Source organism: Syzygium oleosum, unplaced genomic scaffold (assembly GCF_021117445.2).
Source record: "Syzygium oleosum isolate NSW1041296 unplaced genomic scaffold, Sole_v2.1 Sole_v2.35, whole genome shotgun sequence".
Taxonomy (NCBI): Eukaryota; Viridiplantae; Streptophyta; class Magnoliopsida; order Myrtales; family Myrtaceae; genus Syzygium; species Syzygium oleosum.
The window spans coordinates 1,022,796-1,093,620 of NW_026607519.1; the positions used below are offsets into that span (position 1 = coordinate 1,022,796).

Genomic DNA, 70,825 nt, shown 5'->3' on the forward strand with positions numbered 1-70,825 from the left:
TCTTCCTCACGTAGCATCTTCGAAGGCTCGGGGAACATCTCTTTCAATAGGGAGAGTAATAGGCCTCGGCGGCCTTTTTCCACTCCAATATGTCCGCCATGGTCCCCCTGACCTGCGCCTCGGCCTACTTGGTTGCCCCGGCCTCCGTCGCTACCTCGACCTTCACAACCATTTCGGCCTCCATTGTTACTTTGACCCCTAGAGCCGCCTCGGCCTCCGCGATTACCTCGGCCTCCATCATTGCCTCGACCTCCGTTGTCCCGACTTTCACGGTTGCCTCGGTCTCCATTATCTTGGCTTCTCTGATACCCTAAGCCTTCCCTCTTCGCACCTTTTCCGACTTCGATGGGTTTCCGAATCCCTTGCCCATGCAATCCGAGGCCTTCCCCGTGGTTGTACCCGTTTGCGAGCATAATTTTTCCAGCTGCTAGAGTTGGCTTGGACAGTTCAGGGGTGCCCATGAGTGAGCCAACGGGAACGTGGACCATAGATACCAATTCCAGAGTTTGGAAACTGGATTCCTCTTTGCATTCGGGCTCCACGTACGAGATGGTTGTCTCGTGATAGACTTTGAAGTCTGTTTCTCCATGTACTGTAACAAGCTTGCCGTCGACCACAAACCGCGCCTTCTGATGGAGACTAGAGGGTACAGCACCCGCGGTATGAATCCACGGTCTCCCTAATAGAAAGTTGAATGCACTTGGGATGTTTAGTACCTGAAAAAGCACCAGAAACGTCATGGGACCGACCAGGAGTTCCAACTCTATCTCTCCTATTACTTCCCTTCTAGTGCCGTTGAACGCTCGTACGGGATTTTTGGCGGTACGCATCCTCCCTAAATCGACCTTTAAGAGACGGAGAGTGGCTAACGGGCATAAATTCAAAGCGGAGCCATTATCGATCAATGTCCTTGCGACCATCATATCGTGATGCTTAACCGAAATGTACAAGGTTTTATTATGATTCCGGCCCTCTACCGGAAAGTCTTCGTCCACAAAAGAGATTTGATCCTTCAACAGGATGGTCCCCACAAATTCTTCTAACTGGGCTTCGTCGATCGTCTCCGGGACATGAACCTCGTTAAGGACCTTTAATAAGTCATCCTTGTGTTTCTCAGAAGATTTGAAAAGATCCAGGAGAGAGATTTGGGCTGGCATTTTCCGCAGTTGGTTTACCACGTTGAATTCACTCGTTTTTATCACTGCCAAAAATTGCTTTGCGTCTTCTTCGGTCACTGCTTTTTTCTCAATTCCTCCGGCAGGCGCATAGCAGCGACCTGATCGGGTGATAGCATCCACTTCATCCGTTTTTTAATCCCACGGGACCGCCTTAGTATTGAAATCCGGAGGGGCTTCAATGATTATGACCCCTTCTTCTTCCAGGGGTGGCAGCTCGATTACAACTTGCGTCATATCCTCCCTTATAACCTGGATTGCTGAGAATTCTTCAGTTGCGAGATCAATTATCACTGGCTCGACATCCTCCACCTCCTGATCACTAGCATAATCTTCATCAGAGAAGTATATCACGACCGGTGTTGTCATGGCGACTAATCCCTGTCCCATATCAGCACTCCCAATTACCCCCATGCTCATCATTCTGCGAACATAGTCTAATTTTTCTTCCATCGTCACATCCTTTCCTCCTTCGTGGTGTCCAGCTAGCTGAAGAGTTTCGTATAGCCTTGGGATGTTCACCATGAAGGTTTGTTTGCTAACGTTCGCTTTTTCGAACACCACATTTACGCCCTCGGCATGGTCGGGCAAAGGATTTTGCTTCACATTGGGTCGCGCTCTCTCGAACGATAGAATTCCCTTGTCCAACAAGTTTTGAATCTTGATCTTTAGTGCAAAGCAATTGTCCGTGTCATGCCCCCTTTCCCCCCGGTGGTATTCGCATGTCTTGGTCATGTCAAACCCAGGGAATCTTGGAGGATTGTCCCTAGGTACTTCTTTGGCTACCATCCTCCTCTCAATGAGCATGGGCAATAACTTTGACAAGGATTTTGGCAGCGGGGAGAATTCCCTATAAGGAAATCTCTTATTTCGATCATGCCCTTGGGGCGCATGCCCTTGTACAATTGATGGCTTTTGTGGGGGTGCTGAGAAAGACTTAGACGGCTCTTGGACAAATGCGACTTCGACAGCGGTTTCCTTGCTCTTCTTTATTGGGAATCCTCTGCTCTTCCCTGCGGGTATTCTCCCGTTGACAATCGCCCATTCTACCCCTTCGCCCACTTCCACCAGTTGGGAAAATGTTTGACATCCAGAAGTTAACATTCCGTGAAAATACTCAGGTGGCAGGGTTTTCAGAAAAAGTTGCCTCATCTCCCTCTCGATCAGCGGGGGCTTTACTTGTGATGCCATCGTTCTCCGTCTTTGAGCGAATGCCTTGAAAGGTTCATTCCTTCTCTTTTCTAGCCGAACCAAGTCTTCTCTCGTGGGGATGATTTCAGAGTTGAACCTGTACTGCTGAAGGAACTCTTCGGCCAGATCTTCCCATGCTGTGATCGTCTCAACATCCAGCGCAATGAACCATGACAAGGCAGGGCCAATCAAGCTATCTTGGAAGGTCTGGATGAGGAGTGGTATGTTGTCGGAATAACGAGCCATTTTTCTCAAGTAATACTTGAGATGAGTCTTAGGGCAACCGGTGCCATCATATTTCATGCTAAATTCCGGTTCCTTGAAGGTTTCAGGGACTTTCACTTTAGCGTATGGAGATAACTTATCAACCCCTCGCATCTCGTACCCTTGAAGAACACAGAGTCGTTCCTCCATCTTGGCTAGGCGCCTTGCGCTTTCCTCATCGAGGCGGGAGATAGTCTCCTCCCTTGGAACAGGGTCCAGATTTACAATGATCGGTGTGACAGAAGGGGAATCTGATGCTGTCCCTTTTTCAGGAGGATCCGTGGCATGTGGATCAATGGCTAACGGGGAAGTATGCCCTGACGAGGTAGGGACAGAAGCCTCGGTGGCATGTGCAGGCGGAGAATCCTGGAGTTTCTGACTTATTTCGGCCATCATGGCGGTAAGTTGGGCCAGTTGGTTTTCCATGTTGGTCATGCGCGCATTGGCTTCTTCGCTTTCCATTCTAACTTTTGCACGGGTTCGGATCGGGGATCTCCTTTTAGCCGTCTCGGTTATCTTGGTGGAACGGATGCACTAGCTAAAGCCCGGTTGTGACGGCTACAGGAAAAAGCTCCTCATTCTCGATTTCACTCTCCGTGCGTTGATTGAGCTCGAATTGACAAATACGGACGGTTCGTAATCACCTGAATCATAAATAAGCAAACATACATAAGCACATGATTCATATAGAATACCGGTCCATGACAATGGTCTAGCCGCTTTCATTCATTAAAATGTTCTTAATTGAGTAACACTCCTAAACTTGAAAAGTGAACTAAAATTGAAAACTCAAAGCTCCTAAACATCAAGCTAATAAAACAAAATAAGATAAAATGAGAATCCTAAAAACGGAATGACTAAACCCAAAACGACAAACTCAATCTATCCTACTCCTCTTGATCTATATGCGAATGGGAAGCCAATGCTCGACGCAACTGCCTATTCTCCTTGGCGACACGCTTCAAGCTTTCTTCGGCCTTCTATGTCTTCCTCTTGAGATAGTTGATTTCTGCTTGGCACGTTGGCTTCTTGGTCACGTCCGGGATCTTTGGGAGAAACTCGGTCGGGATCTTATGCCGACGGATGTATCAGGCTGTGGCATAATAAGTCTTTTCTTTCCCTTCGAGCTCGTCTTCAGGCCAATTTAACTTATGAGTATGGCAGGCGAGCCAAGCCTGTTCAGCATGGCGAAGCTCCCTTTTGTAATCTCCTCCCTTTCTGGTGAATCGGACTTGTAGCGAATCTGGCTTGAGAGGAGGTGGTAGATCCTGGACGACCCGATATTGGCGGGCCACTCGGAGCGGGTAGTAGGAAGTGATGCCGGTGATTCCCAGCAATGGGATTGGTTCATTATTGCCATAAGAGAGACGTCCCTCACGAAGTCGGAACCACTTAGCTTGCCATAGGAAAATCTTGGTTTTCGGATTTTTCAACAAATTTACCCATTCTGAGAAAGAAAGATTCGGAGTTCGATCCTGATGATTCTTAAATGCCTCAATAGGGTGATTAGACTCACTAATGTCGTTGATATTCATGCGAATACCAAATTCACTTGTATGAGAGAAAAACCAGATTTGTAAAAGCTCGACAGGAGCACGGAAAACTTTTTCTTCATTTTCTTTAAATCGGGTGAGTGATAAAAATATTTGAGCCAAGATAGTATTGACAAAGCTAACTCCACCACATACTTGTTTGACCACCCATGCAACGGAAGGATCAATAGAATTCTTGTGAAAGGGAAAAATTATGAACCCGAAGAAAGCTAGAATGAAGATCTTACCTTTTAAAAGGGTCTCAGCATTTGCAAAACACTGACCTAAGAAAGAAAGTGGGCATGCATGGCAGTTTTCTTTTAACACCCTTCCGATTTGATTCTTGTTCATCCTAAGAAAGTCAGACAAAATTGATTCCGATTCAGACCCGAGGGGTGGATCGATTAACTCCAAATCCAAAGGTTTTCCTATGGCAATGCTATATTCTTCCAAAGTCGGAGTCAACTCATGCTTATGGAATATGAACGTGGACGTTTGGGGACACCAAAAATGGGCTATTGCTTGCATGACCCCACTTTGGATGTCGATGTCGAGAAGAGGCAAAAGGCGACCAAGTTTGTTTTCCACATAGGCTCGGCCCTCACGATCCAACTGATCCCACCAATGCTTGAGCTCGGCCTTCGGAGTAGGAACGAATCGAATGTCGGATCTTCCCATTGCATATAGACCAAGACTCGACCAACCTAACTGTCATGGACCAGCCAAAGCATAAAAGTAAGTAAATTGCAAAGGAAAATGGTAGGAAACTTACTTCACCAAACAATTATGACAACCACATGGACATACGCATGAAGCGTGTGGCTCGACTTCTATTCTAAACGGCTTAACAAATTGGAGCTACGAGGGTGGAATGACTAGTCGCGGCCTCGCGTACTAAGCCAAGTCCTCGCGACTCCGGCTCAGTCGGGAATGATACCTCAATGCGACGCGGCCTCGCGGGCAAAGGTAAACATTCTCGACACCAAGAAAGAAGCTTTCGGGATTGAGTTGGGCAACCTCTACTACGCGGCCTCGCGGTCGAAGTCGTATCCAACTCAATACCATCCTAAACATTCCTAGTGCGGCCCAGGACCGACGGCGGGTTGTGTGTGTGCCATAGTGTAGTGCTAACGCAACAAAGGCATACACAACGATTCATATGCAATCACCACTTCAAAAATGCAAAATAAACATTCATTCCAAAACCCCCAAACCTGCAAAACAAAGGTTAACAATCATCTATTCCCTTATAACTCCCAACTGCATGAACATTCACATTAAGGACATAATTGAACAAGATAAACGGCCTAAGTCCACTAAAAATTTTATCAAGTCCCCAGCGGAGTCGCCAAGCTGTCGCGACCTCCCCGAGCCGGCCCTACCGCTTACGTGGTTTGGCTAATGGATAACTAAGTTAAACCTAGCTCGAGCTCTCCCAAGCCCATACCAATTCGCGACTTAAGTTTAAGTTGTTAACATGCAAATCAATTTCATCTAGGAGTCGCCACTAATCGATTCTTGGTGGGTCGATTAGACACCCAAGTAAAGCACGGGAGAAATACTTTACTTCTACGAACCAGAGATTCAATGGGTACGGAGACTTGATTACACTAATTGACTAATTAGTGCCCCTTCGGTACCTAATCTTGCTCAATTCACCACCTGACATGCTCACACTAATTGGGAGTCTCAAAATTCCATTCCTAACTAGGCCAAAGAAAGCAACAGTCAACGCTTAGGCCTAACTTGCATAATCAACTACGTGCGAGGTTAAATCAAACGCACAATTCGAAGTGTGTGAACCAAGCAACGTGCAATCGAACACGACACTAATCACACCATAGTCTAAATAAAAATTTTTTTTTTTTGAAAAAAAAAAATTTCGAAATTCAAAAAAAAAAATTAATACTTTTTTAATAATTTTTTTAATGCTTTTTTTTTAAATAATTCTTACTATAAAAATAACATAAAATCGGATCCGGGTCGGATCTCCACATCCGACCCGGATCGGGACCGACCCGGGCGCACCGGCCCGGGTCCACGACCGGACCGGGTTCATTTGTTGAGCCCGGTCTGGTAAATAAACAAATAAAGAAAGAACAAGGGGCCCAGCCCGAAATTTTTTTAGAAAAATAAAAGCCCAGCCCACTATAAATAAAGAAACTAACAACACTTCAGCCCAAATTCGGATTTTGGCCCACCCGCGAAAGGCCCAAGACCTAATAAAACACTAAAGGCCGCACACTAAATAAAACCCTACCCGGTCAGACCCGCGACCCGACCCAGATTTGTGTTGCCCTACCTGATTCGCCCGTGCGCCAGACCCGGTTCGCGACCCGACTTGCGGCCGCCGCCCGGGGCCTCGCCCTCGCCGTCGCGCACGCCGCGTCCAACCATCTTGCCTTCGCCGACCAGCCGGAACGCCGGCTCCCTCCAAGACCCAGCCTCCGTTGCTGGGATTTCCGGCCTGGCGGCCGAGCCCGTGCTCGGCCGTCGTTCGACATGCCCCGACCTCCGCGGTCGGGGCTTTCTACTGTGCGACCGAGCCCTTGCTCGGCCGCGCCTCGACCCCCGCTCAAGTCGCTGCCCCGACGAGGGGCCGAGCGGCTGTGAACCAGCCAGATCCTGACAAGGGACTGGCTGTTCGCTCCCTTTCGTGGCCACGCCAGGACCATCGTGGCGACCGGCGACACGCCGGGACCGACCGACGCCCCCAAAACCGAAGCGAAACAAAGCCAGACTCAAAGGTTGGTTAGGGCATATCATCGAACACATTGCGGACGTCGACGAAAACGAGGGATTTAAGCTCAATCGAGACTCAAACACGTCCGAAATTCACACACAACAAACCCAGGGAAGCAGGACCGAGCACGAGGTGTCACTGGCCGAAACTCGCGCAAGCCGGACGGCCGCGAGCTCCGGCCAGTGACCCCCCAAAAAACAGAGTAAAAACGAAAGCAAAGGAGGCGGCCACGGTCCCTACCCGACTCGGCGGTGGCGAATGGAGGGCGAACGCGGTGGATCGGGCTGCACCCGCGCGCCTCGCACACCCACGAACCGGGATCCTCGGGAGACCGACCCCGAATCGAACCCAAACCGAAACAAAACACCGGCGAGCGCACGAGACCGAGACCTACCGTGACAGAGGGCTCGTCGGCCGCGGCTGAGGTGCGACGGTCACCGACCGGGGACCGTTCGCCTTCGATCTCGCACTCCGGACTCTCTCTCCCGCTAGCTCTCTCTCTCTCGGCTCTCTCTCGGCTCCCTTCCCCCCGCTCGCAGTTCTCTCCTCGTATTTAAGGACGGCCAGGGGCGCGGACCCGGCCGGCAGGCGCGCATGGCCCCTGCCACCGCCAGCCTGCCGTGGCCGGCCTGCCTTCGACCCGAAGATCGCGCCGGCGTCCTCCGCGCCCCTCTGGCTTTTGCGTTCTGTGGCCTCTGCCCTGTTCCGGTCTTCTCCCTCGTACACTTCAGAAGGTTGACTGGGGGGGGGAGATGGACAGGCGCGGGCTGGGTCGAGAGAAAGAGGGCCGGCCCGCGTGGAAAAATAAAAAGGGAGGAGAAAATGGGCCGCGTAAAAATAAAAAGGAGAGGGAAAAACGAATAGGCCGACGAACCCGGCCCGGAAATCGTTTTTTTTTCTTTTTTTTTTTTAAAAATTTTGTGTCCTAATAGGCCCTATTAATGTAAATGTGCCTAATGTCTATATGCCATGGGATTTAATAAAAGTATTTTTGGCTTAGGGGTTAAAAATTAAACCCTAATTTTTATGCGATAAAGCCCTAAATGATTTGGGTAAAATTTAGGTGTCAACACCAATTTGAGGACAAAAAATAAACTTTTTTTTAAAGAAAGATGTACAGCACATAAAGAAAGTGCATATAAAATGTATAAAAAGGTAAAATTGCCACCATTAGATGTTAAATAGAAGATAAAAAACATGCTTCTTTACTGTGAAAAATTGATGAAAGAACTACAACAAATGAAAATAAAAAAAAAAAAGAAAAATTTTAAGAGACTCGAAATTGACACATCAGTTAAGAATGAATTGAAATGATATGATTTTAATAATTTAGCATCTTCTAATTGATTTTAATTGTATTGTCTTCATTGACTTTTATGAAGCTGAAATTACATGGATAGGCAATATTTTGATATGACCGGCTTCAAGTTCCGGGCTACGTTTGCCACTTCGTGGGTGGCCCCTTACAAGTTACAATTTGTATGTAGATAGATTGGACAATTTTATGCATTTGTGGGCATTAACTAAACTGAATATTCATATATGTATCTCATATAAAATCATCTGAAACTTTATCAGTTTTTTTTTTATCAAATAAGAATTTATATGGTCTAAAAAACCATATTTTAGATCCTTATGTGTGTGTGTGTGTCCACAAATGAAAGTACAACATTACATTTTGAAACTTTTTGCAATAAAAACAGATCTTAGGTAACTCAAGTGTATTAATTCATGCCTAGTAATCGTGTCTATATCATTTTTAGTAAATAACATATTACAAATAGGTCAACCAAAACACAACCAATTGTTAATGTTAGAAAAAAAAAAAAAACTAGAACATGGTGCACTTAAGAAGTAGGCTACACTTAACATAATTGTACCCGTATTGAGTCGGTCCAACCCGAACATGATCTGATCCATTTGAACGGCTTTTTTGAGATAAAACTTAGCTTTATGTACTTTATTTGTGAGTGCTTAATTGGATTATTTATGAGAATCAAATGATTTTAAGAAAAAAAATCAAGAAATATATGAACTCACTCCCATTTATTTATTTTCCATGCCTTACTAAAGTATGATATTTATTAGTACCATTATTGGCGCATCATCAAGTTGCCAAAGAAAAAGGAAATAAAACTAAATTAATTAAATTAAATATATGTCAATATACTATTGAGGTTAAAAAGTGTTGTTTTTTTATTACACGGATAAGAGGGAGTCAATTTCTTGGTTCTCCATATTCAACCTGAGGTCCCCAACACGAATCTTTTTGAAGAATTTTGTCAAAAAGGTCGAGACAGTCGTGTCATCAACGCGATTTACTATCCCAAACTTGCAAATATTTACCCTACGGTGCTCAAGTCGTGCTAGAAATTGTCATCCAGCAACTCATTTCCTAGATTAAGTCTTATGGAAGCTTCAACCTTTTGCCTTTACGTTACAATTATATTTTGCAGCCTTTGTTCTCTTTTCGACTTCAGAAGAAATACAACTTTCGCTGATTCTTGATATATGAATGACTTAATCTATGACGAATTGACACAACAACGTCTTCTGCTTGGACAATGATGTGATGAACTAACCAAAATGTCCAGTGCACTCATTATCCAGTGGCGGGTACGGGGTCACCATCCAAAAGGCTCATGAAACTTTGAGTGGTTCTGATAAGACATTAGGGGCCGATACATCCAGAACACATTGATTTCGATGGTTTATCGTTGGATGCAGAAATGAAACGTTCTCATTAATGGCGTTGGGATTGCAGCTGGGCTTTGTTCTCGCTTATCCAGTTGAGAAGGTGAACTAGACTGACCCGATCATCGAAATCAACTAAAATTACTCTTGTGGGGTCTTTTTATTCAGTAATTAATGCAAAATAAGAACCTATTAAAGAAGCCCTGTTCTATCTTCCAATTTTTTTTTTTTTTCATTTGCGATTTGAGATGCAGTAAAGTCCAGAGCTATTTCTCCAGAAATCCCTCCTGAACTGATCAATAAGTCAACAATGGCCGACAATACAGCGAAACTGTGAAATACTACTGTCTCGTCTTCTTCATTTAATTCCCTCCTGGCCACTGTTGCCTCCCCAAGTCACTAGCAGATGAGGATTTCTGGCCACTATGTTTCTACTTTAGGTGTTATGGTATGCACTCCACACCCTGTCACTGAATGTTCTGCTTGCGTGTTTGCCAAGTCCGACGTTTCATTGCCGTCCCGAAATACTGTGCAACAAAGCTGCGGACTGCCCTCCAAAAAAGTCCTCTTAAGATGGCAGCCCATCGCCATGATCTTACAATACGTATTGCCGACTAGGTACACGGCGCCCATCAAGTGTGGGGTGGCTCAAAATATTCTTGCAAAGGTGAATTGGTTGGAGAGTAGGTTATCATTGACAGAGCTTTCGGCATGAAACTTGCACGAGATCATTTATATTTTGTTTTCTGATGAGAAAGTATTTTAAGTAGATAAAGCTTGCAGTGCAACAAAAGAGACTTGTGTAGTCAAGAATATTTGCCACTAAGGCTCCGTTCGTTTGGCGGAAAATATTCTCCCGGAAAATATTTTCCGGGTTTTCCGGTGTTCGGGAGGCGGAAAACGTTTTCCGTGGGAAAATATTTTCCTTCCCCCCCTCACAAAATAGCCTAAGTCTACGGAAAATGACTTCCGCTTCTTCAAAAACGAAAATCATTTTCCGGAGCTTCTTCTTCTTCTTCTTCACTAAGGTCGCCGGCCGCCGCCGCGGTCGCCGGCCGCGCGCCGCCGGTCCGCGCCCGCCACGCCGCCGCCGCGCGGCCGCGCGCCGCCGCGTCGCGCCGCCCGCGCCGCCGCGCGCCGCCGCCGCCGGCCGCCGCTCCGCCGGCCGCTGGCCGCCGCCGCCGCGCCGCGTCGCCGGACGCCGCCGCGCCGTTGGCCGCCGCCGCCCGGTCGCCGGACGCGGACGTTGGCCGTGGTCGCCGCCGCCGGACACTGCCGCCGGCCGCCGCCGGTCGCCGGCAAAAAATATTTTCCAAAACTTTTTCATATCGATCGCCGAACACCGGAAAATTATGTTCCGGGAAAATATTTTCCAGGAAAATGACTTTCGGGAAAATATTTTCCAAAAGGAGAATATTTTCCGCCAAACGAACGGAACCTAAAAGTAAGCTTCTTTTCCTCCAAAAATTTTAGATGCACATAAAATAATTACCTAGGATGCCGCCATTTCTAAATTTATACAGAAACGAAATTGGGGCAATACGGGTATCAGCTTCTAATGCCAGTGACTGATTAGCATCAGATATACTCACTTTGGAAAAGCAAATACAAATGCCTTCATAACATTATTTAGAGGTAGATGTACTTGCCTCTAAAATGGGTCTTAGCTAGGCCTTGGTTAGCTTAATTAGGGCCCGGGAGAGGATCGGTGTCAGAAAGGCCCAATTGCGATATGAATTGTAGGATTCAGGAGCTCCATCCACTTCATCAAACAATTGTTTTACATGTAGGGTCAATGATCCTAAATCTACAATGTCTTTAATTGTTGAATGTGAGAAAATGCAGCGAAAAATACTAATCCGTGAAAATGCGGCGTAAGTTTTTCATTTTGTTTAGGGGTCAAACGAATTATCTAATCCCAATTTTTCTAAAATGTGAAAGATGACCTTCAAGCCAAAAAATTCAGATGCCGTCAGGACTGAATATATAATATAATTCCAATGATGATAAATTTAAAAGGTAAAGTTTATTAGTTGAGTATCAATTATGCGGCAAAACTATGCTTCGTGTCTTGCCACATGATATTTGCGGAAATAAAGTTAAGTGTCTTGTGACTACAATAGTACTATGTGAAAAGTGTTAACACTTGATTTTTCTCCAACAAGTCCTTTAGAGTAAAACTTGAGACTCGAGAATCCTGATCACGACAAGACCCGTTTTTCAGCCAAAGAGTCTTTTTAGTGTCTTTCAAGTGCCACTCATTTCATTTGTACTTAGATATCGTTTTCTTAATAAGTCAAAGGTTGAGTTTTTGGTCAAACCAAAAAAATCAACTCTTGGTCAACATTTCATAAAATTTGTGAAAATCATAAAGACGTCAATTTTATCCTTTCATGCATAGTTGTCTCCAATCTTCGTACCTTTAATTTTCTTGTCATTTACTTTCCTATCCAAATCAACAAATGACCCTTCACAATCTTTATTGATTCATATCAATTTACCTATAATCTTGAAAGGTATTTCATCATTTTTGTTGAAACGTCTCTTTTACACGTTTGGTTTGGTTGGACGCCTTTTGTTGATTCGAAGAGACTATGATGGCAAGAACCAGATATCAACAAGAGTCCAACAATGCTGCTCACAACAATAATCCATTACCACAAACTAGTAATGAGGCAGTCGCACATTTTGATACTTCATTTGCTTGGAGAGCGGCAGAAGATAATTGACGCGAGGAAGTCGATCTTCCAATGCATCACACTAATGAGCAGTTGAAGGAGGTTGCACCAAATCCCAACATGATGTAAACCTTGAGAAGAATTTTTTAAGAGCACCAAAATGATATGGCCAACTACATCGTGAGTCATATGTCCGATTGAATGATACCCTCACGAGGCCATGATTGTTCAACTGGTATATCCCTAGTCTTTCTCCATTTAATGATGCTAATAATATGGATCAAACTAGTCCAAGTCCCTATAAGAAATATGCAAAGGCTTGAATCTTCTAATCAAGGTCAGAATAATGGAAATAATAAAGCTAAGGTTGGTCAAAATAATGAAAAGGTAACAATAATTTGGCAAATCAAACTAGTCAATTGGCTGGTCAATTGTCAAATGTTGAAAATGTAAGGCTAGTGGCTCCATTGGTACCACCCTATGTGAATATTCATGTTGGTTCTAACATGTCGATTAACGTAAATAGGAAAGAACACTACAAGTGCATAACTTTTGTATGGCACTAATTTTGGTGCCCAAACTTTTTTCTGGATTACTTAAGTGCCACTTACAAAAAAAAAACTTTCATTTAAGTGCCAACTCCGATTGGGGATGGTAGAAATCCGACGTGGAAATATTATATCATTTTTCAGATTGACGTGGCTCTCTAACGGCCCGATTCGACCTTTGTGTCCCAAGCAACGTCATTGAGCATGGTTTGCCCCAATTTAAAACCCTAATTAGACCAAATCCCCTCTTCTTCAACTCCAAGTCAAAATTTGGCAATTTGGGCCAAAATTTCGAGGTGGATCTTGCAATGGAGAGTAGGAGCATGACAAGTGGCTCATTTCGTGTTTCAAGAATGAATGAATGAATGAAGGCTCAGACGAGAATGGCAAGCTCTTGAAGAGTGCAAATAAAAGCTTCTAAAACAGGGCCTCTTGGTTCCTCTTCTCCGACATGGACTCTATCCGAAACTGGAGCTTCTATAGCCATCGTTGGAATACGAAGTAAATGTTTGGGGGCTCTAGGAAGGAACGAATGAAGGCTTGAACTAGAAGAGTAAGTTCTTGTGCGATGGAGATGGCAAGGCAAAAAATAGAGCCTTTCGGTCATAGCTCTCCATGGGAAACAACAATGGTTGCCGGCTGTCTTGTGGCCCCATCGGAGGTAGCGTCAGAGCTGAAAGATGGTTAATTGGTGAGAAGGGGTGTCATGGCTATGATGCATGAAAGGAGATGAAGCGGAATTTCCAAGTTGGCTTTTCTTTTTCATCGACACGTACTATATATATAATTAAAAAAAAAAAGCCAAGTTGAATAAACATTTAATTACAAATGCCACATAGAACTTTTGGTAGGAATTTTTTTGTCGGAGACATATAAATGATCATTTTTCTTTGATAGGGAACTTAAGGATTCGATGAAAAGTTTTGGCATTAAAATGAACGCCGTACGAAATTTATGACTCTTGTAGTATTTTTTTTCCCAAGTAAATAATATGGTAAGACTAGTATCACCTCCTAGGGGGCAAAATGGCCAACCAAATCCACACTTAAACCCTGCATAGTTTGCTAAAGAAGTTCAACAACAATTAAGGTTAAACAGGGGCGTTAACATACCTATTTATAGGAAACCACATCCTAAATGGGTTGATAATCAGCCTTTCTAATAGGTTTCAAAATCACTAACTTTGCCTTTTACTAGCGAAGATGAGCAATCAACCATCGAACAAATTGTTCGATTTATAGCCCACTTTGGGGGAAGAAGGAACAAATGAGTTTTTAAGACTTGAGTTATTTTCTGTCTTTGTCCAAAACTACTTTTATTTGATACACTAATTTACCTCCTAAATCAATGTGTGACTAGATAGAGATGAAAAGACAATTCCATTCGCAAATTTATTAAATGATACTTGAAGTATTGGTTGTTGATTTGTCTAAACTTTGTCAATATAATAGTGATTCAATTGATCAATTTATTGCTTGATTTAAGAAGGCTCGAAATAGATGTCTCGCTTTGCTCTCTAAAAAAGAATTCATGAATCCGGCTTTCGATGAATTAAAATTCAATTTAGAGAAAAATTCGAAGGGCAAGACTTGCCAATTTATTTCAATTGGAGACAAGAGTGTCTAAATATGAGCAATTGTTAAAAACAGGAAAAAAAAAAAAGAGATAAAGGACACATGAATACTTTACACAAAACATGGCTCTAATGAAAAATTATGAGTCAGAGTATGAATCTCGACCGAATGAAAACATTGACATAAATTTGGCGAAAATGGTGCTCAACAACCCTTACTTTTGTCGATCCTTAAAGCTTGCCTAAATAAAATAAAAAATAATAGTTAGGGCTAAAGACACTCAAGTTTACTCATTTGACATTCAAAGTTGGACAAAATATTCGATTAACTTTTAAAACATGGGCTGATAAAATTAAGAAAAGGCTAAGTTATCCCGATTAAAAAAGATTTAGTGAAAAAAAATATATTGCAAGTGACACCATTCATGGAGCCATAACACAATTAATTGTATTGTTTCTAAGAAAACAATTTAATCTCAGAGAAAAAGAATTCACGAATCTGACTTTCGATGAATTGAAATTCAATTTAGAGAAACATTCGAAGGGCAAGACTTGCCAATAGGAGACAAGAATGTCTAAATATGAGCAATTGTTAAAAATAAGAGAAAAAACACGTGAATACTTTTCGCAAAGCATGACTCTAATGGAAAATTATCAGTCAGAGTATGAATCTGAACCGTATGAAAACATAGATATAAATTTGGTGAAAAATGGTGCTCAACAAGCCTTAAGTTTGTTGATCGTTAAAGCTTGCCAAAATAAAAGAAAAAAAATAATAGTTAGGGCTAAAGACACTCAAGTTTACTTATTTGACATTCAAAGTTGGACGAAATATTTGATTTACTCTTATAACATGGGCCGACAAAATTATCAAAAAGCCAAGTTATCCAGAGTAAGAAAGATTTAGTAAACAAAAAAATATTGCAAGTGGCACCATTTATGGAGCCATAACACAATTAATTGTATTGTTTTTAAGAAAACAATTTAATTTCAAAGAAAAAGAATTCACGTATCTAGCTTTCGACGAATTGAAATTCAATTTTAGAGAAAAATTCGAAAGGCAAGGCTTGCCGATTTATTTCAATTGAAGACAAGAGTATCTAAATATGAGCAATTGTTAAAAAAAATTAAACATGTGAATACTTTATGCAAAGCATGACTGATGGAAAATTATGAGTCAGAGTATGAATATGAACCGACTGATAACATTGATATAAAATATGGCGAAAATGGTGCTCAACAAGCCTTACGTTTGTTGATCCTTAAAGCTTGCCAAAATAAAAGAAAAAACAATAATAGCTAAGGCTAAAAAAACTCAAGTTTACTCATTTAACATTGAAAGTTGGACGAAATCTTTGACTTACTCTTAAAATATGGCCTGATAAAATTTATAAAAGGCCAAGTTATCACGAGTAAAGAAGATTTAGTAAACAAAAAATATTGCAAGTGACACCGTTTGTCACACCCCAAACCCACGAGCGCGCCAACATCCTTCCATGGTCGTTTAGTTGCGACGTCCTAGGACACGTCACCGACTCAACCATTTTATGTTTCAAATAAACGCATGTGGAAGTGTACTCAAAAACCCCAACAACAATCAGCAAAGTGGGATAGCAAGGAAAACACTTTGAGATACGAAACAACAAAGCCATTTTATAAACTTTTCGTTAACCTCAGGAAGATTCATAAATACAAGCCTTATCACAAAGCTACTTCCTAGCATACCACATATACAAAAAGGGATTGAGTGATCGGGTTAACCTAACTCCTCTAACCAAAAAGGGGGTAGTAAAAAAGGTGAGGCATTCCAAAACCCATCACCAAAGCTAGCCGTATCCGGGAGGAGGCTCCAGGTCGGACTCCATGTCATCTGGATCGATCTCCGGATCAAAAATGGCTCCATCCGGAGGGTCGAAGTTCATCGAATCCCAAACTTCTTCTCCAACCCCACTGTCGGTGGGGGAGGGGAGGGGAGGGGTCCGTCAAAACCTCTAATCGACCAAACAGCTCATCTCCTTTTCTTATGAACCACACCAGAAATTCGTGCGGTTTTCACATTGCTAATCCCTCATCAACCCAGACAGTTGTCAAATGCTTATGATAAGCTTTATCCGGTCTCACCGGATACTCTACCACAATCATGCCCATATCCATCAGCACCCCAAACCGTGTAGGAGGTCAATTCATAACCGGGGGTGTAAAAACTGTTAACAAATAACAATGAGAATAACTCAGTAAGTAAACTCCCTAAACCTCGTTTAGGAAAATACGTTGCCTCTGGATCTCCCTAAACATGCAATTCTAGCATCGATGGCAATTCAATAGCAACCGGTCCTCGCTTCGCATTAACTACGCACAAGTTCAAGCAAATCAAACCCGGATGAACAACAAGCCGTCTAGCAACCACAGGCATCATTACCTTACCTTGGTACACACACCCTATACAATATAACTCAGTACATGCCACAGCAATACAATCATGCGTGTTCCAATTATTACAACCTCACAAGCCACGACACAACCCGTGTAAAACGCATCAGGTTGGCAGTCTTCCGGCATGACCAGGTATCGTCCTACCCCATCGGGCATGGCAACATCCCACATTAAACGCATCAGGATGGCATTCCATAAGGAGCATCGGTCCAGGCTCTACCGCGACTCGGCATCCGGACACTCTCTGGGCATCCGATAAATCGGGCATTGTCCCGCGTAAAATGCTTCAGGACGGGCTCAATCCCCGCGTAGAACGCATCAAGGTATTATGTGATCACATGAGCACAACCACCACATAATTCATTATCATCTCCGCAGTTAGTCAAATGCAAACGTGATTCGTGCTCACACAACAAAGTATTGCAACTTTCACGCGTAAAAATGCAGTAATAAATTCATATGTGATCACATACACATAATGAACCCATCAAACTTTGCAAGCTTCCATCTTCCAACACCTTTGCCTCATTCAACTCACGAAAATGGACATTTAAACCCGGCATCTCGAGGTTTTCACTTATATGTCCATAAAACCCTTGTAAAAAATTTGCAAATAAGGTTTATAAAATGAGCAACCAATTTCCATAGTATAACAAGCTCCAAAGCACATAAAGCATGCATAGCTCATCCTTACACACATGAAGAATTAAACCTTATCATATGATAACCTATCACCATATAAGACAAGTGTGCATGATAAGTTATCACTCAATTTAAGATAAGCTATCAACCAACTCATGATAAGCTACCAACTAATCCACCTATAATCACCCTAATCAGCCCCTAAACCAAGTCCATTAACAACCTATTATACTAACCAAGGTTTAGAGAGTAACTTACACTTAAACCAAAGAAAAACTAATCAACGGCGGCGGCGAACAGCCACGGTGGTGAACGGCCGTGGTGGCGAAGCGATGGACGGCGGTCATGGCGATGGACGGCAGTGACGGTGGCTAGTGGCAACGATGATGGTGGCTGGTGGTGGTCGACCGAACAAGGGAATGAGAGAGTGCAAAGGAGAGAGTGAAAGAAAGACCAAAGTGAGGAAGAGAGAGAAAAGTTTCTACCAAGACACACCCAAAGATGGATGGTTAAGATCACTTCTTGCCCAACAAACCAAGATCAATTACTAGGATTGAATATTGTAAAACAAGCTTCACAAATATCCAAAGGTAAAAGTAGAATAAAGATAAGATGAGAGGGGCAATTTGGTAAATTTAGTCCTTGACACTATTCACGGCACTATTCACACAGGCTTGGGCTTGGGCCAACAAACTTGGGCTTGGGCTTGAACGGGCCCAATCGAAAGAGAAATGGGCTTGAAAGGCTTAATAGGCTTACAAATGGGCGAAGCCCATTTTCTTTGTCTTCATGGCCTAATTTCCTTGTGGCTTCTCAATTCCAATCCGAATTTCACTTTTTCAAGAATTTCAAGCAAACCGATAAACATATGGTTTAATGAGGCGACGTCCAATAGATTAATCTAGAAATTCTTGAAAGTTCGATACCCAAATTCGAATTCTAATTCATAGTTAAAATCGATCAATTGTGACTTTAGTATATCTCAAACTAACGGACGGCCTTTAGGAGTTCAATATCAACCCACGTTTAAGTTTTCTCGAGTCATGGGTGATCTCGGTTGTCATATAATTGCGAGAATCAATCGCTAGTTCCGAAGTACATGATTATTAAAAATTAGTTTAGGGTCGTTCGCAATCCATACAATAGTCAGGCAAAATCACCCGCAATCCGATTGTATACTATTGGCGAATCATTCTATAAACATTCCTTGATCGATCTATAATGGTTCAAAATTGTCCCTCGTCAATCCTTATGGTCGAATTATCAATCCATGGTCGAGTTCTCAGGTCATGCGTACTTAATTCCTCAATAGCCTTTCCCTATTGGTTAGTCCTATCATGAGTGATCAATTCAAAGTGAAATTTAACTAACAGTACATCGATGAAATAATCATTTCATATATCTAAAAAAGGGTCGAATTTCAGGATGTCACACCGTTCATGGAGCCATAGCACAATTAATTGTTTTGTTTTCAAGAAAATAATTGAAGAAGTAATTTGGCAGGGAAAAATCAAATTTGTCGATGATAATGGGGCATGACTCTTGATTATCTAACTTAAAAAGAATCAAATAATCGATAAATCATTCAATTCTTTTAAAATGGGGCATATGTTCATAAAAAAAAAAGGTTAATAACTTGAAAAACCCCTAACCGATACATTTATAACAAATTTACCCGAAACTAATTTTTTGACCACCAAAAATCTCAAATTGGTACACATGTAACAAATTTATCTCAAACTAAATTTTCGATCACCAAAAACTCCAAACTGGTACATTTGTGATAAATTTACCCTCCGTTAAATTGGATTAATATCACGAAAAATCACAAACTTGTACACTTGTGACAAACGGAGGATAAAACCCCAAACGGGTACACCCGTCAACTGCCACTTGTCATTGAACTAAAAAATTTAATGGTAAAATTTAACGAAAACTAACAAAGAGTAAAATTATCATAGGTGTACCCATTTAGAGATTTTTTTGGTAAAAAAATTAGTTTATGGTAAATTTGTTACATGTGTACCAATTTGGTATTTTTCGTGGTATTAACTCTAAAAAAATGACTAACTTTTAGTTATTATTGACAAGTAACAAACTAAGTCGACACAGACAGTTTAGTCAGAACAATGACAATTGGAAGAATCGAGTGATTGAAAAAAAAAAGTTATGGCACTCAAGTGAGCGTCCTACGAAAATTATGGCACTCAAGTGATAAAAAAAAGTTATGACACTCAAGTAAGCCTCTTATGAAAATTATGACACTTATAACGTCCTTTTCTTTACGGAAGATTTGCTATAGATTTACATTCTGTTTTTCTAATATTTAGTGTATCTCTTATTATTAGTTAGGATTTACTTTTGCTTTTAGTTAGCAAAATATTTAGTATATCTTTTATAATTAGTTAGAGATATTTGGTAGATCTTTACTTTCTCTTTCCTGTTAAGCAATATGTTGTATAAATATTTGTATTGTACGTTGAGCGATACAAGCAAATTACGAGTTTTCACACATCTGAATTCAAACATATGCTCTTATTTTAGAAAGGTTTGGCCAAAATAGATAAAGCAAAAAAAGAAGTTTTGCTTGATTAATGCAAACGGATCACTGAATGCGCGGCCCATCACATGCAATCACAATGCCAAGATTGATGGAAGATACCAACAGTGGCCGTCCGACCGTCCGCCCGTCCCATATTTTCACAGATGGGGATAGAGAAGATGGATATGGCGTGATGCGTTGGGTCTGCTCAGGCCAACCACTTCGAGTAATCCCTCAAAAAGCTGGACGTCGTTTCTGTAACAGCTGTATATGCATGTCGTTTTGGGGGAATTTCTGTTGTCTCTGAGCCCGTGGCTTTTTGCGCTTTTTGGGGTTTGTTGTCGTTTCAATACCTCAAATCTGTTGTTGCCATCTCTTCTTCTATTCTCCCTGTAACATTACTATTGGTTCCCCTTCTTTTCCCAGCAAAACAAAAAGGGGACAAAAAACACCGCTGGTCCTCTTTCTTCTGTCGTTTAGATTGGGATCTACAGTGCTTCTTCCCCCAAGATTTGAAACTAATCTCACTTTGCTCCCTTATGTTTTGTTTTCCCCGATTGAATGCCAAGACTGATGTGAATGGATTTGTACTAATGCATCCCAATTTTGACCACTGTTCAGAAGGCGAAACGTGTTTTTCTTTGTTCCGAATTAATACACAAAGTTTGCCGGATCCAACGAATAAAACTCAACGTGTGAGCGGATCATTAACATGCGATCTTCTGGCCACTCGCCAACAAATCCCATTACTTGTCATCGACAGCAACTATTTGGGGTAAATTCCAGTGCTTTTATTTCGTAAAGATGGGGATGGAATAGAACCAAATTATAAGAAACCTTGAGATGCCTCAAATTTCACGGGCATGTTTACTGGCATTATTGGGAACATCTTTAGTTGCAAGTGACAATGGGCTCAGAAAAAGATGCCGAGACACAGGGCTTCCATATGGAGGGGGGTCCTTTTCCGAGTCCCTTTTCTAGCGTCCTGCTATTCTCATTTGTCCTTCCACGTTATATCAATTCAGAAAGAAAGGAGGAGGAGATTTTATATTATTTGTGTCAATCAATCCCTGACCATTTCTTGTAGCAAAGTCCTTTCTTTTCAACTCCATATTTTCTTTTTCTTATTTTTCTTTTTTGTCTCAATTTGTCTCCCGGAGTTTGAATTTGTACACTCCTCTGTTTCCTCCGTTCCTTCCTTCTTATCTATTCCTTTTCCGTTCTTGTAGCTGGTTATAGCTAATTTCTTCTTCCTCAGTCGCCCCCATTTGATATTGTCTAACTCTCTCTCTCTCACTCTCTCTCTCTAAAATGGGTTCTGGCATTTATGGCATTCCTAGCCAAAGAGTTCTTTCTTTTACCATTTTCATTCTAATCACCTACTTGATGGGCTCTTCTCTCTGGGAATTCAGAACTGAAGGTAATGGTTAAACCTTAAACTGAAGTTGAAAATCCAATAGTTTTTCACTGTTGTGCTCCACTTTTTTACTACACTTGGTTCGACTTTGAAGAAGAAAAATCTCTCACTCTGTCTCTCTCCATCTCTTTTGTGCTTTTCTTTCGTTTCTTTTCCAGGTAAAGCCATTCTTAAGCACACTGACTCTTCCAAGGTAAGCAAATCCAAGTGAAATCTCTCTCTCTCTCTCTCTGTGAGTGTTTTCTGTGTGTTTGCATGTGTGTGGACAATAACATTTGTGGTGTTGTGTTTTGAGGTACAGGCAATGAGTGAATCAAAGGCAAGTGTGAGGAGAATTCAGATAGGCTCGGCACCACCAAGATGTGAGAGGAAGTGCAGCTCATGTGGGCACTGCGAGGCCATCCAAGTGCCTGCAAATCCTCAGGACGAGAGTGGCAACACCTCCACAGTCTTCACGGTGGACTACTACTCAAGAGGTGATGAGAGCTCCAACTACAAGCCCATGAGTTGGAAGTGCAAGTGTGGCAAGTTCATTTTCAATCCTTGACCATCATATTTAATAGGGTGCTCTTAACATTTTCTTTTGACTTTTTGTTAATTTCCTCTTCTTCTACTTCTTTTATTGTGGGGGTAAAACCCATTTTTGAGATTGTTGTACATGAATTATGTATGAAACTGATTAGTGATTGCTTCCCCAGCGTAGATTAGTCTCTGAGATTTAATGATTGATGAACATCTCTAGTCAATTTTGGTTGTTTTTATGAATTGCTTACCATAAGATTTCTTTCAACTTGATCCAGGGAGCAGCTACGTAAAATTTATCCATTTTTGCTGACTTACTAGCTTCTTCATTTCAAAAGGAAAACCATGTTCTAATTTGTTAACAGAATTAAAAAGAGAAAGGAAGGAAAATAAAATTTTCTAGTTCTCTTTAAAGGCTGCCAAAGAGACAAGGCGAAACCATGGTAGAATCCATGTTTTTCTCAGCATAAAGAGATCCAGCTGTTGTGTCACGAACCATAATATTCAGCTTTGAGAAACTTTGAAATAACTTCAAAAGACGTAAAATCAATCTTAATTTACTTAATTAGGTTCCTGCAATTTTAGTTGGAGGAAACTTGCTCCAATTAAGCATCCTATCGATGGTTTATAACGATGGACATCATTCGCATTTATTTCTTGTTAAGTTCACATGTGGGTTATATCGACATTTGTAGACACCAAGTAGAAGTTTAGTTAAAGGAAATTTCGTTCAAAACATGGAAATAAGGAAAAATAAAACCCAACCAAATAATGTAAGAACTTTTCTTTAGCTAATGAACCCAGAATTTCTAAAGATGAAGTTGACCTTACTTTCACAATCACACTTAGAAATTAGGTTAGGTTATTTTCACGAGTTTTTTTTGGGCTAATACATACCCTTTTTAGGTTGATTGACCAAATCAGCTTTCAATTTTGTATTGATATCTAGTAACACATTTTTAGGCACTAGTTATCCATGAGTGACTACTTTCTTATCTCGGTTCACTTAAAAATTTTCTTTCTCAAGAGATTAGTTTACTTCTTCCTTTGAAAAGGTAAAAAAAAAAATCCATAGAATGTGCACCTAGCTAGATTTTTTACTTTTTTGTAAATTTTAAACCATAAAGATTAACAAGATATGATAAAGAAGGGAAAAAATCGAGACTACAATTATTGTTCTAAGATGAATAAAGTCATTAGTATTGTTCACAATCCCACAATTCCAAATGATAACATATAAGAAGGATTTTTTTCTATGAAGAGATATGAGTTCGAATATAAAGAAAAGTTGTAACTAGATTTGGCCCTCATCAAAATCACATAAAGCCTAACAAAAACACAAATGAATGATATCTTAACAACTCAAACCATCAACATTATATATAGGGATGATCGGTTCCAGAAGGGCGAGCACTAAGGGCCGGTTCCACATAATGGGAACCAGGAACCGCCTACTAGTTCTATGGACTCACTTGGGAACCAGACCAGAAACCGGACCACCAATCCGATATGGTTCCTAGGTGGGTCCATGAAACCGATATACTTGGAATGCAAAACTTCTTCTCTCGTATAGCTATACAATCACTTGCATAGATAATAACCACAGTTCAAAAGAATACTCAGGCCATCTATTTTCTCAACTCTCCAAACAAATTTCAAAATCCCAAGAGAAAAGAGAACGCTACCTACCTACTATAGCAAAACTAGAAAATCAAAACCGACTTCAAGAGTCATTTCAATTTCTAGGACTCCAAGAGTAATTTTCTTTTGTTAAGCAAAATCCCTCCATAAATTGAGGTGTAATCCCAATTGTACGTGTCAACACATAAATTTTGACAATCCATTTAAACATTTATTGCATTGAAAATTAGGGTCCGACCCCGACCCCGACCCCTAAACAAAAATATTCTATTAATTTGCATGTAGTTATTAGGAGCATTTTGCATTTTATAGCATATAGTTAAACTCATAAAATTGCATTGGACTAGCGGTAAATGGTTTCGAACTTAATTGGATCATTTAGACTGAGCCCAAGGAAAAGACAAAATTTGGCCAGGCTATGGGAGTTAAATGGCCGAAAGTTCATGAATAAAAGGGGGGGTTACGAGCTTTAATTAGATTGGGTTTAACCCATAAAGATTAGAATTAACAAAAGGCTTTAAGTCTAATTTTAATAAGTCCATAAAGATTAAGCCTTTTGTTATTAAAAAGCCCAATAGACCTAGGTTAATACTATATAAACACATTAGGTCTTAGACATTGAGAGGTTGGCAAATTTGAGAATTGAGAGCACACATGAGAAAAAATACAAGAGAGAGGAAGGGCAAGAAAAGACAAAAAGAAATTCCCGGACCCAATTAGGAAATAAGATCTCCAAATTAGGTAATTATCCGATCTAATTTTGAATTCACTATTTTATTGCTTAATTTGGACTAACGTGATCTTTTGAGAAAATTGAGGCATTATCCCATTAGGAGATTTCGTTTGCAAAAAAATCATTATAATCATTAATTTGAGTCCCCGGATCATTTTTTTATTATTATTAATTTGATTTTATCTTGAATCCTAGTGGGTGCCAAGATCACGATAATCGTTAATTTAAGCTGCGAGACGTCGGATTATTTTTCGATTATCTTGATCTTTTGTTTTGTATTGCGATCAATACGTTGATGTGTGTTCGATATATTTCATGTTTCACTTTGATAAAATTTCGTATCTTAGAAAAATACAAAAAGATTACGCCTCATGTTAAATTAGGATAGTTTTTCTAGATAAAATTGCATGTTAGATATTATCTAATAGTTTAAGATAAGTTTCCAAGTTAAAAAAGATTTATTCCAATTTATTTCCTAGTTTGAATTGGATGATATCTCACTTTAGATAGTTTCTTTTAATTAATAATTAATTTCAAATTTTAATATTAAAAATCCTAAAAAAGCATGTGCATGTCATGTAGGAAAGGTTGCCATGTCAATAATGCCATGACATCGTGCCACTTCATCATGCTTGCCGCGTCATTGTGCCATGTCATCACATATGCCACGTCATTGTCATGTCATCATTCATGCCATGTCATCAATTTCTTGTCATCTATGCCATGTCATTCAGTAATTGCATGTTTAAGATAGATCATTTTAATTGTCATTAGAATTAGGACATGTAGTCATAATATAGAATTTGCATCGCATGCTTTGCAAATAGCTTAGTCTTCATAAATAAAAGAAAAACCGAACGAAAGAGAATTAATTAAATTTGTCAATTAGTTCGTAGAAATCATGTTTGGCTAGGCATAGCATGTTCAGGTAAATAAGTTTCAGATATTCGGGAAATTAATTGATATGCTTTGCTTGCAATGAGGTCCCTATTCTAGCATTTTATTTATTGCTTTTGATTATTGAGTGTTATTTTAATTAATTACACACCCGCATGATTATCCCTTTGCATGTTAATGGATATGTTTAATATTAATCTAACTTGCTTGCAAGATTCTGACCAAAAAAATAGTTGCTTGCAAAATATTTTTTGGAAATAAAAGACAAAATGTACCGAAACGCTTGAGTTTAATATAACATAATCAAGTCTCAATATCCATAATCTCTTATTTGTGGAAGTAAAGCGTGCTCCGACACTTTACTTGGGTTTCTAATCAACCCACCAATAACTGATTAGTGGCGACTCAAAAGTAAAATTATATTGCATGTTGAAATTGAACATAAGTTGCGAATTGATATGGACTTGGGAGAGCCATAATAAGATGTAAGCTTAGTAATCTATTAGTCAAACCATAGGTGATTCACCCGAGGGTAGGTCACGACAATACGCATACAAGACTTGAATTTGATTAATATAAGAGATTTTCCTCAAGTGAGCGAATTTCTATCCTGGTTCTTTATCCAGTTCTTTGAGGGTAAACTAAGAAATCTTTTATTATTGACCGGTGGATTTCTTTTAGGCCTTGGTAGTGAACTACTCCTACACCGAAGTCTTTTATTCTTACCTGGTGCTATTTCTGTAGGCGTTGAGATGAACTTCATCTATCCTAATATTTATCACTGACGCGCGGTGCGTCCCTTTGCCTTAATGATGATCATTACCATAAAAAATCCTATTATCACTTAAAATACCTTCCCAATCACGCTCACGCATCATCTTTGGTATCAAAGCCACTCCTTGAAAGCCCACCTTTTGACACTTAAACCTTGGGGCTGGGTCCCTTGGTGGTAACTCGAGGCTACATCCTCAAGATTGCTCGGGACTGTTCTGCGAGGTCGCGGAATCCTAAAGAGGGGGAAGATGATGCGGGCAAAATCTCACATCGGGCAACTAAAAAGATATTTTGAGGCTTATAGTGGGTTGAGTTTCCTCTCCGGACAAGCTAGCTTTTCGAGAAGAGTTCTTTCATCCTTTGTAATGCATCTCTTATAATGTATAATGATGAAAAAGGAACATACGAGTGTTCGCAGACAAGAAAGAAAAGGAGGAGAAGAAATGAAAGGAATATGTCAACTCAAGCATTTGGCCTGTACAAATACTCTCGCTCTCTCATAGCTTGGTGTGTGATTGTCTCCTTCGTCATCGGATTGCCTGAGGGTTTTCATTGGAAGTGGCGGCGACCGTTGCCGGCCCTCAATAAAAATAAAGAATAATAATAAAAATAAAGAAAACAAAAAACAAAAAAAAAAAAATAAAAATTTATTTAAATACTATTTAAATTGTCCACATCAATGACGATCATGACATTTAGGACGATTGGCGTCTGCGTCAACAATTTCCGGCCTAAATTGGTTAGATGGACTGAATTAGTACCAATGTGAAAAATTTTAGAACTAAATTGGTCCAACTAGAAGGTTTATGACTCAATTGTTACCGATCCAATATTTTTATGACTTTTTTTTGTACTATTCCCCTTCGCCCTAGGTATGGGTTGTGTCTAGCGCATCGGCTTCCTCTCAACAAAAACTGATGCCAGAAGCACCTAAGGGTGCGTTTGGCAACCATTCTGCTCTCGGAAACTGATTCTACTCAGAAATTCTTTTTGATTCCGTACCCGAGAACAATTTCTAAGCATTTAAAGGCATTTGGTAACTGCCCAAAATTTATATTCTTAAAATAGAAAAAGAATATAAATGTGTTTGGTAACTGCACAAAATTTCTTTTTATTAATAATATTTTAAATTTTTTAATATTTATTTCTCTTTTTTTTTTCCCCCTTCCCTTTCCTTGGACATGGCCAGGTCGCAAGCGCTGGTGACCGACCACAGGCTAGGCCGGCGAGGGTGGGGGTTGGACCTCACCGCCGCCGCTCGCCATCACCGCCGCCCTCGCCGCATCCAACGAGGGCCGCCCTCGGTGGATCTAGTGAAGGAGGCTACGAGGGTCACCCTCGCCAGATTCGGCGAGGGCAGCTAGCGATCTGGGCAAGGGCCGCCCTCGGCAGCCTGGGCGAGGGTGGCAACGAGGGTCGCCCTCGCCAGATCCGACGAGGGCGGCGGTGAGGGCCACCCACGCCAGATCAGGCGAGGGCCGCGACGCTCTCTCCGGCCCTGGCCTATGACCGGCGACCGGCCTGTAGAAGAAGAAAAAAACCAAGAGGAGGAAAAAGGAAAAAAAAAATTTCCATTTCTGATTCTTGTTCCCAGAATTAAGAAGCAACTTTTTTTTGCTTCTTGATTCTGTTCTAAAACCGATTTTAGGAACAAATTTTTGCAAATTTGTGCTCGGGAACAAAAAATTTATCAAATGAATTTCTGTTCCAAAACTGACTCTGAAAATAAAAAAGTAGAAATAATTATTATTTGGCCGGTTGCCAAACGCGCTTTAAAAAAGCGGTACAGGAAACCATGCACCAGAATACAAAGTCCGTGTGGTGTGGCCCTTTTGACGTGACAACACACAGAAATCCAGCCTTATAGAACAAATCATATTGTTCGTTTGTTCATCTGTTCATGTAATGTGGACTAGCCATAATTTTTTATTCTGGTTGACAGTGACAAGATTCAAGCCCAAGTTTTGCTTCCATATCAGATCAGCATACTTTGGATGATCAACAAAAGGATTTATTTTATGCTGATAAAATTCGTATATCAGGTCATTCTCAGCTTCTCTTCCCTTCAAGGTGGATCGAGTTTATTCCATCTCAGCAGTGTACAAAGCAGTCCCATCTCCTTTTTCTTTGCATTAAGTCAGTGGCAGACAACAGGACATGTTCCACAAGCTAAATTCAGACAACCTGAGAAAGTGCAATATCCGAATTCCCAGTTGAAAATGGGGAACCGGAAGAGAAGAAAGGCAATGATATAAACATGAAGAATAAGAACTTAGAATGTGATGTTTATACTGCCAGCGAATCAAACTGGTTGCCATGGAGAGGAGGATAGGACAGACAAGAAGAGCATCAATGATCAGACCGAACTAGGAATAAAACAGCAACTGTCATCAAAGATTATCTTACTCCATTTAGGCTTATGAGATAACTAGATACATATACCTCATATGAAAAAAGACGAAGGGAATCCACCCCAATGTTGATATCAGCAAACTCCACTGAGACATATGAAGAGGATCAATTGTGACAGACCACCATAAGTCCCGTTTGACTTTCCCGTCCAAGAATCGTTCCAGAAATGCTAAAGCTCAAACATTACTGAATAGGAATAAGACAAGCCCACAGAAAACGGACCCATTATTCTCCTATGGTACTAAGCCCACATACCAGCGAGGTGGATTTTGTTACTCAAACTTCGGCATCGTATTTACATACAGAGATTTATCCCAAATGAATCCTACACCTCAAATGCAAGCATTTAGATAATTAATAATTTAGAAAGGTCCCGGTTGACATTTTTATTTTCTCATTTTCAAGAGTAAAAGGAATCAAATGTCTACAATGTCAGTGCCGTCCTACCCTATAAAGCATGACCGAATTTAGTACTGACTGGAAAAAAGAAAGCGGAAGATTAAGGGGAGGAAACATAGAAGCATGTATGTTGATGGGAGTTAGTGGGGTTTTAAGAGTCTTTCACAAGAAAGCTTACATTAAGCTAAACATGACAGAGTATGTACAGACTTGAACGAGAGACGGGGACAGAAAAATCTAAGAGTTCTCATGTCGCGGGTGAAAATATCAGTCACAGTTATTGTTCCAAAACATCAGAGAAAGAATATGCAGGTCTATGAGTTGCAGATGCAGTCAATTAGTTCAGCCTACCAATGCTTGGAGAATCAGAGAAGTGAAGATCAGGGCCTCCACCTAACTGATGAAACCCCTAGCAGACAGCCATATACATTAATGCCCGTGCAATATCCCCTCTAACTTGACAGTAGGAAACGAACATGACCATGGTGTCCCAATCTCATGCCAAAAAGAAGGAACGAGCTATGTAGAAAGGCTAAACATACGACTGATCAACTTAATGAAGTATTAAACCAATTCATAGGAGAACGGTATATAAAACGGATTATATTGTCCTAATGATTCATCAATCATTTACCAAATATTCAGTGTTCAACTGGCAAGCAATAGCTATTGTGGCCTCAGCATGGATGCTATAAATAAGTTTCAAATAATACGGAAATTGCCACAACCACACTTAATTCTTTCTAACATGCTCATAGGTTGTCCCTCAAATTGTGAAATTATGTTTCCCCTGTTCCAGAAACAAATGATTGCTATTTGCTAACAGATCAATCTAAAGTATCGCAGGCATGCCAACGTCATGAAAAAGAATGGACCGACCTTGGCAGAGCCCATCTCTTCGTGTCTGATTCTGTGTCAATTGCAGCTTCCTTGTTCGCTGGTCTCAGACACTTTCTCCATGATCATTTGTTCAGGAAGTGGATTGTGATGCGGTTCCATCTATTTCAAGTGCAAGTATAGGACCTGTGGGGTTTGGCACTTGCTGGCAGTGAGCTCTTCTATATAAGCTGAAAGGTTTTTTATCGTTTGACATTCTGAGTGGATGTTAAGCACCTTCAATATATTGGGCTAAACATGGCAAGTGACGAGGTGGCATCTCTTGTTTCCAGTTCTATTAGTGTTTCTTTTTTACATGAATCTGGACGATGTAGCGGTAGAGACTGGCACTAAAATCAAATCGTGGGCATGGAGAAAGACAAAAAATGGAAGAGTGGATTGATCCCAAAGATTGATTGCTTGGGACTGCTTGGAAGAGTATTTAACACCTGGAATGCTAGTCAAGTAGGACAACAGGTTACCGCTAGCCTTATGTCCCCAAACATAAACTTGCCAACACTGATGACTATGAATTTCTTTTGGCCGTTGGAACAGTTGGAACAGTTGACAGAGTGCGATGCCTCGAGAAAGACGGTGCAAATTGGCAATGTAGCCAATGATGAACCGACCGCAGGGTCAAGTAGGTGTGTGTTTCCATAGCTTGTGGCTCCATAATAAACGCTAGGATGCAGTTCATTAATCCCGCAGTAATACGTATCACAGCCATATATCTAGGTCAATCATGTTGATGAATGCATGAGCTATTAGGAAGTGATCCAGAGGCAGAAGGTACATGAGGCCTCTTGTTTAGTATGCAAGATGATTGTAATTGAAAGAGCAGTCAGTAATAATCTTGTGTTGAAATCCAGGTGAGAGAATCAGTCTCCCATTGGAGCTTTCACAGTTCATGAGCCATGTACACAGAACAAGGATTTATTTCATCTCACATATATGTGACAATCTTCGACCATTGATGCCTAAATTGAATTGTGATGAGAGTAATTGATGGAGGCCACTCGAGAGGAAACTAAGCGAGCAACATCGGAATCTGTTACATGTTCAGTTCTTATAAGCAATACCCCTCTTAATACGCAAAAAATGATTACTGTGATGAGGTGCTCTGTCGCATTCTCCATTACCAAAGTGCATATTGAACATCAAGCTCAAACTATCACAAATTACAATGCCCTCATGTATAGCCAGTTTATTAGTTGAACCAATTTATCCTACAAGAAACACCAGCCAATATACAGAAGATACTAGGTACTTCAATACTTTGACCCCAGATACTAAGAAAACGCGATTCGCCATTAACATATTCAGGTAAAAAACCAAAAAATCTGTGCGGAGTTCTTACACCTCTTTACTATAATCTCAGCTCCAGCTCAAGGGCCAATCTTCGTGTCAGGACTCCAATTTCTTCATCTTTCATCACCTGTTAGGTCTCCATTCTTGTGTACACAAAAAACAGCAACTGGTTTCATCCATCCAATCAATGTTGTGCCCACTGTATGCTCTTGATGTCGACTCCTTCCTTGACCATTTCATAAAGCGGGCTCATCTCCCTCAGCTTCACCACCTGCTGCACTGTAAGCTCGACCGCCCTATCGATCTCTTCCTCTGTAGTAAACCTCCCGATTCCATATCGAATTGAGGTATGAGCCATGTCCTCGTCCACACCCAATGCCCTCAACACGTACGACGGCTCCAAGCTCGCGCTCGTGCAGGCGCTGCCACTTGACACCGCGACCTCCTTCAGCCCCATCAACAAGCTCTCCCCTTCAACGTACGCGAAGGACAAGTTCAAATTACCGGCATACCGCCTCTCCATGCTCCCATTAACCACGACCCCATCGATTTTCTCCCTAATCCCATTAAGCAGCCGCTCCTGCAGAGCGCTGATCCTCCCGTGGTCGTACTCCATTTCCTTCATAGCCAGCTCGCACGCCGCGCCCATCCCGACCACGAGCGGGGTCGGGACAGTCCCGCTCCGGATCCCCCGCTCCTGACCACCACCATTCATCTGCGGCTCGACCCTTATCCGGGGCCGCCTCCTCATGTACAGAGCCCCAATGCCTTTGGGGCCGTAAATCTTGTGCCCGCTCAAGGACATCAAGCTCACATTCCACTTCTCAACGTCAATAGGGATCTTCCCCAGAGCCTGAGCAGCATCAGTATGGAAGGGAACATTGAACTCCTTGCAAATCCTCCCAATCTCCTCCATGGGCTGTATGACCCCAATCTCGTTGTTCACCGCCATGACCGAGACGAGCCCCGTGTCGGGGCGGATCGCGGAGCGCAGGCGCTCCAAGTCGACGATCCCATCGGGGCCGACGGGGAGGTAGGTGACGTCGAAGCCCTCCTGCTGGAGGTGGCGGCAGGAATCGAGGACGCACTTGTGCTCGGTCTGGGTGGTGACGACGTGGCGCTTCTTGTCGCGGTAGAAGTGCATGACGCCCTTGACGGAGACGTTGTTGGACTCGGTGGCGCCGGAGGTGAAGACGATCTCCTTGGGGGAGGCGCCGACGAGGGAGGCGACCTGGGAGCGGGCGGACTCGACGGCGAGGTCGGACTCCCAGCCGTAGAGGTGGGTGCGGGAGTGGGGGTTGCCGTAGCGGTGGAGGTAGAAGGGGAGCATCGCGTCGAGGACGCGGGGGTCCACGGGGGAGGTGGCCTGCATGTCGAGGTACAGGGGGCGGCCGGAGATCCGGACGCCCTTCATGACGACGCCGGAGGACGCCTCCTCGTAGGGCTCGGCGGCGGCGGCGGCGGCGGCGGCGGAGGCGGTGGAGAGGAGGCGGCGGAGGAGGAGGGGAGGGGCGGCCGCCGCCGGCGACGATCGGCGGAGGGCGGCGGAGGCGAGGAGCTTGGAGGCCATCGGTTTTTGGGGTTTAGAGAGAGAGAGAGAGAAAGAGAGAGAATTTTAGGTTTTTGTTCTGCGACTTTGCTGGAGTAGAGAGAGAGAGAGAGAGAGAGATAGAGGATAAGGAGAAGGGGCGATTTTTTGCCGACTCGAGAAGAAGAGTCGCGATCGGCTCGGCATGATCGGCGCGGCGTGTCGACCTCCGGAGCCATCCAGATGCCCCACCCGTACTTTGCTTCATTTTTCTTTTTTTTTTTTGTGATAACGACACAAAGGGCCGTCTTCAAACCGGTTCTACAATCGTCCAAAAAACCGAAAAAGAAGAAGGAGCTGATTCTACGCAAATAATGCACGCATTTCGTAGCATTCGATTATTTTGACATCTTCAAAATAATATATATGGGATTTACCCAAGATAGTGACTTGAAAGAAATGAGTTTCTTAACTGTAGATTAAGAAGAAAAATCCTTACAATACTTTTAAGACTTTTACCGAGTTATGTTTAGGTCAGACACATCCAATTTACGGCGATACTTGAAATAGTACTCTCAACTAGAGGCTTCGAATGAAGGAAACTTTGGATAAGAAAATGGTCGATCGCGAAGTTAGCTGACATTATAATCGTGCATGGTTGGTCATTCTTTTGCATCAGTCGAGAGTAGAGAAGAAGCTAAAGGCTCTCCGACAATACTTGAATGCTAGTGTTCGACCAATTTGAAGAAATACGAGGAAGGCCTATTGCTTGAAGCAAAATAAAGTGTTATGAAGTTTAGGGTGAAATCCGCCTTGGAAAATCTTCCGAGGGGGTGTGTCCATAACAAGCGGCATGCTTGTTTCGGTGGCTTATTTGGCTGGATTCACCATGGAAGGAGCAGGCCCTCAGATAACTTGATCTCTCCAGTTATGCCTTGTTCTTGCAGTTGTGTCACTACTTTTGGTAAATCGCAAGTGTTCAGCTGTCACCGCAATATTTCATCCTCTTCTTTTTGTCGGAAATGAGTTTCTTTCGTTCATTAAGGCAAAAGTTGAGAATACACGAAAGATATTGTTAAACATAACAAATCCCATAAGGCTTGCGGGGGATAGATTACCCAATTTTGTGGTAAGGCCTTTTTCTCCGTGCTTTAGCAACCCAGTTTGTTACTTTGTTGGACTCTCTTAGACAAGAAGCTCTCGGATCGGAGGAAAACGAAAATGTATCCTATCCCCTAGGTGGCAGGGCCAACTAGATATCTGAAAATTGCAACAACAGATCACACGGCTTTCTTCGCCAAGCACTTTTGACTTCCCACCTTGGCTGATCTGAGCTTGTAAGTGTGTGCTTCTAAGATTAAAACAATCTGACTCAAGAAGACTCTCTCTCTTTCGTGAAGTGAGGTACTCTGGAGTTTCCAGAAGAGCGAGGGTTTCTGCCTGAGCAGCTGAAGCTAACTGCACAAGTCGAGCAAACCATGGACTAAACGCCCAGAGTTGTCGTGACAAATACATTGGGTTGGTTCCTTCGGTTAGTCCTTCGACAAAGGAACCATCAATGCTGATTTTCAGCACACCATTTTTTGGGTGGTTGCAAAATCCAAGGTAAGTGTCTGTTCTGCGAAGATTTCTTCTTGTCTTTTGAGATCCATTTCATGACATTGATTTACATAGGTGCTCTTATAATTTAACAGCCACTTGTTGATACGAGCTAACCCTTGACTTGATATTTTGATTTGAAGGTTGGATATGACCAAACAAGCTTCGTCCTGGGACAAAGGAGGAAGACATGTTCGATGGTTTCTATGGGTTGCTGACATAGAGAACAGTGGAGGCTCATGTATAATTTTCCTCCTGAAAAGGTTGTCTTTTGTTGGTAATGCGTTCCAGCGCACACCCCCCCAAGAAAAACCTGATTTTGCGATGGTTTTCGTCTACCATACTATATTATGTAAGGCTCGCGGTGTCTGGTTAGAGGATGAAGCCAAGCCATGACTTGGTTTATCAATTTCTCTCCAAGTTGTGTTTACCCTTCAGTGCATAAAATTCTCTCATCGCTCAGGTATCATTTTTGAGCGACCTTTTCAATATTCCGCATAACTTTTCGACAAGAATCCCTTGCAAACACGAAATTACTAGAAAGCAGTAGAAATCGAATTATAAGAACACGTTATTTCTCCTGTTGAAAGGAGTTTGATGAGCACAAAACTTCAAGGGAGAATATCTCATTGCTCATGCAGCTTTTTTGAGGAATCATTATTCGAATTCAATATAACTTTTCGAGAAGAATCTTCTAACGAACACGAAATTACTAGAAAATATAAACTGTCAAAACACGTGCGATATGTTATGTTGCAAGGAGTTAGAAAAGGCAAAACCTCAGGAGATTTGGTACCAATCCTCACCAATTTATCATCTGAAAAATGAGTCACTATGGGAACTGTAAGGATTTCATTCACTATCTGCTCATCAAACAGGTGAATATGTTCATCCCAGTTAGCACCATCCTTAATAATAAAGTCAACAACTTTCTGTGGCTCTCTTTAGGTTGCTGGCCCGCGCCCAATCACTCCTCTTTGAAGCCACTCATTCTCTTTTGTACTTTTTTTCACCATTTCCTACTAACCACAAAACAGAATGAGAAATTGCTTCTTTGCCCAAAATTAAGCTTTACCAGCCCCATGATGGACCAGATTCCGTCCCTGCATGCCAAAGATGACAATGAGAGAAATAAATTCCTTTCGGTAACTGACTCTATAGTGACGATGGAATTCATGTCATTGGTCACGCTTGCTTTTCCAAGATTGGCCTATTATAGGGGATCAAATCCCTAAATCGAATCTCACCGTTTTCCTTCCTAAGTTTTAGCGCATCCCATATCTTCTAGAGCAGTTCAGGTTTTATATCACTCGTTCCTCCCGCCAAAGAGATGCAATTTTCTGTTCAATAGCCTGACAAGTGGACTTTGACTTTAAAAATGGACATTACATACCGTGGCAAGGCCTGCATCACAGCTTTACTAGAATTTTCATCCTTGCTTTTGACATGATTGTTTTCTTTACACCCTTCTTATTTGATGTTCACCCTCGCATATATCCAAGCATATATTTTCCTTTTTGACACATCCTCGCCTAACGCAATACCCAAGTTTTTGCTTGTCTTCTCAATCTTGGGGACTCTCATCTCGCAAGCCATATTCCTTCTCAAGTTCTATGAACAATTAATGCTACATTAAACCCCGAATTTGCACAGGTTGATTGCTTGACCAGATGCAAAAACTATATTAATTTAGGACTGATGCCGAATTCTGACATTCGCTTGTCTTTCCATCAAGGAATAAAATATAATCATTCGTATAAAAGAGATGTGATAAACTTGGACAGAATCTACTCAAATTTATCCCTTTAACATTGGTCTATTGCTTTCTCCATAAAAAAGACTAAACATTAGTAATCAGGATAAAGAGATACTCGATCACCTTATCAAATGCCTCTCAAGGGTTGAAAGTATGAGAATGGCTTTCCATTAATTTGACACTAAAATAGACCGTCCCAAACCCATTTCTCACTAAAATAATCTTTAACAGTTAAGCTTCCAAAAAAACCCACTTAGCATCAAGTTTAAGCACCGGAAATTTTTTCCTCCTCTTGCGAACTCTTAGTTGATATAGCACCTCCTACAAATTCAAAATGTTCTCTTGAATTTGTCTTCCACTTGCAAAAGTACCTTTTTTTATTGCAATCATATCAGGCAACCAAGGTATGAGGTGATTGACCACGACTTTAGGTACGATCTTGTAAACAAAGTTGCACAAGCTGATTGGGCGAAATTGATCCAGTTTTTTTGGGTTGGGGACTTTTGGAACGAGAGAAATGAATGTTCTGCTTAAGCATGGATTCATTTACCTAGTGCTTGAAAAAATTCTTCACTTCATTGGAAACATCTTGCTAAGTATCTTCCCGGCGATGTTGATTAACTTGTCCATTTAACCTATATGGCCTTGGTACTTTTGTGGATCGCAATTGAAAAGCTACCTCTTTTACCTCCTTGATAGTCACACCAGCCGTTAAGACTTGGTTCATTTCCTCCATAACCAAATGGAAGAAGTGGTCAAGCAATGGCTGGAAGTTGCAAACCCACTGGACAGTATAATTTCCCGAAAAAATCAACTGCCATTTGCTTCAGCGGGCTAGGATCACGGGTTCATTCACCATCTGTAGTATTTGATACTTTTGCCCTTGTATTTGTCGCCTTTGTATCCTTGTTTAATGGAAGTATTTGATACTTTTGCCCTCCCTATTTCAGCCTGTTGGTTTTAGATCTCATTTTCTAATGCTTCAGCATTAGGGAAAATCACTCTCTAGTCAATATTGTTCAATATCTTCTCTAAGCTTTTTTTAACATAAGCATCGCCCTCTCGATTGTTTGCCTATGTAAACACACTTCTCCTACAATCCAAATCCATCAGAGAACAAGCATTTAGGAATTCTTGAAAAGGCATTGAGTCTACAGGTTCAATCGTATGTTTCCCCACTTTCTTCGCATGATAGAGAATTTCATCGAAACTCCCTAGACAATCCCAGGAGAGATGATGTAAAAGGCTAATTCTGTGCAACTTGTCCCAAAGCTGCAGTCTTTCCTCAACACATTTGGTGCATGAATAAATGCAATTCGCATTTGTTGCTTACTCTCTTCAACTTCACACACCAGATTAATAAATTCCTTAAGGGCAGCCTCAATCGTTAATGATATTTCCTCATTCCATAAAACTACAAGGCCCCCTGCGGTACTCACCGGAAAAACAGCTCTTAAACCGCAGACGTTGCTACAAATGTTGCAGCACTGGTTCTTAATTTTTTATCTCCATTAGAAATAACACATTGGGCCTTTCTTGAGCCACAATAGTCATTGATGCTCGAACTGTAGAGGTGTGCCTAACCCTTGCAACTCCAACATGAAATTTTCATCTGTAACCTAGTGGCTTATTAGGCTAACCACCAAAGCCCATTCATTCGATTCTTCCACAACATGAACTGGTATTTCAAAAAGTTGAGTTTCATCAAGTGCACTAGGACTGTACACCCGAGGGCCATAAGGACTGTATCTCCTTAATTTTTTGCTGACTGAGGGATTTTAAACCTTTGTCTTTTTCTTCTGAGCTCCCTCTACTTGCGGCTTAGGAGCAGGGGAATAGGATTCCTTATTTTGAGCTGGAGCGGGGAATGGTAGAAGGGTGTCGTCAGCCATATATTTTTGTTTTCCGTGAGACGGCGTTATTTTCTCCGGTCACTTCTTTTTCCCTTCCTTCCTGTTCATTGCTCTGCATCCTGACTGGGCTACTGTCCCTTTCTCCAAGGGTACAAATTTGCATTATTTTCACAAGAATGATTTCATCTTCTAGACATTCATCAACCTTCTTGTCAATAAAGATTTCCAAATGGACTGCATTCATGCACACCTACTCTAAGCCACTGTCCAGAAATGCCCTCATTTCAGTGGGAAATTCTAGCTTTCATCAAAAGGCTACTTCACAGCATTTGCATAGTGTCCATTTTTCCACATGAATAGCGAAAATGAGGCAGCCTTCTATATTCAAAATTCAACCAATGCTTCTTTCCTTCATTACTGGTTATAGCTCTAGACTTCAGAGGAGCTGATAAATCTACCATAACACTTGCCCTCCCTATTTATAAGGGGCAAGTCCTTTTGCATCTATCCTGACCTCTGAAAGTGTACCACTTTTCTTCGCTGCTCTACAAACTACTTCTCTCGAAAACCATTCATACGGGAGGCCATGAGTTTGAACCAAGAATGCACAGGTAGTGAACTCATAACAATGACGTGGTGTTTAGGCTCCCAATTGTTTAAGCAATAAAAGATGATTTGTAAGAGACCTGATCCAGTTTCAAGCACACGATTCTTTTCCACTTCGGATCTGAAAGTGAAAGCAAATATCCCGGAATCCATTTGGGTCTTTGTGGAGTTGCCCATCCATAGTAATTCAGCATTCATTTACTTATTCAATCGATATCACACCATCCCAGCTGTTTTGAATTAAACGGAAGATAAAGTTATTAAATTTTTCCAATCTTCATAATGAATTATACAGGAGCCTATTTATAGGCTTTACAGAAGGCTAACTATAGTAACAGAATATTACAATAAAAATTACAATCAATTAGAATAAAGAAATTGCGATCTAAAAGATACACAGAATTATGTAATATATTTATAACATCCCCATAGACTCAAGGTGACATGGAAGAAGTCAACTGGAGTTTAGAGAAAAAATCGCGAAAACGCTGGGTGAATGAACATTAGTGAATACAACAGCAATTTGATTAACCAATGAAATGGAGATGAGACGAACGGTGCCTTGAAGCACGTGAGAACTTATGAAATGCAAATCTATTTTAATATGCTTAGTGCACTCATGAAAAACATCATCATGTGCTATTTGGATAAGCACTCCGATTGTTGCAATGAAGTATTATTCCACCGTTTTGATAGACACCCATGTCCTATAATAACCATCACAACCATAATAATTCTGTTATCATATCAGCAAGAACACGACCTTTTGCTTTTGTATTAGAACAAACGACATGCTACGCCATGAGATGAGTGAGTTACCTAGAAATAAGTAGTAGCTGGTAGTGGAACGACGAACAAGAGGGTCTCCAGCCCAGTTAGCATCAGAGTAAGCCTTCAACTCCAAGGTAGATTGTGCAGAAAAGTGAAGGCCATGAAATAAGGTGCCTTTAACATAGAGATGAATTTGAAGAATGGCAGCAAAATGAGTGGTTCGCGGCACAATCATAAACTAATTGACAATGTGAACAGCGTAAGCTATGTTAGGACGAGTGACAATGAGATATACAATATTACCAACCAACTTTCAATAAGGAGTGCGATTCGGAAGAAGAGTCATAGCTTTGTCATTAAATTTGGCATTAGACTCGATGAGAGTTGTAACAGTGTTGTTATCTATGAGTCCTACTCGAGAAAGAAGATCAGTGACATATTTAGCTTAAGAAAGATAATTGCCAGACGAATCGGAAGAAGCCTCCAAGCCTAGAAAAATAACTGAGCCGCTCAAGATTTTTCATTTCAAACTCTTGATTGAGATATTGCTAGAGTTTTGTGATCATTGCCAATGAAAACCATGTCATCTACATGTAAAAGTAGCAGAATATACCCATGAGACGTTCGTCGAACAAAGAGAGCATTGTCATAAGAGCTGGCTTTAAATCCAAGGCGTTCCATGGCGGAGCTGAACTTGGAGTAATATGCACGATGAGCCTGCTTTAGTCCATATAATGTCACTTTCTGACTACAGTTTCCCTACTTTTCTACGGAGAATGGCCAACTGAATTTCTGCATCGTCGTCTTCGTCCATTGGCTTTCTTCAAGAGAGAAATGCAAGGAGTTGATAAAGAACCATCGTCAGAATTCGCGATCAATAAGTGAAACTGCCAATTGAGAGAAAGGAGAACAGAAAAACTAAAGAGTTTGTAGGGTTTAAAAGAGCTACCACTGTTAGAGGTTCATATGAGCTCTTTTATGGGGAGAGTCACATGCCACCTAATTTGACATAATAAAATCTATTATAGAATAAGAGTAGCAACACGTCTATATTAATATAATATAATACATATTTTAGAGATATTAGATGCGATTTTCATTTATCTAATCACGTGCATTGTGCACACTTGATTCCATTCTTGTGATGAGATCCGTGTAAATGTCTCGTGACGATTTCATTATCAAAGAGCCCTGAATCAAACAACATGTCTGCTCGAGCTCCCTCATGGTATTAACAACAATTTCAAGATTAGATGAACATAGTGAGAACTGCCTATGCACGATAAAAGAGATCATTATTAAGTCAATCAATAGTACGGGGTGAGAATTTCACACATTCTACGGTTGACCTCTTGACACGTGTATGTGTGGATCCCAGTACCTATACCAATGTCGGATTAATGGCTCAATGTCGGTGCACCTTTTTCCCTGATTATTTTAAGGAAAATATGGAAAGCCCCGAAAGGAGAGAATCTTGGGAGTGGCCCCCATACGACGCAGTTTCGATGCGGAGCTCGGACAGAAGAGAAGACAACCCCGACCATGTCTTCCGTTCCCATGTCGTCGTCCTCATCGTTTTCAGGAATCAGCACCACTAAAATTAACCGAGGAGAAGATCCACTAAATTCTTGGAATGGCGGTGAGCGCATGACGTACCCTTCTTCATAAAGCAAAAAGCTGCAACGTCAATTCGCGGCCTTGAAGTTCGCTCGCTCGCTCGCTCGCTCGCTGGGTGATCTTCCTCAGATCCCAAATCGCGCAGTCAAACGAAAGCTCCATCCTTTCTGTGCGAGAAAAGACACCCCACCTCGACACCCCCTTCGATCCCAAGCGACTGTGATCTGTCCAATTTGAGTGCGTGTAAAGCACCCCTTTCTTTTCCCATCTCACCCATTTCTTGATTCGCCTTAAAGCGTTCTCATTGCGCCCCCCCCCCCCCGGTTTTCTTCTTTTCAAGTCCCATTTGCTTGCGTTGAATAGGCGGGGCCAGTTCGTCATCTGGGTAAGTTCCGTTTCTCTCCGGATTTCGCCCTCGCCCCTAAAGTAGATCTCTTTATGTCGATGTAGATTTGTTCGGTTTCCTTTGTTGGCCCCGGGTGTTGGTCGAGTGAGATCTGCTTATCCCCATTTTGTTTGATTCGATGATGGGTATGTTGTGTAGCTTCAGTGTACTTGGAAATGTGGGTTTTGTTCGGCTTTTTGATCGGGCTTGATTGGGACTTTCGGTGGTGCGAATGTCGATTTAGTTGGTATGTCATGAAAATTGCGTACTTGTATTGTAGATTCATGTTCTTCCAGTGAATTTCGGGCAGTTCTGATATGACTGTAGATTTAAAGGGTGTTATCTCTTAAATTCATATTGAGGATGGTTTGGTTACACCTAGTAGCTCTTAGCACACGTCCAGTGAAAATCTATTTGTTTTCATGTTTCTTCCCTGTGCTGTGGAGTTTAATAGTGTAATCTCTCAAAGATGGACAACCAATTTGGACTACATTTGTTGATGATTTGCTGAATTGTCACGAAGTTGTTGTGAACCCCTCTGAAAAGCAAACCATTTATCCATTTTGTGGTATTGGGCTGGTTTTTGCAGACAAATAGTCTCGAGATTGAAGAGGATTCAAGATGTTTAGGCTTTCACCTCGCAGAAGCCAGAGGTCGAAAGGCTTCAAGGTCAAGCATGCTTTGCAGATCCTTCTTCTGCTTGGCATCTGCATCTGGCTTCTGTACCAAGTGAAGCATTCACAGAATAAGAAGGCGGAGTATGACCAAAGTGCAAAAGCAGCGAACGATATTGTGAAATTTGGTAGAAAGGATCTCAATCCTCAAATGGAGGCTGGAGCTGCCGGCAATAAGGAGGATGAAGAAGAGGACGAAAATAGGAATGACGAAGATCAAAGCAAGTCCGAAGAGAGCCTTGGTTTAGGGGGTAATAGCAATGACGAGATTCAAGAGCATCAAGATCAATCTGGCGTTGGAGCTGAGAGTAGAGAGGATTCCTCAGATGCTGAGAAGGCGAGCGAGGAAAGGACAGAGGATCTGAATGAAGCAAGCAAAGAGAAAGAAGACATTGAATCCCATGACAGGAAGGATGAGATGGAAGGTGGGGAAAAGGTGAATAGTGAGGTCGCAGACAACAACAGTGCTGCGGAGGAAAGTGTAGAGGATGGCCAACAAAAGGAAAGTAAAGAGGAAGGGGAAGGTAAAGAAAACCAGACCGAAGAGAGCAAAATTCAAGAGGTGAGTTCTTCAGATAATCAGGTTGATGATGGAAATGGAGAGCATAATGCGGGAGCGAGGGAGGAACACTACAAAGGGGATGATGCTTCCAGTGCAGTAGCCCATGAATCCGATAATGCAGTAACCAGGGAGAAGCAAGAAGATTTGGAACATTCTGACAAGCAAGAGAGCTCAGAACACGAAGAGAAAAATAATGAAGAGAATAAATCGGATACCTCTGAAGTTGCTGAGGATCATCAAAATGAGACAGTTCATCTCAGTGAAAATAATACAACTGAGAATACTGTTTCTTCTGATGCAGAAGTCCAAAAGGAGGGTTCAGCTGATGGTAATCAGGAGGATAATACGCACCATAGCTCCAGTGAAGCAAGAGAATCTGATGAAGCGAAGACAGAAACATCAGAATCGGCACAGCAGAACAATATAGAATCCACAGATACAACGGGACAAGACAGTGCTGCCCAACAAAATGAAGAAACAAATCATAAAGAATCTAATGAAGATTCTACCCAACAAGATGTACAGTCTGAGAAAACCGATTCAGGGGCTGGCGATGAGCATTCCAGTTCTGGAGCAACGTCTTCCACTACGAGTGATGATGGAGTTGGCGGTACAACAGGACAAGACACTCCTGCCCAACAAAATGAAGATACTAATCATAAAGAATCTAATGAAGATTCTACCCAACAAGATGTACAGTCTAAGAAAGCCAATTCGGGGGCTAGCGATGAGCATTCCACTTCTGGAGAGACACCTTCCACAAGTGATAATGGAGGTGGAGATAACGGAGGATTTGCAGATTCTTCTGGAAATTCTGAACAAACTGTTGAAAGCAATGGATCAGAGGAGAAGGGTTCAGTGCCTGTTGACACAAACCAAAAGGACAGTGCTCAAGGCGAAAATGCCCAAGATAGTGTTGAAAAGGAAAAAGTACAGGAGAATGTTATGACACTGAAACAAAACGAGAATTCAGATGCTGGTGCCAAGGAAGGTGCCGATTCTTCGAACTCCTCGACTCAGCAAGGGAACAATGAATCCTCGGACAACAATAATGCTGAAACAGGCCAGAGTGAGAACACCACCAATGATCAGAGCAATGCGAACGAAAATGCGAAACCAAAGGACAACGCAGGTGCTGGCCAAACGGAAGAACTAAGCTCTAGCGATTCTGCGAAGCATCAAGAGAATAATGATGCATCCTCGAACGCGAATGATAACAATGACGCTGGCTCTAACGGCAATAGTGATGCTGATCAGCAAAATTCCCTGACCTCTGAAGAACAGAAAGAAACAGGGGCAAACACTAATAGTGGTGCTGATGCGACCCAGACTGATTCTGTGGATCCATCAATCTCTCAGGAAATGAAAGAGGCCCGGACAGATTTGGGGACCCTACCAGACACAGGGAATGAAGGAACTAACAGTAAGGATGCAGCAGCAGAGTGAGATCAAGCTTCCTGTGAAGTAGGATTCTGTCTTTTGATCCTATTCTAGGTGATTGGTTTTGTATTACTATTTTTTGAGGTTGGTCGCACAACTGTAAGGTTCTTTGTATGTTTTTGTGCTACGTGGATGCAATATGATATAATTATCATGTCTCTCTGCAACTCTAGTGTTGAGGAAGCTAGGAAAAGTAGTTACATGTGATGGATTAATCTGCGATATCAATGCTATAATCTTTGTTTGTCATAGGTACTTTTCTGAGGTTCCTCACAACTTTGTGCACCTTATTTTGAGTCCTGAAGTATTAGAAATCAAAAGTAAGGCACCTCCGTCGCCAACTTGCCGGGAAAAGTTGTTGGTTGACTGCTTAATTTGCTTGCTGAGGCTCTTTTTGACTGGGTATGTAATCAGCTCGACGTACATTTCATTCGGTCATCTCATAAGTTAGGACGATCTCATGTTTGTAGTAATCTCTTTTCCCTGGCCAAACTGTTTATAGTGTTTTGCTCTCGAGTAAAAGGAGAAAAGTTGCGTTTATCACTTTGACATCAGTAAGTTTGAACTGTGGAGTGTGGTTATTGATTTGTTAGTGTGAGCTTATTTGGGTTTGGCTGTAGATTTTGGCTTTGACTGTCTATTTATGGCTTCACAAGTTCGTGAGGTGCTCAAAGAGCTCTGAACACCAAAATATATGCGTGAAAACAAACATTTATCAAGTATGTTGAAGTAGATGTGGCTCTAGTTGAAGATAAGGTAAGGAAGGCTTGGTGGAGACGATTTGGTCACGTTGAGCCAGGGCTTTCGCGTGCTCAAATGAAGAGATACAAATTATTTTTTTATAAATAAAAAGCAAGGGAGGGACGATCGGTACTACCGACCCCCTCTTGGTCTTACCATAACGTATATAAATTATGAAATATTCAGTTTGAGCCATGATGACTCCGCATCAATTGCGATCGAAAAAGTCCGAAGTTGGCAAAAACGAGCAATAAACTCGAATCCTCCTCTGTCCTTACCAGAAAAAAAGAACTCGAATCCTCTTCTAGTGAGAAGAAACAAAATAACAGTATTGTAGTTACTCATGTCCTCAAGAAAGTTTTAAGTACTCACTAAACATTATTATCCACGTAAACCGATCATTCCACGATAAGTATCATATATTTTCTTATTTTCTTCCAAATTCATGAAAGCCGACATTCCGTAAGTGACTTTGACAGATGGAAATTTGAAATAATTAATTAATGAAAACGATTTTGTATTATCAATAAAAATTCATATTTAAACATTTTCATAGACGATAAAGTAAACATATAAGATCCGCCTAGATCAAAGGTTGAGCTGGGTCGGCAAAGGCCATAGCTGGTCAGTGCAACATCACCAGCCATCGTTGCCTACCGGTCTCGACCATCGTAGAGGTGGGGAAGGGGAAGGGGAAGAGGAGAGAGTCAGAGACGAGTATGGGGAAGATCCAAGGCGGCTCGGTGGTCACCATTGTGGTTGTAGGAAATGCCGAGGAATTGTCGGCGAAGTAGGGGGCGAGGGAAGGCAGATCGGAGGTAGAAGTCTTGCTCGAGTCTCTCTATCTCAACCCGTCAACCGGTATCTACTTGAGGAAGAACAATTTATTGATAACGAATCCAGGAATTCAAATGAAAACAATCCACCACGTCCATCAAACTTTATTGAACTACCCAGGGAAGTGTGATGAACAGAAAAACAAGAACCTGAAAGGAAAAGGAAATTCCCAATTACACGATCCACACACCGCATTTGACTCATGGCAATGGTTCTTGCATCAAAACTAAAGATGTCTGAGCAAAGGAATTTGCTAAGCAAGGGTGACTTCCTAACAGATCCATGTTACTCGTGATCATGGTGGTGCTTGGTTTCAAAAAGTCCGTCAGGACCTGAAAACACAACAAAAAATACCGTAAGGGAAAAGTACACATAGGATTCCTGAATCAAGACACCGAAAAGGGGTAACCATCTCTGCAGCCGTGCCACACTATTCATTTGACAAGAACAAGAGACTTCAATACAAAAGAAAAAAGATGGCTAAATCCTCGGTACAAATTAAAAAAAAAAAATTTAGGTTTAAGATAGATAGAGACCCTTCTTATCGACAAGACAAATCGAAAATTTCAACGGAGCAATAAAGAAACAGAAACAAAAAAAACATAATCGTGCACATGCATTATTTATCCAGCTTCTAAGACCTCTCTTACAACAATGTCCCTGCACATGCACAGCTACGTACCCATCAAGGTCCTGATAAGTTAAAATCAGGATTCTAAGACAACTATTTCTTCTTCTGTCACTGTCACAAGGATCAAAAAAAGAAAGATATGGAAATCGTTGAGAACAGTTGAATGGTTCTATCTCACAGCATTACCCAGAGTAATAAATCCAAAGCTCGGATTCCAAGTTTCCCAATGTTGTTCTCACTATAACCAGATCACTAGCTGAGAAAACTCCAATAATTTGATATAAAAGAAAAAGGTTGGGGGTGGGTTTGGAAGCATTAAGTTCATTCCAACAACCAATCTGCCAAGAATAATACATTCAATTTGCCGACTCATAAGATGATCCAGTGAAAGTTTGACTTTTTCTTACTAAAACATTTTCCACATTCAAGTCAACAATGTTTTGATAACCTAGATATGACTATTCGGACATTCCATCAGATTATAAGATCAGATCAAAGTCCATAAGTTGTAGCAGCAAAGAAGCAAAATATTATCACAGCTCGATGTGTAACAATTTCTGCGAAAAATGCATTCAATGCTCAACAATGCAAATTTCTGTGTGCGAGTGCATGCAGGGCGCTTGTGTGCAGGCAGGTGGGAGTATGCGAGAGAGAGAGAGAGAGAGGTGTTTTTGTAAGAATGTGAGGATAGAGGAAAAAACAAAAAGCTAAGCATGCTAAACAAGGTAGTCTTAGAAAGTAACCAAAACCTAGTGGCTAGTTTTGCTGTCACGGTATCAGTTGAAAAGATCCAACTGGATCACAAGTAGTCTAACTTCTAAGTAATAACAACTTACGCAGATTCAATTTCAAGATGTCAGTCTGACAAACTGATAACTTACTTATTATGGTGCATTCAACTAAACCAATGGGAACTGCAATTGAGACCTCATAACTAAATTTTAGCTTTCTGGAAAAATAAGGCTACAAATTACTTGCTTCACAAAGTTGATGCTTTCAATAACCAAAATTTTTTTTGCACTTGCAGACACTATGGTATTACTTATGAGACACTATATCATAATCACTCAAAAGTTAGCCCAAAAACATTTACTTCAATGAACCGGTATATTACATGACCCTTATGCCTAGATTGAGATTTCCAAGAAGGATAGCAATGCTCTAAGCAGGGCAAAGTTTCACCAGAATGAACAAAACCATCCATAATTGCACAGGGAGGCAACCTAAGAGATAACAATCAACCCAGTTTCCATTTTTCTAAGCATCTAAGAAATGATATCTGGTCAGCAGAATACTCTTCACTGAAGACTAGTTCCGCTTTACCCTCACAAAACTGAAACAAGTAATGTGTCCCAGAGTAGCTACATTACCTATCATCTACTTCAACATATATTTGGTCTCATTTCCATTTTCACTTCCGCAGTCAACATCAACCTAGTTGCTAGTAACACACATCCTAATTTGCCTCAACATTTCCTAGAATAGGCAAATATTGATATCAGTTCATTTGTGCTAACACAGCAACTTCACTTCTAGGTATGCCTCCTCTATGATATCGAAACTTAGTTACAACAATCAGATTTTAAAGGGCAAACCTACGATTCCACATTTACAATGTTGAAAGTTGAATAGCATGTGCCTAATCTTATGATATTCCAAAAATTGCTGAAGATGCGGAATAACAAATGTAAGGTTTCCAATAAAAAGCAAATATTAATAGTCCCCAGTCAAACAATGAAAAGATATTCAAATGTACAATCTGACAGACACTCAAAAGTCCATAGGGCCATATAGGTGCTAATAAAGCCAATACACATAAAGGAGAGCCATATTTGATATGATACATTCAGACATCAGGTCTGCACACATGAGTTACCACATCAGGAAGGATAAGATTAAGTTAGCAATGTGATGAATTATACATACCCCATGGGAACTCTTTATTGCGGATGTGCATGTATGGGTACGGCTGCAAAACATGCCAAGGAAACAGACTTGGTAAGCCCCACCACAACTATATTTCATTAGAAACAAAAAGAAATGTGCATTGCAAAATTGATCTTTGAGAAGGAAAAGCCCTGAACAAGCATTAGAAACATCAGGACTAATAGCAGGAACTAAAAGTTGCCCAACTGCTCTTGTCAAATATACGAGACTCAGGAAACCTTAAAAAAGAGTACAATAGGCACAGTGGCAGTTGATTCCTAGGAAAGAACGCTTACAGGAGGCTCATCAAAATGATGATGTCCCTTGGACAGGTTATAAATCGCCAAAATCGTGCACGTCACAATACCAGCATATGTTATCTTCTCCCACTTCGCCGTCTCATCTGTTAATTAAAAAAAAAAAATTAGCAAAACCGAATTCACCATTGACCACTGTAGCCAGAAATTGCAACAGCTTCAGACAACAGGTCGCCCTGAAACCTTTCGACTTCGAATTTTTCGCAAAGGAACCATCTCGCTACACTCCAGAATCTCCAGATTGGCAGACCGCATTCTCCAATCTACATTTCCTCATCCATAGAAAGATCGTTCAAGCTTCACAGCCGAAGCGGCGAAAAAGGGAAGAAACGATGCCCCAGGAATCGAGTACGATGGAAAAAAAAGTCCGCTTTTACATGTCAATCATAAGGTCCCCACACCTCCATCACAGCTTCAGCAGCAGCAGAAAGGATCACCCACGCATCTCTACCACATCAAAATCAGGGAATTCGACTACATCGACCCGAAACCCTAACATCGAATCGAGCCCCCCGCGCGCGATAAAATCAAAACCCTAGAACCAACGCCCCCAAGCAGCACCAAAGAACTCAACGATCGGACCAGAATCAATCGGATCAGCACCAAAACAACCAAAATCCAATCTGAACAACAATCGAACGTGAGGGAGGGGGGAAGGGGAGGAGCATACGGGCATCGTCGTGAGCGGAGGAAGCGAAGCTGCGCTTGGGCACGGAGGAGGGGCGGGAGCCACCGCGAAGAGAGGTTCGGAGAAGAGCAGATCGCGCCATCGCCATCGCCATTTCCGTTTCTTCTGACCCGTTCGCTTGGAAGACCGCTCTGAGACGCCCCCCCTGTTTGGCTGCACCCTCTTATTTATTATACTCAAAAAAGTATTTGTAATTGCAAGAGAAGATACATTACTCTTTATAGAGTCAGGAAAAAAAGAAAAAAACCCGGACCAGACCGGACCGAACCGAACTGGTGGTCCCGAGAGAATTGGTAAATATCGGTCCAGTTCTTGGTTCTAGCTGTAAACCCACCCACCCGGATCACTCGGATATGAGAAGATCGAATTTTTTCTTTAATTATTATTATTCCAGATTTTCAAAACCTGATTTCCATTCTTTTCTCGCTTGGGCTCTTAGTCATGCACGCTCGTTGTTCTTGCCTCTTACCGTCACTTCTCTCGGTCTGAGTCACGCAGCGCTCACGCCTCTCGGACTTGGTTCTTGATGATCATTATAGATTTGTTCGTGGAGATGATCGTCGTGTTTAGCTTATCACGAGCTCGTTCTATTAACATTGTTCATGTAGTAGTTTAGAGTATGCAACAACACTTACAGTCACGAAGAGAATAGGACAAAAAAAAAAAAGGTGATACGACTAGCTCCTATACCTGCTCGAGTGGATCTAGGATCAGGTGGGCCGGTTCGGCTCACCCTGAAACCGATCACTTTTAATTCTTTTCTTGGATAATTGCATAAATTGCAAGAGAAGCAATTTATTATTTTCTATAGATTTTGCTAAGCAATTGTTGACAGATCAAATAGCAAAAATTGTAGCTTTTAATATCTTAGAAGTTCTCTTTTTTCTGGACATGCATCACCACACTTGATTTTTTCTAAACTATAAAACTTTCTCTAAAGGATGATTGCTCAAAATTCCCGTCATCTTTGGATCGGTTTGCAATAGCTCTTGAACTTTCAAAAATTATAAATTGCATTCCCGGAACTGCACCCTCGAGCATTAACGCGCAAATTTTGAATAGCTACAAATGAGAAAAATTAGTTAATCTATTTTCAAGCAACGCTTAACAACTTCGATGGCAAAAAATTAGCAACCGCAACAAAAAATGAAGTTTGGGAGAGTCATTTGTAAATTTTTAAAACTTGCATAATGGTGCTTAATTTCAGGGAGGTAATTTATTATTGGGTTAATATCATGAAAAATCCCAAACCGGTACATATGTAACAAATTTACCCCAAACTTATTTTTTAACCGCAAAAAACCACAAACTAGTATTCATGTGACAAGTATACCAAAAACTAATTTTTTGACCATAAAAAACCCTAAACTGGTACACTTTTTACAAATGTACACTTCGTTAATTTCCGTTAAATTAGATTAATATCATGAAAAATCACAAAATGGTACACCTGTGATAAATGGAGAGTAAAAGCCCAAATCAATATACATGTTAATTGCCACGTATCATCCGACTCAACAATTTGACAGTAAAATTTAACGGAACCTAACGGAGGATAAATTTATCACAAGTGTAACAGTTTGAGGTTTTTTGTGGTATTATCCCTTTATTATTTTGCAGAGTTTAGGGCTATTGCACAACAATACCAAAAGTTACGGAAATTTTGAGCAATTCTCTACTTTTTAAGATGGGTTTGTGGGACCTGTTAACTTATATTTCAGAGTAGACCTCCTTCTGATTTTTACTTAGTACCTAAAACCCCAGTACACATAAACCAATAATATAATGGACCAATTAAGATGCACATCAGAGCCCCAAATCAATAGGAACCATATTAGAACATTTGCACATAGGTTATGAGAAACATAAATTGTATTATTCGGCTCATTCAGACTTGTATATTTGTTACTTGAACGTTAGGTGTGTTCTTTGAAAAAAGCTGTATCCTAACCCTATATCGGAAAGAGCAACTTAAAAAAGGAGACATTTTCAGTGGCTACCTTTCTTACTTGGGAAGAGAAATGTGGAGAGTTCGATTCCCCACCTTCTCAGAAAGGGTTAGGGGTAGGAACACCTAGCTTCAGCTGTAGGTTTCTTGCAAAGAGGTTTGACAAAAGTTTGAGAATGAATTGAGAGTTAGAATATGACAAAAAAAAAGAAGAAGAGGGGGGAGACAGTTGGCTAATATATATTTATTAAACTTCTAATCAGTCTATTATCGCTGGTTGTCTCCTCTCAAGACTTGTTGTCTCTTGTTTAAGAGGAGAGACTGACTGAATCATGTAAAATACAATTTAAGATAGGCCAACAATCTCTCCCCTAGTTCAGCTGAAGTTGATTACTCCTCACCAACTTTTGCTTCACGAGGATTACAATGTTTATCATCAGTTTGGCTAATGACAGAGACAGAGGCATCAATAGCTTTAGGGCAAGGAGTTGAACGTGAAGCGTCTGATGCCATGAGCTCCATCCTTCTCTTGTCCACCTTTTCCTTGAGATCTGTCAGCGCCTCCTTGAATACCATTAGCTGCTCCATGCTAAGGTTTTGGATTTCCGAAGGTATAACATGTGTGAGAATGAGCTGTAAAATATATTTATGATTGTAATTAGCTAGAATCAAGGATTATAGTTAGCTAGTTTAGAGGATATATTTTTAAGATTCTTTTTTTTTTGTATATATATACGCTTCTAGGTCATTGTAAACTTAATAAGAAGAAATACAGAAAAGTGAGGAACGTGGTTTTCTTCCTCGAAATATCATTGTGTTAACAACATGCTGTAGCTCTTTTGCCCGTTTCTTTGCTGCTTTCAGTTGCTCGAGCACATCTACATATTGTTTGTTCAGTTCAACTAGGGTTTGGTCTCCATTAGTTTGAGACTGTTGAGAACCAGCAGTACAAGCCGTCTTTGGATGCTCAAACCTGTCTAAAACTGCACCCACAGAAGGGTGTCCAAAGGAGAAAAGCTTGCCGCTAGAAGAGAAGAGAATAATGGACATCCCAGCAGCACGAAGAGTGCACAGTTCACTTACTTTCTTGAAAAGCCCTGGTCGACGTTTAGAGAAGGCTACTTATCGTGCATTGACACCCTCGATTGTCTGTGTCGCTCGGGTTGTTTTGCCCTTCGTTGTGCACACTGCAAAATCAATGTAAATTCAAATGATACTGCGAGAACAGAGAAATGACCATTTGTTAGATTTTACAGGCCAAAGGAATGCTCAAAATAATGCACCTCCCCCTCTTTGATTGATACTTCTGATTTGGCTTTCCATATATTACCGTGCGTTTTAAGAGGTTTAATGATGAAGATGTCGTTTTCCGTCAATTAGATGAAAGTGTAATCCTCACTACATTCAAAAGTTGGCATCCCTTTAACGTCTCTTACTAGCTAATAATATGGATAAAAATATGTTGAAAATATGTCTCGGATTTGAGCTCGTAAAGGAAATCCAATTCTAGTAGGTTTTCTAGTTCAAAGAGGTCTCCTAAAAGGGATTTTCTATTTTGAATACAAATTATATGAATAATATATGAAATTCTACTCGCTTATTACGTATCGGGGGCAAAACAATATGAGTTTTCTTTTTGTGAGTTTTCTAGAGTAAGTTATTTGTGAGAGATTGTGAGATAGTTTGTTTTACTACTGTAATTTAGGGCTGTAAAACACTTGAGCTATTGAGCAATTGTAGAATCAGCATTACACAGCTTACATAGCTCAGGGTAAACCCTTGTGGACCCAAACACCCTTGAATATAAGGTTCTCTTGCTCATGCTCATGCCCGTACGAATTGGCTAATCATTCTCTCGTAGCTTGCGATTCAATCATCGTAATATTAACATCACTTGTTGGTTAAACTCAATCAAGAACATGCAAATCTTTTCACGTTTCGAGATGTTACAATCTTTCATTATAATTTCTACGCTGGCAGAGGAGTTGTATGGTCACTCATCCAAGACAGAGAAGAGATCAAATCCTTCATGTGCTCCAAACTTTCTTGAGTTTCATGTACTAAAAGTTTCCTGCCGGGTCGCCCTTCTCCGCCCTTTTGTTCTATCAAAACAAATTTCCCGACGCACGAAAATTTGAAATAAACCGCTTCATGTTTCTTGAAGCTCGCATCTGCATTGAAGGCCTAGAGATATCAAGCCTCGATTAATGGATGCCCCAAGGAAAATTTAGTGTGTTATCGTTACCTTCAACAGTAGAACTTGTAGCTTGATAAGCAACGAAGTGGAGAATTGGCCTAACCCGTGTGAATCGAAAACTCATCTTTGCAGGCCACAAAGGAAAAATGGTTGGATTCGTCCCAAAAGATCCTTGTGGAGGAGTAACAACTACAAAGGAAATTGAGGAATCGTCATGGTCGGGACGAGCTCTATTTGCTGGAGTATCGAAATAAGGGAAGTGCAAAACAAACAGCCATAACGGGAAAGAGAGAAGCGAGGTTATTTTAGTCCGTTTCGGCAAGAGGGTTGTGTACTTAGCCTAAACGACTGTGGAAATAGATCTGCCCTTAGTTATCTTATAAGAAAATAAAGTGAGAGGAATTGAAAGTCAAAAAAATATAAAAGGAATTTTTTTTGGTCAGTAAAAAACATATATTTTTATATATTTGTATTATAAAAAAAAATATAAAAGGTTGTTGCAACTTTCTTTTCTGTGTGATTGCAGAGCAAAAATATGGCCCTAGTAGTTAACAAGTCATGTTTTCCTCAATTTTTGATCGGAGGAAAACTTAATCCTTAACTAACACTTAAAAGGAAATTCTGTATGAAGTACATTTCCTTTTATTTGTTTGCAATTTTAGGATGAGAAAAGTATAAAGGATTAGAAGAAGTTTTCATTCTTTTACTTCACATTCCATCCTTTTTTTTCTATTCAAATAAATAAAAGATGTGACCATTTATAAGATTTTACATGTCAAAGCAGTGCTTAATGTAATGCACCACTCCGTCTTTAAAAGGTAACTCTTATCTAACTTTCCATCTATGACATGCGTTTTAATACGTTTGATTATAAGCATGTCGTTTTCCGTCAATAGACGAAAGAGTAATCCTCTCAACATTCAAAAGTTGGCATCCCTATAATGTCTATTGCTAGCTAATAATGTGGATAAGAATTTGTTCAGAATATGTATTGATATGAGCTTGTAAAGAAAATTCAACCCAAGTAGATTTCCTAGTTTGAGTAGGTCTCCTACAAGGGATTTCCCATTTTGAATACTAATATGTGTGTGTATATATTAAAGGACTTGGCTAGTATAACGGCATCGTTACAAGAAATTTGTAACACTGCAAGAAAGACCAATAGGTCCAACATAAAATCAAAGCTCTAGATCAATAGGCCCAATATAACATTAACATCGTTGCACTTGGTTATGAGAAGTATAACTTGTCCTATTCACCTAATCTAGATTTATTTATTCGTTACTTTAATGCTAGTTCTATTCTTTGAAAAATTGCTATCGTGACAGTATATCGAAAAAGCAACTTAAAAGAAAAACATCTTTATTGCTTATTGTATCCTCAAGACTTCTCTGTTGTTTAAGAGGAGAGATTGACTGAATCATGTAAAATACAATTTAAGATAGGCCAACAATCTCTCCCCTAGTTCCGCTAAAATTGACTACTCCTCACCAACATTTCCTTCACGAGGATCACAATGTTTATCATCAGTTTGGCTGACGACAGCGGCACCAATAGCTCTTGCGCAAGGAGTTGGAGTTGAAGCTTCTAATGCCAAAAACTCCATCCTTCTCTTGTCCACCTTTTCCTTGAGATCTGCGAGCGCCTTCTTTAATACCATTAGCTGGTCGAAACTAAGATTTTCAATTTCCAGAGGCTTAACATGTTGAAGCTCTTTTGCCCGTTTCTTTTCAGCTTTCAGTCGCTCGAGCACATCTGCATATCGTCTGTTCAGTTCAACTAAGGTTTGGTCTCCATTAGTTTGAGCCTGTCGAGTGACAGTAGGACAAGCCGTCTGTGAATGCTCAAACCTGTCTAGGACTGCACCCACAGACGGGTGTCCAAAGGAGAAAGGCTTGCCGCTGGGAGAGAAGAGAATAATGGCCATCTCGGCAGCACAAAGAGTGCATAGTTCAGTTGCTTTCTTGAACAGCCCTGATCGCCGTTTCGAGAAGGCAACTCGTCCCGCAGCGGCAGCCTCAATCATCGTCTTCGCTCCAGTTGTTTTGCCCTTCATGTCTCACGCTGCAAAAATCAATGTAAATTCAAATGACATTGAGAGAATAATGAAAAGAGGTCACCATTTATAGGATTTTACAGGCCAAAGCAATGCTTATAATAATGCAGCACTCCCTCTTTGATTGGTAATTCTGAATTGGCTTTCCATGTATTAGCATGCCTTTTAAGAGGTTTAATGATAAGTATGTCGTTTTCCGTCCAATTGACGAAGGTGTAATCCTCTCAACATGGCTAAGTTGGCATCCCTTTAATGTCTATTGCTAGTTAATACCACAGATAAGAATCCATAACGGACTTAATCAACGAGTCCATTCAGCATGAAAGGAAATTATTCTCGTTCATGGGAAAAATTAAAATTTTCTGTGCTCAATTGCACGAATGGCTTAAGCTTTGGAACAATCATATATTTCCCACATATCTAGAGAAAATTTATTAGTAAAAAGTTTTTATTATTTACTTCAATTGTACGTTCTTCATCCATAAAACCATCAAATTAATTTATGAAGGAGTAAGTAACTGTGGCGATCCTCCCAAAGCGGTCAGGGAAGCGGGTTTGGAGGCATTGCCAAAGGTAGACCAACGGTCTCTAATTGGCATGACTTCTCACAAACAATTATCTCGTGTGACGTTGTGATTTTTATTTTAGTTGAATTTATCCTATGAGGATTCCATGTGAGAAGGAGTTGCCACTAGCCTATTGAGGTCGGCTACAAATCAAGTGAAGGATGGGAGGATACTTCACTTCCTACGCAGCCAGAGATTTAAGAACGGGAACTTGATTATACTAGTTATTCAACTAATGCCATTTCGGTATATAAACTTGATTATTGCCAAATTATGAATGCTAAGGTTCTCATCTTCTTAGTATCCATGAAATGTTTTTGGTGTTTATTATGATTCTAAAATGAAACCTAACCATTTACTAGAACAAGCAAATCACAACTCAGAAGTGATATAAAAAAATCACAATCAGTTCGTCAAAGAATGGGAATAAAAGAACGAGTTAAAAAATAAAATGTTGTAAAGTAACCCAATATGAGTTGGGCAAAAAGATAAGAATTAATATCACGAAAAATTTCAAATTAATACATTTATGACAAATTTACCCTAAATTAATTTTTTTACAACCAAAAACCCCCAAACTGGTACATTTATAACAAATTTACTTCAAACTAATTTTTTTACCATCAAAAACCCCCAACTGGTACATTTATGACAAATTTACCCTCTGTTACTTTCTCTTAAATTAAATTAATATCACGAAAAATCATAAACCGGTACACCTGTAACAAACGGAGAGTAAAACCCCAAATTGGTATATTCGTAAATTGTTACGTGTCATCCAACTTAGTAATTTGATTGTAAAATTTAACGAAAACTAACGAAGGATAAATCTATCGCAGGTGTACCAGTTTGATGCTTTTGGTGTCAAAAAATTAATTTAAGGTAAATTTATCACAGGTATATCAGTTTGAGGTTTTTCATGGTATTAACCCCAAAAAAAAAAATGGCCTTGTAATCGAATTTCAATTCATTTGCCAAAGTGACTAATGTGCCTAAACCAAACCAGAAATTATTATTACATTCCCTAAACTATTTGAATACTAGTTAAATGAAACTAAACCAAATTTAATATTAAGATCTAACAAGCTTGTCAACGCCTATTTTTCTAACCATTTTAGATTTTATTATATTTTTGATTTTTTGGAAAATGGAAAATGAATAATTTGTAAAATGTTTTCCAACTAGAAACCCATCTTCTTTAGGAAAATGTTTTTCTAATCATTCATTTCTCGCGAATCAAACGGAGCCAATTCCATATTTCAATATAAAACCCATATTCTTGTTCTCTATTCTTCCCGCTTCACTTTGTTCTTACACTCAAATTCGTTCACAGAACCATTCCCAGAACATGAACAAGCCAGTGTAAATGGATATAGATTTAACACTCAGGCCACGAACAGATATACTTCGGACTGCATCCGCCGGTCACCATCATCGGTTACTAGCCATTCTAACCCCAAAAATCTTAGTATCCCCAGATTAAACAACTCGCGGATATGAAAATTATGAAAACAAACATCACAGAGAGATGGAAACGTATATAAACAGTACCAGGCATCAATTCGAAGACATTTTCTTCGCCATTAACCCCCATCAACCACCGTCCGTCCGGAAAACATGAGAGGCTAAACAGAGGAAAATAGGAGCGCAGCAACAGATTCAGCGATCATGGAAAAACTAAGATTCAGGCTTAATAACTTGAAATCCAATGTTAATATGTTTCAAAATCAGAAATTAAGGAAATTAATTCGCACTGAGATCTCAAAAACATCTTATCGAACAAGTGGTGGGCATTTCCATGAAGGTATTGATATTCAAAACACGAGATATTGACATCCAAATTTGCGCCAAACGTGTTAACACACTAAGAATTATCGAGTGCGCATTCGTTAACTATTGTCTCGTGCTCAAATTCTGTGGAGAGTATGGTAAGACATTATTCTTGAGTTTGTCCAATGGGATTGATGAAAAAATATCCTAAAGTATGTATTTGAAAGAGAAAACCATATCTGTCATACTGTTGGATCAAGATAGGAGAGCTCAACATGCGGTTTTGTAAAAACGGCGAGCATGTGTTCGTACCAGGTCGGAATGCGTTGAAATTTTGATGAGATCTCTATGACATCTATTTCTTCAACCCCAGCAAAGGAATTGTTGAAATAGTGATTTCTAGAAGTTTCTAGTATGCTCAAGATTTTGGAGAATAGATATTTAAATGAATAATCTAGAAAGTTGTGAGAAATATCTAAGATATTTAGAAAAGTTTCTAGAAAAAATCTTTGATATTTCTAGAAGGATAATGAGACATGTGTAGAAAATTCTAGAAAAATATCTATGTAACATGCTATAGGTTTTTCCTTAGTGGCGGTGGAAGAGGGCTATAAATAGCCAACCCCTCTCCACTTGAAGAATAACACCTATCAGAAGAAAAAAACTAAGTCCCTTGTACAAAGCCTTCATAATACAATACTTTTTGTCTTCTTTGTTTCCTACTTGTCTTCCACTATCAAAAGTTTTGTTCTACTGTTGCTTCAAGTCCACGTACCAACACTTGTACTCACTAAATCACTCACTCACTTACAAAACAAATCACGCTTCCGCAAATACTAACAGTGGTATCGAGCCACGTTTTTGGTTGGTATTGGGTGTTTGTCCGAACCACCCGTTCCTAAAACTACCCATTCAACTATCCAACAACTAAACTATGGCCAACTCTACATCATCCTCATTTCCCATTCCTATTTTCGATGGGAATAATTACGACTATTGGAGCATTAAAATGACTACTTTCTTGATGGCCCAAGATTTATGGGACATCGTAGAAAAGGGTTATGAGGCTCCACAAGAAGGTGCAAGTGTTCCAAAAGATCAACTACAAAAGGATGCAAGGGCACTATGTGTTATTCAGCAAGCACTCTCGGAAACAGTATTTCCGAGGATAATTGGAGCGAAGACAGCAAAGAAGGCATGGGAAACACTACGAGATGAATTCCAAGGATCAGAAAAGGTACGCACTATTCGGCTTCAAACTCTAAGAAGAGAATTTGAGAATTCTAAAATGAAAGTAAATGAGACCGTTCAAGAATACGTGGGAAATTAAAAGAACTAGTTAATCAAATGAGAGCCTATGGAGATGAAATCGCTGATCAAAGGGTCGTAGAAAAATACTAGTGTCACTTACTAGAAAGTATAATCCTATTGTGACAACTATAGAAGCAACTAAAGATTTAACGACCCTATCAGTAAGTGAATTAATTGGCTCTCTAGAAGCACATGAGAAAAGATTGATGGCACAAGATGAAGATTCGGTTGAAAGTGCCTTTCAGTCCAAAATAAACATACGGTCTCATCAATCTAAAAATGGTGGAAGGAGCTTATGGAAAAGTAAAAAGGAGGAGAAACTATCCAAAAGGAAAAATACCCACATTGTGGAATTTGCAAGAACACTAATCATCTAGAGAAAGATTGCTGGTTTAAAAATAAACCACAATGCCGCTTTTGTAAAAGATATGGCCACGTAGAAAGAATTGTCGCTCGAAAACAAATAATCGAGCCAACTACGTTGAAGAAAAAGAAACTGAAGACAACACATTCTACGCAGGCCAAGCGGCAAATGATAAGAAAAATGATACGTGGTACATTGATAGTGGGTGTAGCAATCATATGACGGGGATGAATCTATATTTACCGATATTGATACGTCGGTGAAATCCCAAGTGAAATTGGGCAATGGCACATTGGTCGAAGTAAAAGGAAAAGGCACTATAGCCATTGAAACAAATAAAGGCCCAAAATATATTCACAATGTATATCTTGTCCCCAGTCTTGCTCAAAATTTATTGAGCGTGGGCCAAATGATTCAAAGTGGGTATTCTCTATACTTTAGAGAAGATGCCTGCATTATCTATGATAAATATAAAAATATCATTGCCTCTGTTAAGATGGAGAATAGGAATTTTCCTATTCAATGGAAATATATCAGAGATGTAGCCATGAAAGCTCAACTTGATGATTCATGGCTTTGGCATCGAAGATTTGGCCACTTCAACTTTGCTGGGCTAAAAGTTCTCCATAAAAAAAAATGATGAGAGATTTTCCAGCTATTTCAGAAATTTCAGATGTTTGTGAAGGCTGTCCGCTTGGAAAACAACAAAGACAATCCTTCCCATCTGGAGGTGCGTGGAGAGCTAAGAAGCCATTGGAGCTAGTGCATACGGATGTGTGTGGTCCAATGAGGACCCTCACACCAGTCAAAATAAATATTTCATCCTATTCATCGATGACTACACAATAATGACGTGGGTCTACTTTCTTCGAGAAAGATCGAGGTCTTCTCTATTTTCAGAAAATTCAAGAACCACGTCGAAAATCAAAGTGGCCGCAGAATCAAAGTTCTAAGGAGCGACAGAGGCACGGAATACAACTCAAGGGAGTTCAATAAATTCGTGAAGATGAAGGAGTTCATCATCAACTAACTGTTGGCTACGCCCGGAGCAAAATGGAGTAGCGAAAGGAAGAATAGAACCGTCATGGAGATGGCAAGGTCTATGCTAAAGGAGAAAGGCCTTCCCAACACGTTTTGGGCGAAGCAGTCTATACGGCGGTATACATCTTAAACGGATGTCCAACTAAAAAGTCAAAATAAAACTCCGGTTGAAGCATGGAGTGGACGGAAGCCTTCAGCGAAGCATCTCAAGGTGTTTGGCTGCATATGTTACGTCCACATTCCTGCTCAAAAGAGGAGCAAGCTAGATGAGAAGACAGAAAAAGGAATCTTCCTCGGCTACAGCGACCAATCAAAAGGCTATCGGGTCTACAACCTAAGAACTAAGAAGCTCATGATCGGTCGAGACATCGAATTTGACGAGAATGGCGCCTGGAATTGGGAGGACGAAAAGATTGAGAAGAAGTATGTCAACTTGCCGACAAACAACCTGCTCGAGAGGATTCAACATCACAAGATGAAGGTGAAGTGCCGATTCAACCACTCAAGACGTAACACCACCATCCTCTCCTGGCGCAACACAAGAAGAATCTACTTGAGAATCTCCTATTTTAAGGGTAAAATCTCTTAGAAAAGTTTATGAAACATGCAACTTTGCAGCTTTAGAGCCAGAGAACTATGAAGAGGCTACCAAAGAAGAAGTTTGGATTAAGGCCATGGAGGAAGAAATCAAGATGATAGAGAAGAATGAAACGTGGGAGCTCGTCGATCGCCCGACGACAAAGAAATCATTGGTGTCAAGTGGGTTTACAAGACAAAGCTCAATGTAGATGGATCAATTCAAAAGCATAAGGCAAGGCTCGTGGCGAAAGGATACTTGCAACAACCAGGTATTGACTATACTGAAACTTTCGCTCCTGTTGCACGCTTTGATACTATTCGGGCACTCATAGCCTTAGCAGCACAAAAGGAGTGGAAGATCTATCAACTAGATGTAAAGTCTCGCATTCCTTAATGGATATCTTCAAGAAGAAATATATGTGGAACAACCACAAGGCTTTACCATCAAAGGTCAAGAAGAAAAAGTCCTCAAGCTCAAGAAGGCCCTCTATGGGTTAAAACAAGCACCACGAGCATGGTATAGCGGAATAGACGAATACTTTACCAAGCAAGGATTCGGGAGGAGCATGAGTGAGCCAACGCTCTACATCAAGACCCAAGGTAAGTCCGACACTCTCATTGTCTCTTTGTATGTGGATGATCTTATATATACAGGGAACAATGAAAAGATGATTCAAGAATTCAAAGAAGAAATGATGAAGACATTCGAGATGACGGACTTGGGCTTGATGTGCTACTTCCTCGGTATCGAGATCAACCAAAATGAAGGAGTTTTTATCTCACGGAAGAAATATGCTAAGAACCTCCTTAAGAAATTCAAGATGAATAATTGCAAAACAGTTGCAACACCGCTCGTGACAAACGAGAAACTATTAAAGGAAGATGGAGCAGAAAAAGCCGAAGCCACCCTCTACGTAAGTCGATTGGTAGTCTATTATATCTCTGCTACACGACCGGACATCATATACGCAACAAGTCTACTATCACGATTCATGCAGAGTCCGAGTCAAATTCACTTTGGAGCTGCCAAGAGAATTTTAAGATACATACGAGGAACGACAGATTATGGCATTTGGTATCGGCCAAGTTCAACTCGCTAAGCTCGTTGGCTGGACGGTGATCAGGCAGGATCAAGCGACGATAGGAGGAGCACCACCGGCTATGCATTCACACCTGGGCTCTAGAATATTCTCTTGGGCATCTAAAAACAAGACTCAGTGGCACAATCTACTGCAGAAGCTGAATATATCGCGGTCGCTACGACTACTAGTCAAGCAATATGGCTTGAAGAATTCTAGAAGACATTGGAGAAGCACAAACGGAATCAACTCCAATATTTTGCGACAACAAGTCTGCGATCGCCATATCAAAAATCCTGTCTTCCATGGAAGAACCAAACACATAGACATCAAATATCACTTCATCCGTGAAGTGCAATATAATGGAGAGATCGAGCTCAAATATTGCAAGACCGAAGATCAAGTCGCGGACATATTCACTAAAGCACTACCATTGGTCAAATTCGAGATGTTAAGAAGCATGCTTGGAGTTTCTCGAAATTGGATCAAGGAGGAGTGTTGAAATAGTGTTCCAATTTCTAGAAGTTTCTAGTATGCTCAAGATTTTTGGAGAATAGATATTTAAATGAATAATCTAGAAAGTTGTGAGAAATATCTAAGATATTTCTAGAAAAGTTTCTAGAAAAAATCTTTGATATTTCTAGAAGGATAATGAGACATGTGTAGAAAATTCAGAAAAATATCTATGTAACATGCTATAGGTTTTTCCTTAGTGGCGGTGGAAGAGGGCTATAAATAGCCAACCCCTCTCCACTTGAAGAATAACACCTATCAGAAGAAAAAAACTAAGTCCCTTGTACAAAGCCTTCATAATACAATACTTTTTGTCTTCTTTGTTTCCTACTTGTCTTCCACTATCAAAAGTTTTGTTCTACTGTTGCTTCAAGTCCACGTACCAACACTTGTACTCACTAAATCACTCACTCACTTACAAAACAAATCACGCTTCCGCAAATACTAACAGGAATCAAGCATCAAACATATAGAAACCTAGAGATTCGACTAAGAGCTACCAACTATCACCGAGTCCAATCCTTGATCATGATTCACACCAACTCCAGTGGTCAAACTCGCATTTAGCAACTCCAACGTCGTCCACATAACTCTCTTATGCCTGTCAAGTCTCCAGCACCATTCCCCTCGCCGTTCGTATATTGATTAGTTAGTTCTGTAATATCCATGTAACATATTGCATGTCATTTAGTGACTCGCTTAATTTATTATTAGTGTCTTGATAGAAATCAGACCATGTAGATAGATTTAATTACTAATCGCATCTCTTGCATTGCATATAGTTTAGTTTTCATAAAAAGAAAAACCCTAAAAAGAAAACTAATGGACATTGCATTTACAAGTCATGTTTAGGACATGCATGCACTGGTTGCTTTTTAACATCTTGCAGAATTCTCATTGCATTGGATAATCTTGGGGCTTTGCTTCTTAATTAATATCTTAATGAACTCTTCGTTGGAAATAAATGACATGGTCGTCCAGTCATTGTCGGCCATTTTATGTGGCAATGTGATTTTTGGCGAAAATTGGCCGTAAGAATCACATTTAAATTTTACGCAAAGATTTAGGGCTAAATTGGCAAATTTGAAAAGTTTAGGACTAACTTAGCATTCATACAATAAATTTAAAACTGATTGGACAATTTTGCCTTGAAGAAAAGTTAATGAACCACGACGTAACCCCTTTTTAAATTCGTATATTTAAATTGTACAGTACTCTTTGAATACCCGACTAATGCCTATCGAATGTGGCAATTCCCCAATTCCACACACCAAGTAAATTCAACCTATCAATTTCCTTTGTCTTTGGTATTTACAAAGGAAAAATGAAACAAACAGTCATTGAATTTTGATCAAATATGCAATGTAATCCTTAAACTTTTAACTTGTTCAATGTGGTCCTTGAACTTTAACCCAATGTGCAATGTGATCTCCAAACTTTTGGTACATGTTCAATTTAGCCAATGAACTATATAAAAATATTAGTGTAGTCCTTCCATTAATTAAAGTTCAGGGATAACGTTAAACATTTTCATATAGTTCAGGGATTATATTGAACATGTACCAAAAGTTCAAGGACCACATTAAACATTAGGCTAAAGTTTAGAGACTATATTGAATAAATTAAAAATTTAGAGATCGTATTGTATATTAAGTTAGAGTTCAGGGACTGTTTGTATTATTATCTCAAATTCAGGCACGTAAGTGGTTATTTGGTGAAAAGTGAGATTGATAGTTAGTTTCTTCCCGACAAAGAAAAAGAAAAAATCATGAGAAACAAGGTACAAAGGAATCAGGAATAAAGCCCTCTGAGCATTGAACAGTCCATCTGACCAGATTCATCACCAAACTTCACTAGAGACAAAAGTTTATTCTTGCCTTCACTTGCAGAAAAAATTTCAATCGTGCCGGGGTTGAACAAGTTGTCATTTCAGTTTATACCTTCTTCAATCAACCTCACGTTCATATCCCTTTTACTCCATCTGCCAAATCGTGAGATGGTGACCAAGGCATGTATAATAAATTGACTTCCCACCAAAAAAATGAACTGGATCTGGTGTTGAGGGAAGGGTAGTTGGACTGGATGTGATCTTTGAACTGCTTCGGTCAGGTGTTACTACCAAAATCATCTCTTTAATCATTCTTTGGATGTTTGCAACACAAAAAGAATTCACAAAAAGAGTCGACATGTAAGAAGATTGATCTAAAGAATACATTTATCGCAATTAAAGACTGGATATGCATGTGCCTATACAGATGCCTGCTCATAGAAGTTCCGTGGACTCTAAAAAATTGCAAAAATGAGTATTGGCCATTTTGAGAGAGACATTAACCTTGTGAGGCAAGCAAGATATAGAATTCATAATTACACGTTGTCATGGAAGTTATGCTAACCCGGTAGTGATTACCATAGGTTTGGCCGGCAAGAGGCTTGGCATGTGTGAGATCGGCATTAGCCACTTGTGATGATTTTCACACCAAAAAAAAAAGTAAAGGCAATTACGCTGTGACCTTGGAATCTTGGAATGTGCGGATTATGGCTAGAGAAGTGGCACAAGCGGCTGGCATACACACGAGATAGGTGACTGGCACACACATGGTAGAAGTGCTGGCATGATCCCGAACTGGTTAACCATCCAAGAAAAGTGCGGGAACGATGATTTTCTAATTAAACGTCATCCCAAAATAAAGGAGTGATTTAGTTTATAGCCAAACACGTTGCAAAAGCCAATTGGCATACACGAAGAGGCGGATGGCATGATGCCGAAAGCTGATACTGGCCCTTGTGGGGCTCATGCCAAAATTGTGTGGAACACATCCAAAACTTGGGGAACACGTTTAGAAATCAGGGAACAAGTCCTCGAACATGGAAGTGAGATTCTAGAGTCTCGTGACTATAAAGAGGATATCTGAGGAGGAAAAACACACACCATCAATCAAATTGCATATTTCGCTTATTTCCTTATCTCTTTCTTTTTTTTATACCAAATTCTTGTTCATGTGAGTTTGTTTTGAGCTTGTTCTGTCGACTTTAAGCTCTGAGTTATTCTTAAGCCTAGTTCATGTTCCATTCATGGCTGTAACTGTCTGATCAGTCATACAAGGACTACCTGCTTTTTCATATGCCAATTTTGCGCTGGGTCTTTATAGGGGAGTCTTCCTTGAGGGGGCTGGGATCCATTTGGCAAATTTTGGTGAAGATAAATTCATTATTGTCATAACTCCTAAAGGATTGGCTGAACAACAGCATGCTTAAGTTGGACGATTGAGATATCTACCGTTTGAATCACACGTGACACCGCGTCCATTCAGAGTAAATTTGGGGGCATACCCATCATTCAGTGATAGAGTCTTATCTAATGTACGTGGACGAGATTGGGCAAGATACATCAAAGGAAAATAAAATTTCACAGGTATTAGTCCAGCAGAAAAAACCAAAATACTTATACCTCAGGTAATTGAACAAGTAAAATGAAAGCTCATTATTTACATACTTCCCTCTCTCGTTATCGTTATCAGAAAGCTCCTAATTATGTCTACTTTCATTGTTTGAAGTTAATATACGGATGAATGTGATTGTATGAGGAGTATCTCTAATTGCACTGGTTCATCTAACGGTGTATGCGTAAAAAGTTCTTCATCCCAAGAGTGGACCTGATAGTACTCTTTTTTTGGAAACGTCGTGCAATATCTACTAAGTGTTTCAGATGACGTTGTGTTCCTGCTAGAAGTATGTTAAAATGAGATTTAGAACTAACTATGCCTGTACAAGCTGGACTAACCTTTTCACTCTCGAAGCTGTGTTGCCGTATAAATCACTTACGACAAACATCAGAACTGACTATACATCTTGGTGATACAATAAAACTGTCTGAGCTCATGCCAACGTGATGTTGGCGCAACCTGCACATAACATGACCACCAACCTTTTTTTTTTTTTGGTCGAAACATCATACCACCAACTTTAAGAGTGCAAAAATAGTCATTTTACCATCTATTGGTTAGAAAAGGGGATCAATTGCAGCAACCAAAAAAATTGGCCGTCTCGCCTAAGAGAATGTCTTGGCTCGACCCGGATCCATGGAATCCAAAATATCACATCCGTTGATCATATGAGCCCCGCACAATCAATAAGTATGATGGATTTGATTCATGTGAATACAGGTCCGGATAAGTATTTGCCCTCGCCTACAGAGGAGGATGAGACATGACAACCCACTCTCCGTAAAGAGGTTAGACATTCAAATCAAAGTCCTCAGAACTTGACTATGTCAAGTAAGATGAATTGAAATCGCAACTCCCCTCATCCGAATTCTGACATGTCTTTCAATTCAAATTTAGAACTATATTTGGAGCTATCGTGAAACCTAAATCTTATCGGTTTCCCAGTTTTAGCTCTCATTTCTTTATTAGGGTGAAAAGCATTCATGCACTATTTCAGTTAATTAATAACATATCTGTAATACCTTCTATATATTTAGATCAAAACCATCAGTTGTCTCACTTCTGACTTTCCAAGGCTACCCTTACTATTTATAACACCATCTACTTGAGCAGCCAACTACTTTCTTTCTATACATACATATAACTACATTTTCATCTCATTTTTCACAAGTGTTATTATGATTTAAGGACATTATCATCTTTATATTAGTTTTTAACCTATAACTTGACGGTTTTCATCTTATCTTGAGAATGATATGACTAAATACACTTAGCAAATAAGATTCATAATTTCATCTCAAAAGTAGCCTCGTGCATGTGGTGCGTATGTGAAAACTAGTGTGGACATACCTAAGGTTTGACCAAAATTGATCAAAGACATTACTTGGATGCGAAGTCCGATCGAAGGGTACGATTAGGCCATGCTCATCAAGAGCTTTCTAGGGATAACCAATTTACCCAAATAGGACGACTGTATTTTATGATATCATATTTTTTAATTACGATCATTTGATTGTCAGGTGTCGGAATTTATGATGTGAACCGATCGTTTAATTCCATCTTAAAGATCAAGCCATAAGCTTTCTGACGTTGCAAGAATCACGATGATCAGATTTTTGATGAAATTCTTTTTAGAAGGTTCATCCGGGTCATCCCTTCAGCTCAATGCCCAAAAGTCGATGATCACGAGAATTTTATTGAAAGTTAAATCGTATTTCCAAAAAAAATTCAGGTCACGTACATCTAGTGGCCGCATTGAATAATACTATCGTTATTCTGTCCGATAAAATATAGCTTTTCATAAACAAATAGGACGTCGTAATGCCAAAAGTAGTCTTCAAAAAATTCAAGAAAAATATATGCTCTTATGATTATTACTTTATTGAAATAAAACTTGGAAATTGCAAATTTCTCTTTAGGACGCTATTATGCATGTCATGAATTTCGGAGTGTCTTAAAACAATATAGTTATTATCATTAAAAAATTATATTCATTTTTCGAACCTTATATTATATGGTCGAAAGGATGATAATATCCCTGTCAAAGCATGCCGTATAATAACATGACTTCGTCAATTTCAAACTAATCATGCATCACTAAATCAAACGTCACATAAACAATTACACATGCATACACTTCACTAAATAAAACTTCGATTAGGGAAGGGATAATAACATAAATAGTCTATAAACTTTGACCCAATGTGTGATGTAGTTCATGAACTTTTAATTTGTTCAATAGGTCCCTGGACTTTTGGTAGATATTCAACTTAATCCACGAACTAGATAAAAATTTTCAATTTGTCCTTCCATTAATTTAAGTTTAGGGACAATATTGAATATTTTCACATAGTAGGGACTAAACTGAACAAATACCAAAAGTTCAAATACCACATTGAACAAACTGAAAGTTTAGGAACTATATTACACATTGGTATACAGTTCGGGGATCATATTTGACAAATTACAAATTCATGAACCACATTACACATTGGGCCAAAGTTCAAGGCCCATTTGTGTCATTTTCCCATTAGGGAATAACGATCCCTAAAAATCACTAAGGGAATTCTGGTCCCTAAATTTCAAAGGGAATCTCTAATCCAAGATTTTCTAAGGGAGTTCTGATCCCTAAACTCATGGAAAGAATGCTGATTCCTAAATTTGTTTAAGGGAATACCTATCCCCCTAAACTAGCCAAGAAAATCCAACTTCTCCAGGCGACTGTTGATCCTCAAGTTCTCTAAGCTGGTTACCATCCCTAAAACTCACTCAAGGAATAACAATCCCTAAAAATTCTCTGGGGAAAACTTCCGATCTCTCAATTCTCTTAAGACATTACTTATTCCCAAAACTAATTAAGGGAATAACGATCCCTAAAACTCACTAAGGGGATAACAATTCCTTGCTTAGACTAAGGGAATACCGTTCCCTAGAGCTCACTAGGGGAATTTCGATCCCTAAAACTCACCGAACCCCTAACGTAAGGCGGCGGCTTATACTGCTGCCGCCTTCGCACACACGTCACGTGGTCATAATCTGTCAAGCAATCATAAAGATGAGAGAAAACTTGTGAATGCTGAAGGAATTGCTTATTACATGCAGTAGTCGAGGCGGATTCCCACGTTTGTTTTGCAAGAAGGCGTTAGCGAGATCCCCCGACAAATTTATTGCAATGACTATCTTATCAAGCTTCGAAGATAAGGTTACTTGATTAAACGAGGGAAGAGATTGACAACCCTATGCCTCGATTGATTCCTAACGAAGATAAGGTTAACGACTCTTGTTTTTCTTAAACACATATGGGGATTGACGAATCTTATGCCCTAGATGATCTTTGATGAAGGAAAGCGACATGATGGATTGACAAATCCTATCATCTCTAAACACAAATAGGAATTGACAAATTCTGTGCCGAAATAACCCTTTCCGAAGAAACTTTACATGCCAGATTGACGAATCCTATCATTTCCAACACAAGTAGGGATCAACAAATCATATAGTTAGACAATTCTTAACGAAGGAACATCATGCGACAGATGGAGTAAATCTATACTTTTTAGATGCAGTCACAGATTAACGAGGATTGGCAAATCCCACGCTTTAGGGTCCTTAAAGAAAGCAGACAGTATAACGGATTTCACTAATCTTATCAAACGTAAACGAGGCAAGATACAATCCTAACAAAGACTTGGATGTCCAAGCCAAGGTAACCCTGACTTCTATGCTCGGGTTGCCGACCCTCGTGCTTGAGGCCCTTGAGGCTAGACCTAGGTCCCCAACGCCAAGGATCTCACCAGGCAAGTCTGAGTCCTAGGTGGTCAGGCACGAGACCCTGGATCTCACGTCCAAAACCCCTACAGCCAAGTCCAAGTCAATTGAGGTTATTCCTGCTCCCTCAAGATCGGACACAAGACGCACGATCGAGCATGCGCCTAGGACCTCGGCCCTCAGGCCTTGGTCCCTAACAATCGAATTCGAAACAAAGCTAGATACATTTTCTCATGGGTGTTTCGTATTTTGGTATATTTACCCGGCACAACCTATTATTGCGCAAACGAACCCAAGACTATCGAAATCTTTCCCGCCTTAATTATGCAACAAGCAATATGTATTTGCTCATGGTCATCCACATGATAATCTCCCCCACGCGTTTTGTATTTACAAATAAACAGAAGATTTACACGATAATCTCTACCTAAATCTGTCTAATTGTATGTATGAGTATAAAGAACACAAAATTCGCAAAGTGAGGAGCGCACATGATCTTCAGGGATTTATCACCTCATCCATTCACTCAATGTAAATGCTCTCCGTCTCGCGACGTCGTTTCGGGTGCTCCCAAACCATTTAGCCCCGATCATCAGGAACGCAGAGACCAACCTCGCTGTCTTCGTCGACGTTGATCCCAAGCGAGTCCGCCACGTCGTCCCTGCTCCATCCCGCACGCAATAGCTGCAGAGACCACGCTCGCACGTGCCGTGCAACGCCTCCCTGGGATCCCGCCACGTCACCCCGCACCTTGGCCCTCCCATCGCAGCCGTCCATCCACATCATCTCCCTCACTTCCTCCTCCGTCCACCCACCGTCCCTCAGCCTCCAGAACATCTCCTCCATGCATGCCCCGAGCTTGCCTCCACCTCCTCCGCCGCCGCCGCCGCCGCCGCCGCACCACCACCCGCCCGCGCTCCCTCGCGCCGCCGCCGGCGGCGGCCCCCTCCTCCCGCCTCTCTCCGCCACGTCGCTCCAGAACTCGATCCTCCGTGGCGCCGTCGCGGCCCACGCCGGCGTGCCGACCCTCGGCGGCACCGTCCGGGCCGGCCGGAAGACGCCGATTCGCAGCCACTCGAACTCCTGGAAGAATCCGGCGAGGTCGAAGCTCAGCACGCGGACGTCCCCGCCGTCAATGTAGAACACCGGATTGCCGGCGGCGTTCGGCGACGCCGGGATGTAGCAGCACCGGTAAATCGGCACCAGAACCGGCGCTTCCTCCAGCAACCTCTTAGCCAACTCGACCGGTCCGTCGCGATCGCTCG

General features: G+C 40.7%; 8 protein-coding genes across 9 annotated transcripts in view; 2 read left to right on the top strand and 6 right to left on the bottom strand.

The window, feature by feature from the left end:
- Positions 1–1,310: 1,310 nt before the first annotated feature.
- On the bottom strand, positions 1,311–3,065 carry LOC130135599 (uncharacterized). Its single transcript, XM_056305136.1, has one exon. The coding sequence runs from the start codon at positions 3,063–3,065 to the stop codon at positions 1,311–1,313; it is 1,755 nt and encodes a 584-aa protein (XP_056161111.1).
- Positions 3,066–20,969: 17,904 nt separating this feature from the next.
- Positions 20,970–22,012, top strand: LOC115676945 (EPIDERMAL PATTERNING FACTOR-like protein 2). The gene is made up of 3 exons (XM_030599984.2): positions 20,970–21,435; positions 21,591–21,625; positions 21,734–22,012. The coding sequence occupies exons 1-3, from the start codon at positions 21,327–21,329 to the stop codon at positions 21,977–21,979; spliced, it is 390 nt and encodes a 129-aa protein (XP_030455844.1). The 5' UTR covers positions 20,970–21,326; the 3' UTR covers positions 21,980–22,012.
- Positions 22,013–30,788: 8,776 nt separating this feature from the next.
- LOC115676907 (cysteine desulfurase, mitochondrial) lies at positions 30,789–32,667 on the bottom strand. The gene has a single exon (XM_030599943.2). The coding sequence runs from the start codon at positions 32,562–32,564 to the stop codon at positions 31,179–31,181; it is 1,386 nt and encodes a 461-aa protein (XP_030455803.1). The 5' UTR covers positions 32,565–32,667; the 3' UTR covers positions 30,789–31,178.
- Positions 32,668–40,594: 7,927 nt separating this feature from the next.
- LOC115676811 (uncharacterized) lies at positions 40,595–44,034 on the top strand. 2 transcript variants are annotated; one of them, XM_030599825.2, is made up of 2 exons: positions 40,595–41,109; positions 41,699–44,034. In XM_030599825.2, exon 2 carries the CDS (start codon positions 41,731–41,733, stop codon positions 43,789–43,791), a length of 2,061 nt encoding a protein of 686 aa, XP_030455685.1. In that variant the 5' UTR covers positions 40,595–41,109; positions 41,699–41,730; the 3' UTR covers positions 43,792–44,034. The 2 variants fall into 2 exon arrangements, with proteins under 2 accessions (XP_030455685.1, XP_056161174.1); XM_056305199.1 differs by lacking the exon at positions 40,595–41,109 and adding an exon at positions 41,337–41,356.
- Positions 44,035–45,432: 1,398 nt separating this feature from the next.
- On the bottom strand, positions 45,433–49,083 carry LOC115676812 (cytochrome c oxidase subunit 6a, mitochondrial). The gene is made up of 4 exons (XM_030599828.2): positions 48,908–49,083; positions 48,217–48,323; positions 47,921–47,963; positions 45,433–45,695 (listed from the first exon to the last, which is right to left on the bottom strand). Exons 1-4 carry the CDS (start codon positions 49,017–49,019, stop codon positions 45,649–45,651), a joined length of 309 nt encoding a protein of 102 aa, XP_030455688.1. The 5' UTR covers positions 49,020–49,083; the 3' UTR covers positions 45,433–45,648.
- A 2,180-nt stretch (positions 49,084–51,263) lies between these two features.
- On the bottom strand, positions 51,264–51,923 carry LOC130135600 (agamous-like MADS-box protein AGL61). The gene is made up of 2 exons (XM_056305137.1): positions 51,699–51,923; positions 51,264–51,506 (listed from the first exon to the last, which is right to left on the bottom strand). The coding sequence occupies exons 1-2, from the start codon at positions 51,921–51,923 to the stop codon at positions 51,264–51,266; spliced, it is 468 nt and encodes a 155-aa protein (XP_056161112.1).
- Positions 51,924–54,550: 2,627 nt separating this feature from the next.
- On the bottom strand, positions 54,551–55,126 carry LOC115676833 (agamous-like MADS-box protein AGL62). Its single transcript, XM_030599843.2, has one exon. It carries the CDS (start codon positions 55,124–55,126, stop codon positions 54,551–54,553), a length of 576 nt encoding a protein of 191 aa, XP_030455703.2.
- A 14,733-nt stretch (positions 55,127–69,859) lies between these two features.
- LOC130135615 (uncharacterized) overlaps positions 69,860–70,825 on the bottom strand; it is a 1,637-nt gene continuing 671 nt past the window's right edge. The window contains exon 1 of the mRNA XM_056305203.1: positions 69,860–70,825. This exon is cut by the window's right edge and continues 671 nt beyond it. Within this exon, the coding sequence (XP_056161178.1) occupies positions 70,140–70,825 (686 nt within the window). The 3' untranslated portion in view covers positions 69,860–70,139.

What these genes read in the sequence shown, in the direction of transcription:
- LOC130135599 (XM_056305136.1), bottom strand. Translation starts at nt 3,065, where the DNA reads ATGACCAACATGGAAAACCAACTGGCCCAACTTACCGCCATGATGGCC.
- LOC115676945 (XM_030599984.2), top strand. Translation starts at nt 21,327, where the DNA reads ATGGGTTCTGGCATTTATGGCATTCCTAGCCAAAGAGTTCTTTCTTTT. An exon ending in CTGGGAATTCAGAACTGAAG is followed by an intron (nt 21,436 to 21,590) that starts GTAATGGTTAAA and finishes TTTCTTTTCCAG; the next exon opens with GTAAAGCCATTCTTAAGCAC. An exon ending in AGCACACTGACTCTTCCAAG is followed by an intron (nt 21,626 to 21,733) that starts GTAAGCAAATCC and finishes TTTGAGGTACAG; the next exon opens with GCAATGAGTGAATCAAAGGC.
- LOC115676907 (XM_030599943.2), bottom strand. Translation starts at nt 32,564, where the DNA reads ATGGCCTCCAAGCTCCTCGCCTCCGCCGCCCTCCGCCGATCGTCGCCG.
- LOC115676811 (XM_030599825.2), top strand. Translation starts at nt 41,731, where the DNA reads ATGTTTAGGCTTTCACCTCGCAGAAGCCAGAGGTCGAAAGGCTTCAAG.
- LOC115676812 (XM_030599828.2), bottom strand. Translation starts at nt 49,019, where the DNA reads ATGGCGATGGCGATGGCGCGATCTGCTCTTCTCCGAACCTCTCTTCGC. An exon ending in CTCCGCTCACGACGATGCCC is followed by an intron (nt 48,324 to 48,907) that starts GTATGCTCCTCC and finishes TTTAATTAACAG; the next exon opens with ATGAGACGGCGAAGTGGGAG. An exon ending in CAATAAAGAGTTCCCATGGG is followed by an intron (nt 45,696 to 47,920) that starts GTATGTATAATT and finishes TTGTGTTTTCAG; the next exon opens with GTCCTGACGGACTTTTTGAA.
- LOC130135600 (XM_056305137.1), bottom strand. Translation starts at nt 51,923, where the DNA reads ATGTCCATTATTCTCTTCTCTTCTAGCGGCAAGCTTTTCTCCTTTGGA. An exon ending in GGGCAAAAGAGCTACAGCAT is followed by an intron (nt 51,507 to 51,698) that starts GTTGTTAACACA and finishes TATATTTTACAG; the next exon opens with CTCATTCTCACACATGTTAT.
- LOC115676833 (XM_030599843.2), bottom strand. Translation starts at nt 55,126, where the DNA reads ATGAAGGGCAAAACAACTGGAGCGAAGACGATGATTGAGGCTGCCGCT.